The sequence below is a fragment of the Microcaecilia unicolor genome, chromosome 8 (genome assembly GCF_901765095.1).
Source record: "Microcaecilia unicolor chromosome 8, aMicUni1.1, whole genome shotgun sequence".
Lineage (NCBI taxonomy): Eukaryota > Metazoa > Chordata > Amphibia > Gymnophiona > Siphonopidae > Microcaecilia > Microcaecilia unicolor.
The window spans coordinates 45,481,852-45,553,940 of NC_044038.1; positions in this window are offsets into that span (position 1 = coordinate 45,481,852).

A 72,089-nucleotide genomic window follows, 5' to 3' on the forward strand; every position below is an offset into this window, starting at 1 on the left:
GCCACTATGGTTCTATGTTTCTATATGTATGTATAGGTAAGAGAGAGTATATCAACACATGGCACCAGTGGCGTAGCCATGGAGATCCTTGGGAGCTTGGGCCCCTCAATTTTGCATTTTGGCCCCCAAGGTCTGCTGGTTTGGCTGTTGGTTGGGGTTCCTCAAAACCCACCAGGAGAAGTGTTTCTCTGGCGATATTCCTGCTTTCCCCCACTTTCACCATGATCTATTATCTGTAGATTCATTCTTTTATCTACTTTTCTATTTTTGACTGGGATTCTCTGCAACTCCTGTTCTTACAAATATGGGGAAGTCACATGACATTCACAAAGCTGAACTTTGCCAGTGAAAAGTATTTTTACCCGTTCCACCACTTTCTTATGTTTGAGGAAATTGTGAATGGCTAAATCAAAACGCAAGGTTTCATTGACAAAGTGATATATTTGTATCTTGTTTAATTCATTGAGGAGCACCCTGAATATTAAGTTCCAGATGATTTATCAGTTGGTGTTTTGTCAGCGCAGCTCTTCACACCATCAGATTGGGTTAAAGAGCTTTACAGAAGCCACTAATGGTAATCAATCCAATAAAGCCAAGCGAAGTGGCAGCTGTGCAACAGTTTAATGAACAGCAGACAGCATGGTGTTTTACTCCTGATACCCTACTTCACATTCAGTTGGACAGATTAGAAAACATCTGTTTTTCCTCAGGACAAGCAGTGTAACCATCCCAAATGGCTGGATTGTGTCTGTGGAGATATAAAGACCGTTTTTGTAAATGTTTAGAAAAAGTTTCATATATTTTACAAATTCAGGACTAGATTCATTAAATGGTGCTCAGATCTAGGCAGCAACAAAAATGTGTGCTGACTGGTATTTTGTGAACCGTACCCGAGTTGGGCACCATTGATAAAAGAGTGTTTAGTGCTGGGATCCGTGCCCAACTTTGGGCTTGAGGATTTACACTCAAATGGTTAGTGCCACTGATTATCAGCGCTAACTACTAAAGCTGTAGTCAGTTATTTTGTGGGTGGTTGGGAAGCAGAGTTGGAACTTATATGGTCAAATGCCGATTTTTAGCACTGAACCATCTAGGTTAACCAGATAAATTGGATTGCATAAAACTCATTCCTATCATTATCCAGGTTCACTGAAGTGGTTAAGTGATGAATATCACACTTAGGGATCCTTGTACTAAGCAGCGGTAAAAAGTGGCCTCTGGTAGGGTGGGTCCATGTTTTTTGGCACGTGCTGGGCCGTTTTTTACCACGGCTAGGAAAAAGGGCATTTTTCAATGGGCCAGGAAATGGGAGTGTGCTAAAATGATAACTAGTACGTGCTTAGTTACTGCCCGAGTCCTTACTACCAGCCAATGACCTGGCGGTAAAGGCTCATGTGCTACTCGTGCAATAACCATGCAGTGTGTGCCCAGGGCCGGTCTTAGCAAGTGCGGGGCCCTGTGCAGGCCAATTTGATGGGGCCCCATCCTAGCTCTGCCCCCACCCTAGCTCCACCCCCACCCTAGCCCTGCCCCCACACTATCTCTGCCCCCACCCTAGCTCCAGGGCCAGCCACCCCTCCCTCCGAGCTCCCAGTCCATCCCCTCTGAGCTCCCGGACCATACCCATCCCTCCGAGGCCCCCCTCTCTCCCTCCGAGCTCCAGGGCCCCCTCCCTCCCACCCACCCAGCTCCAGGGCCCGGCCCCCCTCCCAGCTCCAGGGTTCCTCCCTCCTTCCCAGCTCCAAGGCCCGCCTCTCTCCCTCCTTCCCAGCTCCAAGGCCGGCCTCCTTCCCTCCCTCCCTCCCTCCCAGCTCCAAGGCTCCCCTCCTTCCGAGGCCTCCCTCCGAACTCCAGTCCCCCTCCCTCTGAATTTTAAAAGTTACCTTGTCGGGTTACAGGCAGCGGCAAGAGTGAAAAGCGTGCGAGCTGCTCGGCGCTTCAGGAGCCTTCCTTTCTCTCTCTCAGCTCTGGTCCCACCCTCATTTCCTGTTTCCACGAGGGCGGGACCAGAGCTGAGAGAGGGAAGGCTCCTGAAGCGCCAAGCAGCTCGCACACTTTTCACTCCTGCCGCTGCCTGTAACCCGATGAGGTAACTTTTAAAACTCAGAGGGAGGGGGACTGGAACTCGGGCGGTCGGGGGCAGGGCAGAGGCGCGCTATGCAGGGCCCCCTTAAGCGCGAGGCCCTATGCGGTCACCTCGGTAGCCTCGCCCTAAGACCGGTCCTGTGTGTGCCAATGTGGCCGCGCTGCCTATTACCACTGGGAATACCCCGCACTGTAGAAAATAGAAAATAATTTTCTACTGTGGGAATTACCACTCTTGCGCGTGCATTATCCCGGCAGTAGTGCCGATTTGGCATGTGCTACCCGCGCATTAGCCCTACTGCTGCTTTGTAAAAGAGTCCCTTAATCAAATAAGGGATAGCTAGGTGCACAAAGCTGAATATTCAATGCCGTTGCCTGAAAACAGTCCGGCATTAAATATCCAAGTATAACACTGGTACTGGCCAAATAAATGTTGATCATTGCCAGTTGAATATTTACCCCTAAAGGTTTAAGATGACCCTCTAATGCAGCGGCTAATTTGGTAAATTGTTCTTCTTCTGAAGGATTATTTTCCGATACATTTTAAAAAGCTGTGGATAAACCACGCCCTAAGAATGGAAAATTGGAACCGACTATTCCACAAAATTATAACCCAGTATAATCCTTGTTGTTCATAGCTAAAATTTACCAATTAAACCAGTTACAGGCCCCTTGATATTCAGCCGGTGGACAGCATTGAATATCCAGCTTCATTTTTGACCGTGGCTACTATAGCGGTTAAGTCAATATTCAGCGCCAACCGGTTAATTACTTAGTTGTTAAAGATTGGCCTGCTATTTATGTGGCCTATTTTAACTGCTAAACATAGCCGGTTTGGTGCTGAATATCCACGCCTAACTAGCTATGTCATGTGATATAGTTGGTTAGCCGCTAACTTCTGATATTCAGCGGGAGATAACCAGTTGCTACTTTCAGTTTGTGATATTACAAAAAGTGGATCTGATCATGCTACAGACTTATTTATGGTAATGTTAGACATCACAAACAGCAAAAAAGTAGGTCGTCTCAGCTGTACTTTATTGGTCAGACTCAACATGGTCAGTGTTTCAGCGAAGAACATCTGCCTCAAGGGTTTATTATTATTTTTTTTTTATTTGTTGCATTTGTATTCCACATTTTCCCACATATTTGTAGGCTCAATGTGGCTTACATAATACTGGAAGGCATTTGGCGGCTTTGGTGAGAACATTACAAAATGATATTGTGGGAGGATAGAATTCCTGTGGTAAAGTCACGTTCAGGGAAGCATGCAGTGGAGGAAATGAAGTTATGTCCATTACGTACTTCCAGTTTGGCATCTTTCATCTAAGTTTTCGGTACATTTGTCTTTTTCAAGACAGGGGTGTTTTCTTCTAATGGATGACTGACATCCCGTGATACAGATACCATTAATAGACCTCTGAGGCAGGCATTTCTCGCTGAAACATGGACCTTGTCAGATCTGACCAATAAAGTAAAGCTGAGATATCCCTAACTTGAAGGCTCCTTGTGTTTTTTTTTGCTATTTGTTTTTGCCTTTGTGCTTTGGATTCCCTCTCCTTTGTGCTTCTGCAATGTTAGACATCACAGCAGTTTTTGGTATTGCCCATCATACATTATTATTGAATAGGCTGAGAGCACTGGGTATTGCTGGAAAAGTCTTTGATTGGTTTTCATCTTGTTATCGAATGTTCTGAGTTCAAGAGAGAGAAATGAGTTTTCAAATTGGAAAGTGCCTAGTTCAGGGGTTCCTCAGGGCTCTGTTCTTTCCCTGGTATTGTTTAACATATATATGTTGCCAATCTGTGAGCTTCTCATGAGATAAGGGTGTAATATAGATTGTATGTGGATGATCTGCAATTATTTTTTCCTGTTACTGGCAAGCTAGCAGAGACATTGGATTTTCTGTTGGTCTGCTTGTAAAGCCATTAAATCACGGACAACAGATAACAGAATGAATATGAACAAATCACAAATTTTGTTCTTGTCAGGACATGTCAATTTCTCTTTCCCTTCTCAAATTGGGCAGGACTGTAGGTGGAGGACTCCTGCTCAGCTTAAAGGGACCAATAGATGACAGCTCATTCCAATAGCAAACATCACAGAGCTTTAGGTTACTTTTTTGGCCAAGGATTGCTTGATGGACCTTTGGTCTGACCCAATATGGCAAATCTTATCTTCTTATAATGCATAGATTGTGTTCTTTTTCTTGGAGAAAATAGTCTGACAAGAATTCTGAGTGAAGGAAATCCCACTCTGAAATTGGAGCTCTGAGGTAGCCCCTTCTCCCCCCAGGCCAGCCCTACATGAAAACTAGCTAGCCTACCTCCGGTTTACATTTTTGTCTAGGTTTCTAAATGCCATTACTTTCTGACTTTACCCATTTTAATACTGCTAGTTATGAATTCTTATACATTACTTGAAAACCAATTTCATTCAAGACAAAGGAGCCTGAACAAGGCATTAGATTATATGCCTAAATTATGTAAATTATGTGACATTAGATTGCATTGTAATTCCCTTTCTTTTCATTTTCAATGTAGTTTGAGCCAAAGTAAATTCCACCATTCTCATTTATAAAAGTTAAAGTGTTTCTACTTTCAAACCTTAGGGAGACCATTGACTTAATATGCAGCTATCTAATAAAATGACATTTTACAATATAACTGATATCTTCCCCTTAAAATAATGTAAAATCCAGACACAGTGTATGCTTATTGAATTAATCCTTAGAAGGCAAGTGTGTGAAACTTGTGGGAAAAGGCTCAGTGTGCAACAAAAGGAATTAGAGTCAGATACATTTATTAAAGTATAATAGTGTTGAGTGACCTTACTCATTTTCTTTGAGCAAATTTTCTGCAAACACTTGTCACACTTTTGCATACTAAGAACAGAAATGACATTCTACCAATGCATCATTTAACATCAAGAAAAAAAATGGTATTAGTATTCCTAATAAAGCCTAGATTTTGCTAATACCCTCTAGACCATTCTATCAAAGTACCTTGTAACTCGGTGTTGTCGATAACATCTTAAATGAGAGAGATAGAACGTTTTGGAGACAGGTGGCTTTTAGAAACTATCAGGTTAATATTCAGCCACCATGGCCAGCATTTCTTTGAAATACCAGGCGCAGCATTAAAACAATACCGGGATCTTCAGCTTCAGTATATGTATAGTGGCTATTCCCGAATACCCGAATAAGGAAGTCACCACTGAAATGTATCCGCATAATGGGAATAGCTTTCTATGGGGCCCTTTTACTAAAGGTTGCCATGTGGTAACGAGCTTGCCACATGGCAAATCGGAACTCCTTCAGGCCTAATGTGGCCTCCGACGGTAGTTCCGCCACCAGCATGCAGCATTTCTACTGCTACCAGAAATTCCAGTAAAATATTACCACAGGGGGTTACCCATCAGTAATTGAGCAGCACCGCGTGCTACCTGGTTATCGCTGGGTTAGTGCGGGAGCCCTTACCGCCACCTCAATGGGTGGCGGTAAGTGCTCCCCCTGAAGTCGCCATGCGGTAAGTGTAAACTTACCGCATGGCCATTTCTTTTTTCGGGCTTTTTGCCTGCTGTGGTAAAAATGGCCTCAGTGTGTGGTAAAAACAGCCACCACAGCTAGCGCAGGGCCCCCTTTACCACAGCTTAATAAAAGATCCCCTATGTGTTGTAAGTTACCCAGATAGCAGGCTCAATTAAATAATTTATGCACCCTCTTGGCACTATCCAGATAGCACTGATGTGGTCTGTAAGGATACTCAGAGACACTATCTGGATAGTGCTGTTGAAGATCTATTCAGCAGGACTTATCCAGACACCATCCCCCGGATTCTATAAATGGTGACTAAGGTTGCACGTGCAAATCAGCACCCATAGCCAATTTGCATGTGCAACTTAATTGCTTAACATGCTAATCAGCGCCAATAATGGGCCACTGACAAGCAATTATCAGCACTAATTGTTACTAATTAGAATTTACGTGCACAACGTTCTAAGTGTAGTCTGTAAAGTGGTGCATGTAAATTCTAACATGTAGATCTCAAAAGGGGTGTGGTCATGGGCATTCCTAAAAATTATGTGCACTGTTATAGAATATACCCGATCTGCGCTTAAATTAGGCACAGACATTTACAATAGGTTTTTAGTTGGTGTAAATGGTTACACCTAAATTTTAGATGTGGGAATATGCATTACGCGTATTCTATAAAGCGTGCCTAACTTTAGGCAAGGTTTATAGACTAGCGTTAAGCATGGGGTCTGTGGCACCATATATAGAATTCACCCCATGTCCTGTTATCTGGATAAGACCTTTTGAATACTGATCCACGTATCTATGGACACAAAATACATTTGGGGCCCGATAGCTAGACCACAAGAGGCAGCCCGCATAAGTGCCATGATCAGTGCTGACCCCGGATATTCAATTTTGTGCCATTTTCAGTGACCAACATTGAATATCTGTTTGTTTTTTTTTTTTTGGCTGGCTCAAACCTAACCGACTAAGGGTCCCTTTTACTAAGGTGCACCTAAAAGTGGCCTGCGCTGGTGTAGGCATGTGTTTTGGACGCACATAGGTCCATTTTTCAGCACACCTGGAAAAACGGCATTTTTTGTGGCCGAAAATGGATGTGCAACAAAATTTAAAAGAACACACATCCATTTTCGGCCTCAGACCTTACCGACACCCATTGACTTAGTGGTAAGGTCTCACGTGCTAACCAGGCGGTAAGTGTCAGTGTGTGTACACTGTAGATTACTGCCAGGTAAGCGCCACATGGTAGAAAATAGAAAATATTTTCTACCGCGCATTTTTGATGTGAGTCAAAAATGGAATTACCATCCGGGACACACGACAGCTGGGTGTTAGTTCCAATTTGATGCACATTGGATGCATGTAGGCGCCTACGCGCTTTTGTAAAAGGGTCCCTAAGTGAATATTCAGCGCTGGCCGGTTAAGTTTGTAGTGGCCAAAGACAGGACTGCTATTTAAGCGGTCCAATTTGGCCACTAATCTTAGCTGGCCAGCACGTGAATATTTGTGATATAGCCAGTTAGCCGCTATCCTCTGGATTCTATATATTGTGCTGAGATTTCTGCATGGAAATTGAAGCGTATTCCATAACAATGTGCAGTTAACAAGCCAATCAGCATTGATAATTGCCACTTAATTATTGACACTAATGAACATTGATTAGAATTTACGCACAGAACTGTCTAGGCATATTCTATAATATGCTGCGTATAAATTCTAAGTTGCATAGTTGGAAAGGGTGCAAGGCCATGGGTGTGGAATGGGCAGATCTTGGGCATTTCTAAAATCTATGCGCATTGCTATAGAATACACCCAGTCCGTGCCTAATTTAGGCGTCAGCATTTACATCAGGTTTTGCTTGACGTAACTGCCCGCGACAAAATTTTGTCATTCGTATGGGCGCTCAGCGTATTCTATAATCAATGCAGAAATTTAGGCCCCTTTTTTGGACCATGTGTAAAATTTACACATGAATCCTGCACCTAAATTAAGGCATACTTTATAGAATATGCTTAGGCGAATTTCATTTTGGCGCCAAATTTTTAGGCATGATATATGGAAACTAGTCCTATGTGATAACTGCGAATATTTACCGGAGATAACTGGCTATCTACAACTAAATGTTAGTGGTTAGCCTGCTAAGTACTATTTAACCAGCCAGGGGTCATTCCTGGCCTGTTAATTAGCGCTGAATATCAGCTGGTTGATATCTTACAATTACTTTGGATTCAATGTTCACTTTTCAGGTCCAGGTGAACAGTGTAGTGGAAATGTGTGTGTGTGTTTTTTTTAATTAAGATAGTTAAGGCCAGTCCATTCATTATTTGACACAATCCATTTTGCTATATTTATTCAATTCATAGTGCTATCATATCTTGATTATTGCAACTCACTTTACATAGGAGTTGCAATAGGCATTTTGAAGAAATTACAATTAAAATACCATGGTCCATATGATATTTAAGACATCTAAATTTGAGCATGTTTCGCCTCTTTTTCGAAAACGTAATTGGCTCCTACTACAAGAAAGGATTGTTTTTAAAGCTTTTCAAGGTGATATTCCACAGGAATTTCTCTTATTGGTGTGTGTGGTTTTTTTTTTTTTTTAAATAATGAAGCTGACTCTTAGGAAAGTTCAAATTTTCATGCTACAGTTCCCTTCTTTTAAAGCCATTCATTTTGAAAAGGTATTGTTTCAGTTTAGAAAACTCTTCTGGAGTTTGTTAAAAATTGGAGCCTATTTTTAGGGAAGACATGGTATATAAGTGCAGAGAATAGAAAAGCATAGAATAGAGAACAATATTGGTTGAATGGACAATTTGTATCTGAAGCAACTGGACCTTCTCCAATCTCTGGAAAGTAGAAATTTTGATCTGCATTTCCAAGCGGTCCTCTCTGACTTAGGGGCCATTTTACTAAGCAAGCGGTAGGGCTGACGTGCGGCTAGCATGCGCCAAATCAACACTACTACAAGGGTAGTGCGGGCGCATGCCGATTCCCATGGTAAAAAATATTTTTCTATTTTCTACCACAAGGGGCATTCCCAGTGGTAATCGATTGCGTGGCCTCATTGGAGCATGCTGCATGATTACCGTACAGTTAGCAGGTGAGCCCTTACCACTAAGTCAATGGGTGGCAGTAAGGGCTCAGGCAGTAAACAGCCATGCACTACTTTTGATTTTAGCGCACGGCCATTTAGTGACCCATAAAAAAGCCTTATTTTCCAGCTGCAGTAAAAATTGGCTCAGCGCGTGCCAATTTCACATGTCCAAACTACCGTAGGCCACTTTTTAACACAGCTTAGTAGAAGGACCCCTTAATCATTTGAGATTCACAATATTTTACTGAGAGTGTAGGGACACTTTTTCACGTTAAACCTACAATATATGAGTGTCATAAGAAAGGAAGGCAAAAGGGACTGAATTCTATAAATGACGCCTAAAAAAATTGGCACGCAAACAAATTGCGCTAAACGCTATTCTATATACGGTGCTTAAAGTTAGGCACCATTTATAGAATACTGCTGAGAACCATAACTACATTTAGGTTTGACCATTTTATTTATTTGGATTTTGCTCACACCTTTTTCATTAGTAGCTTTACATTCAGATACACTGGATATTTCTCTGTCCCAAGAAGGCTCACAATCTAAGTTTGTACCTGAGGAAATGGAGAGTTAAGTGACTTGCCCAAGATCACAAGGAACAGCAGTGGGATTTGAACTGACCACCTCTGGATTGCAAGACCGGTGTGCTAACCACTAGGCCACTCCTCCACACCAAGAAGACCTTGGAGTAAATCCCCATGCTTAAATTAGGCACAGATCCACTTTATTCTATAACAATGCACATTAATTAATGAACGCCTTGATCTGCCCATGACCCTGCCATGGCCACACCCATTATTTTGGACTGTGTATAAAAATTTACATGTGAAACCAGCACCTAATTTAAGCACATAAAATGTTAATTCCAATTAGCATCCATAATTGCTTGTTAAGATTTCAGTTGTCAGCTCTAATTGGCTCATTATTCAATTAAATTGAATGAGTAAATTGGGCATGTGCCCAAATTTGCACATGCATTATTTAGTGTTTTTTTTTTTAATAGAATTTGGGAGAAGGTTTCTGAATCAATATATTTCATGCTGACATACATCTGTTATCCTTTAGGAGACTTTGAGGTGTATTTTCAAAACACATAGACTTACTAAGTGCTTTGAAAAGGAGCCCCTTTACGATCATACAAATGCAATTTAACAATGATATCTTCTGACATAAGTAGCACGATGCCTCACCTTTGAGTGCAACATCCTCTGACTGGGATCACATAAAATATTAAATTGTCTTCAGTACTAACTCCCGATATATGAATGTTTTCAAGGATTTCTCTTATTTATTTATATTGATTACAACTCAAATGAGAAATACAGAAATTGGTAATCAAAATAGTAAAAATATCAACTTGTGTCAATATTGACTACAAATGAAAATTATACAAACCTCGTCCAAAATATTAGGTAATATGGATCCAAGATGATAAGAAAAGAAAGAAATCAAAGAAATATTAAACTAAAAATCTAGACTATTGCAACCCATCAGACTCTTTCCTGCTTATCACTACAGTGTGCTCCTGGAACTTAAACAGTGATATTTATCTCCTCTTTAGAAATCAAAAATTCTTCCAGTTGCTTAGGATCAAAGAATTGAAATTGTTTAATTTGAAATAATACACAGCATATGCAAGGAAATTTAAGTACAAAATTGGCGCCCAAGGCCAAAGTCCTTGGACGACAACTTTTCTGCGTTTCTCTAGAATGATCAGGAAATATTCTAACTTTAGATCCCAGAAATTGTGTGTCTAAATGTTGAAAGGAAAGTCTCAGTACCACATCGCGATCCATCTCCAAAGCAAAGGATACTACCACAGTAGTTCTATGTGTAATCACTTCGAGTGAAAACTCCAAAAAAGGTGTTAGGTTCATACCATCTCCTACTTGGCCTTGAAAAGTCTCACCATTTGATTTTTTAAGAATCTGCAAATACTGTGCACGAGTTATTGGAGGCAGTGATTCACCCGACATTCCCAATATTTCAACCAAATATTTCTTTAGCATATCTATAGTTGCTATTAGAGGTGACCTAGGAAAATCGATTAGTCTCAAATTAAGCCTCCTAGCCTGATTTTCCAAATATTCCAGTTTTACAGTAAGTGAAATTCTTCTCCTTAATTGAGACTAATCCCAAAGTTTCCAAAGTCTGAATTTTTGTTTCCAGAAGTTTTACTTCTGTGGACTGTTGGGCAGTCGCCTTCGCTTGAAGGATAGCTTCAGACAAAACATTTTCAAGGATTTCTCAATGACAAAAGTACCCAAAGGGAAAGCAGGTGCACATATCTGAGTCTACAGTCCATTATACTTGAGACAAGTTTCAATACGCATGTAAACGTACATGCCTATTTTCACTTTGAGTCTTGGGAGAAAGTCTGCAGGTAAAAAGTGCCTGTGAAACTTGCAGTTATGAGCTGGGAGGACTAATGTCAAAGACCAGGAAAGATAAACTGCAAAATATCTAATGCAGTTCAGCTACGAGCATTTATTGCAAAGGGCAGATACTTACACATGGACTCATGTTCCATGCCTTGGGAGGTAGTGCGGGTACACCAACACAACTTGCCAAAGTATGGAACACAAACCCCAGCACTAAAGGTCCCCCAAAACCAGAGGCAGACTGACCATTTGGGCAACTGGGCAGTGCCTGAGGGCCCAGAGGCTCTGCCCCGTTGCCTGCTGCTACTGCCACACACTACAACCCTTCCCAGTCCTACCTTGAAAGGCACTGGTGGTCTAGTGGCCTTTGCGGAAACACATTTTCCTGCCCTCTGTTTTAAAAGTTGCTGCGGTGGTAGGGGAGGCGGCAGTGTGGCAGGGGGGGACGGCAGCGGGGAGCGCGGCAGCATGGCAGTGGGGGTGGGCAGCGGCCGTGGAGAGCCCAGACAGAAGCATAGCCAGGTTCAGGGCACGGGACGGGTGGACTGCCGATGGCGCCGACGCATATTTTAAACATGACAGACCACATGAACAATAGGCGCCGGCACCAGTTGAAGTCTGTTTGGGGGAGCAGTCGTTCCCCTGGCGACCCCCCTCGCTATGCCTCTGGGCCCAGATCACCCTCATTGCCTGGAGGTCCAGATCACTGTCAGTCCACGCCTTCCCACCACTATACACTGACTCTCACACCATCCCCATACCCTCACCCAGGGGTCTCTGTAGTGGACCAGGTTAGGAGCAGTCCCCCTCTGCTCTCATCTTGACGTTTCTGAGGTTCCAAATGGTAGCTATTACATCTAACAGTAGTCTCACAGTAGTCTCTTGATTTAGTGTTAAGTGCAGCTGCACACAGCAGTTATGATAGCTAGCAAGGGATAGTATCTATACACTAGCTGTCAGTGTCAGCCACAGCAGATTTCCATCCTGGACCTGCCTCAATCCCTCTCCCTCATCATATTGCGCAGCTAACATGGGATTTGCACTGTGTTGACTTGTTTAAGTGTGCACTAACTATCAGCATGAGTAAGCACGAACAGTTATCATGTGGTAAACCTGCGCTAGCTGCTTAATACAGCTTAGTCAACATGCACCTATGTGAACATTTTTACTATTTGTGAAGGTGGCACATTATTGTAAAGTCTGCTTTGGAAGCTGAAACAGGATATAGTGCACACTTCTGCAAATAATGCCCACTGTTTTGAGGCTTTTGTTCAAAAAGTATCCTTTGCAAAAAATTTCCACAATTTTGCACATTAGCCTCAAAGTGAGAATTCTGTATTTGAGGTACAGGTTGATGTGTGAGGGATGCAGGTGCTTGAAAATATTTTTTTAATAGTTAATTTGTAATCCTTAGCCTTTGACAAAATAAGGCATCAAGCTAGAAGCACTTCAGGACCTACACAGAGCGTTTTACTCACTAATAGAGACATCCTGCTGCTATCCAAAGGCAGCCCACATATACTGACATTGCTATGACATGTGAAAGGTAAAGGTGTTGTTCTACTAGACTGCATCTCTAATGGTTATACAGTATAAGACAGGGATTCTGCTAAATCTCCCACTGAGGCAACAGCACAGTGAAAACATTAGGTTCTGTAACAGAGCCTGTATTAGCAAGCTGAAGGAGATGGAGCAGATTAGCATCCTGTTACCAGTAAGGCTAAAATATTCACCGGCTGATAATGCAAACCATTTAACCACCTGGCCATTTAAATGGTATTTAACTGGCTATCAGGCAATATTCAGTGGGAAATAGCCATCTATCTCTCACTGAATTCGCCGGCTAGTTCTTAGTGAATAACTACTACTACTACTTAACATTTCTAAAGCGCTACTAGGGTTACACAGCGCTGTACAATTTAACATAAAAGGACAGTCCCTGCTCAAAGAGCTTACAATCTAAAGGACAAGTGAATAGTCAGTTCGATAGGGGCAGTCAAATTGGGCAGTCTGGATATCCTGAAGGCAAGAGTTAGGTGCCGAAGGCAGCATTGAAGAGGTGGGCTTTAAGCAAAGACTTGAAGATGGGCAGGGAGGGGGCACATTCACCACATCATTGGCTACATTTGGTGGCCAAATTTGGCCACCAAAATAGCAGGTATATCTTTGGCCAGTTTAAACTTCACTAGCTAACACTGAATATCGGTTTGGCAGGTTAAATTTAAACCGGCCAAAATATACCTAGATATTCATAAGAACATAAGAGTAGTCATACTGGATCAGAACAATGGTCCATCCAGCCCAGTATCCTGTTTTCCAAACAGTGGCCAAGCCAGGTCACAAGTACCTGGCAGAAACCTAAATCGTGGCAACACTCCATATTACAAATCCCAGGGCAAGCAGTTGCTTCCCATGTCTGTCTCAATAGCAGACTATGGACTTTTCCTCCAGGAATTTGTCCAACCCTTTTTTAAACCCAGATATGCTAACTGCTGTTACCACATCCACAGGCAAAGAGTTGCAGAGCTTAGCTATTCATTGACTGAAAAAATATTTCCTCCTATTTGTTTTAAAAGTATTTCCAGGTAACTTCCTCGAGTGTCCTCTAGTCTTTGTACTTTTGGAGTAAAAAAAATCGATTTACTTCTACTCATTCTACACCACTCAGGATTTTGTAGACCTCAGTCATATCTCCTCTCATCTGTCTCTTTTTCAAGCTGAAGAGCCCTAACCTCTTTAGCCGGAATTGGCCCAACATTGAATATTCAGGCTGAGTGCCAACTGCAGAAGGCAGCCTGGCTATCTCCCATGGTTTGAATATAGGGCCCTCGGACTTACTGTAGATACAGCACACGTATAGTCAATACAGGATCATGAACGGTATCACAGATATGTACTCTTCCACACATAATAGTCTGATTAAATACATGATAGCTACAGATATAAGAAAACCTCAATAGGTGTGCAAGTAAGCCAGTACTCTTTACATCCAGACCCCCTCCCAGATCCTAGCATCCTTCCTCCTACTCCCAGGGCTTTAGCATCCAGGGCATATTAGCAAGTTATGGTCACAGACAATAACAAACTGTCCCCCTAAAAGAAGTGTTTGTACTGACCCCCAAAAAGGCGGCTCCTCACTGACTTCCCTTACCTTTCTCAGCTGCCTGTTCAAGGCAAATGCTCTGTAGAAAATCTAGCTTGTGAAGCCCCAAGTTGTGAAACTTACTTAGGGGGTCCTTTTACTAAGCTGAGCTAGTAAGTGGGCTTAGCGCTCCCTAACACAGGACTTTCCTGTGATCTAAGCCCATTTCTAGTGTGGCCATCAAAAAGGCCTTTTTTTTCTTACCACTCACTCTTTTGGGACTACCGCCAGCCCAACGTGGCTGCTGGCGGTAGTCCCTCCCCAAGAGTGTGCCATTTCCAAGGGAAAAAGAAAACCCTGGAAATGGCTAGCGCTGTAGTAACCTGGTAGTAATCAGGCATTGCTGTGCGCTGCCTGGTTACCACCGGGTTAGCGCCAGAGCCCTTACAGCCACCTCAATGGGTGGTGGTAAGGGCTCCCTGCCATATGGCCACGCGGTGAGAGTTATCTCACTGTGTGGCCATTTTTTTGGGGGGTTTAATGGCTGCAGGAAAAAGGGCCTGCTATGCAAGAAAAACAGCCCCTGCCGCAGGGCCATTTTTCCTTAGTAAAAGGATCCCATACAGATACTTATTTGTACCTGGGGTAATGGAGGGTTAATTGACTTGCCCAGAGTCACAAGGAGCTGCAGTGGGAATTGTACCCAGTTCCCCAGGATCAAAGTCTGCTGCATTATCCTCTAAGTTACTCCTCCACTCCACAAATAGCTTTAATGGTTGCCCATCCCTAATTGAATAGTATGTTGTGCAGGATAATCAGCTATGCTTAGCATTTGTTCAACAGGATGTTTGGATCAATGTAAAAAAATTGAAAAGCAATTGTCCAAAATGTGTGCCCCGATTAAGCATGATTAATTGAGTGATTCAAATTTTTTTATCGTTTCCTACCTCTACAAAAAAAAAGATATAGTGGAATTAGAAAAGGATCAAACAAGGGTGACCAACATTATTAAAGAGAAAGAACTCCTCTCATATGAGGCAAGGCTTAAGAGCGTAAGGGGCTCATTTTTGAAACGAACATCCAAAAAGTGGCACAAAACGGAATTTAGACATCTTATTTACATAAAACATTCAAACCACTATTTTTGAAAAACATTTAAAGACATTTTTCTATGCCGTTCATCTGAAGTGCATTCAAAACACAAGGGGCCGTGTTGGAGGCAGGATTTGGGCATTCCTAACATTTGGATATTTTTCTACCATAATGGAACAAAGCAAAAACGTCCAGGGCTAAACGTTTGACATTTTGGACTAGACCCCAAATGACCAAATGCCCACTGGAGGGACTAAGGCTTGAGTCTCCTTAATCCTCCACTGGTCACTGACCCCTTCCCACCCCCCATCCCCAAACATATAAAAGAAGCAGTTCATACCAGCATCTTTGACAATTTCAGATGCTATGGCCAGCCCTATTAGAGTAGCAAGCAGGTCCCCGGAGTAGGCTAGTGCTCAGTGCAGTGCACTATGGAGAAGGGGATCCAGGCCCATAAGTCACTCTAACTGTTACACTTGTGGTAGAAAGTGTGAGTCCTCCAAAATCCACCAAAAACCTCCTGTAACAAAAAATAAAGGTAACACTTGCAGGCATAAGGACTATTGTAGAGGTGTACAGTTGGGTACACCAGGTTTTTTTTTTTTAAAGGTGCAAAAAGATAGACGCACTGAGCAAAACATCTAACAAATGACCATTTTTGAAAAAAAAAAAAAGATAGATGTTTTTCATATTTGAAATGGCTATGCTTGCTACTGGATTTTTCCGACATTTTCCCAAACCTCCAGTCGGATTTAGACATCATTTAAAAAAATGCCCCACCACGGATCTTCAATTTGAAAAGAGACAGCTGAGGGGGATATGGTACAGGTCTATAAAATCCTGAGTGGTGTAGAATGGGTAAATGTAAATCGATTGTTTATTCTTTCAAAAAGTATTAAGACTAGGGGACACTCAATGAAGTTACATGGTCTTACAAACAAATCAGAGGAAATATTTTTTTCACTCAGCTAATAGTTACGCTTTGAAATTTGTTACCAGATGTTGTGGCAACAGCAATTAGCATACCTGGGTTTAAAAAAAAGGTTTGGACAAGTTCCTGGAGGAAAAGTCCATAGTCTGTTATTGAGATGGATATGGGGAAGCCACTGCTTTCCCTGGGATTGGTAACATGGAATATTTCTACTATTTGGGTTTCTGCCAGGTACTTATGACCTAGTTTGGCCACTGCTAGAAGCAGGATACTGGGCTAGATGAACCATCAGTCTGCCTCGGTATGGCTATTCATATGTTATGATCCCACTGAATATGCCATCAATTACCAGTGGATTTGCAAGCATTCTTCTTTGTATTTTGCTAAGGGCTCTGTGTTCAGCAGAACCTTTTGTAAAATGTAAGGGGAATTGTGCAGGTTGGGACCTGGACATTTCAATTCCCTTATATAAAATGGCCCTTTAAACTTAAGAAAAATAAAAACAGTGGGCCCGATATTCAGTCAGCAGCACTCAGAGATTTGCTGACCAAGCACTGAATTACTGGGCTTCTGCAGCTGGCTTATGCATAGCCGATTAAGTTCAATATGCAACACTTAACCGGAACTAGAGGACATGAAATGAGTCTGAAGGGGGGCAGACTCAGGAAAAATATCAGGAAGTATTTTTTTCACAGAGAGCATGGTGGATACTTGGAATGCCCTCCTGTGGGAGGTGGTGATGAAAACTTCTACGGTCTGTGCCCTGAAAATGGCAAAGACAAATCAAGGTCAGGTATACATAAAAAGGAGCACACACGAATTTATCTTGTTGGCCAGACAGGATAGTACGTACAGGTTATCTGCTGTCATCTACTACGTTATGTTACTAAGTTATAGGGCACCGCATAAAGACAGGATTGACGTTTATGCGGTCCCATTTATATGGTTACCCATAATTGCTGAATATCGGCACTTAACTGGACAAGTACTGACTTCCCCTTCTGGAATGCCTCCCAAATACCTGGTTTTTGGTTAGACGTTAACCCGACATGTTCAGCAGCACTAACCAGTTTAGTGCTTCTGAAAATGGGCGGTTAGCCCAGAACAGACGATTCAACCAGCCAGGAGCTTTGAATATCGACCCGAGTCTATACACTAAAATAAGAAAACATTTGTTGCCATTTGCTTAAATCTTCAGCTATTTCTCCTTTTATCACATTAAAATATAATCATTAGGTCACATCATAGAACTCTGGAGGTATAACTTACAAGTTAAATTACGTAAATGTCAAAAAATTGATTTTTGACATATTGTTGCTGACAGATTATTAATATTTATACATTTTGCTCTTTATGGTATAAAATGTGCTGTTGGGCAACCATTTATCAGTTTGAGTGATCGATCAAATGCCTTGAAAGAGCTTGTGCAGAAAAGCAGACTATTTCTACAGTGGAAAATATGATATGAGCTTAGAATGCAAGCAGGAAATGCATATTATTACATCTGAATTATGTTTGTGAGCTCCGTGGAGTTTGTAATTTAAATTTGAACACAGGGAGGTTTAAGATAATATCTTAGTGAACCTAAGATGGACTGGGTCTTTCAGTAGCCCATGTAGTACACTCCATGGAATATTCCAGGTTTCAGCAGCCAGTGAAAAAATAGCAATGATGAGTAGAAGGGGAATGTATGGAATAATTTATCAAAGGCTTTGCTCATTCCAGCACCTGTCAGAAGTGTCTGAATTGTCATGGGAATCCGCTGTTGAAAAACTCTACTGAAACAAGTAATCAGGAATATTATAGAGGCATAAGCAATATTTTTTCACAGCCATGCTGCACTTTCCTGGTCACCTAGGGGTCCTTTTACAAAGGTGCGCTGAAAATGACCTGCGGTAGCGTAGACTCGTGTTTTCGGCATGCGTAGAATTATTTTTCAGTGCACCTACAAAAAAAAGCCTTTTTTTTTCTTTGCCAAAAACGGACGTGCGGCAAAATCAAAATTGTCTTGTGTCCATTTTGGGTCTGACATCTTACCGCCCGCCATTGACTTAGCGGTAAAGAATCTGAGCAGTAATGACCTACAAGCACCAAATGCTACTTGGCCTGTGTCCGTTACGTGTGCCCAAAAATAAAAAATATTTTTTAGACACGTGTATCAGACGCACGGCAAAAATGAAATTACTGCAAGAGCCAAGCGGTAGTCCGGCAGTAACTCCATTTTGGCGTGCGTTGGGCGCACGTAGACACTTACACGGCTTAGTAAAAGGGCCCCCTATACTGGTGTCTCCTCTCTCTCTCTCACACACACACACACACACAACCTTGGCCTGAAACGTGTTCTGTAAGTTTTCTAATTAAACAACAATATGGAGTCAGTAAATTGTTTTGCATCAAGTGAAAAACCATAGAATAATAAAGAAAATTAGATGTCAATATCTAGCTGGCACAGTGACCATATTCATTTTATTTACAGTAGAACATCATTATAAGGGACCCAGATATAAAGGATACTCATATAAATTGGACTAAGGGGCTCTTTTACTAAGCTGCGGTAGGCTCTATGCGCACGCAGCGCATGCCCAAATGAGACTATTGCCAGGCCAGCTTGCCCTTCTGGCGGTAATTTCAGATTTGGCATGCACCCATAAAGGTGGATGATTTATTTATTTATTTCCTCCTACGAACACCGGTTCTGGCGGTAATCAGCACTTGGCATGCGCCAACTGGTTACAGCGCATGTAGCACATGAACCTTTACCACTAGATCAATGGGTGGCGTTAAGGGCTCAACCGGGTTTTGGGCACACGCTGGTTTCATTTTTACCGCAGGTTCTTTTCCCGTCCCATTAAAAAGACGCCATTTTTTGTAAATGCGGTAAAAATTGGCCTGGCGCACGCCCAATACACGTGCCTACACACCACAGGCCGCTTTTACCACGGCTTAGAAAAAAGGCCTCTAAATGTTTAGTCTCAGTAGACAAAATAGGATATCCCAGGTATAGTTCAGTTATAGTGGACTTCTGGTTATAAGAGACTATCCAGCTTATATTCGAAAGTGATCGCCGGCCATCTTCCGACATAAATCGGGAGATGGCCGGCGATTTCTTAAAAGCGGCAAAATCGGTATAATCGAAAGCAGCGTTTTTGACAGCATCGCCGCTTTCCCGTTGGTTCGCCGGCGAAAGTTCAAGGGGGCATGTCGGTAGATTAGTGAAGGTGGGACATGGGGGGGCATGGGCGTGGCTACCAGATGGTCGGCTTTCGCCGATAATGGAAAAAAAAAGCGGCGTTAAGCAGTATTTCACCGGCTTTACTTGGTCCTTTTATTTTCACGACTAAGCCTCAAAAAGGTGCCCCAACTGACCAGATGACCACTGGAGGGAATGGGGGATGACCTCCCCATACTCCCCCAGTGGTCACCAATCCCCTTCCAAACTAAAAAAATAAAACGAAAAACCTTTTTTCCAGCCTGTATGCCAGCCTCAAATGCCGTACCCACCTCCATGACAGCAGAATGTGTTGTATCCTCCGACATCCTTTCCCTGGTTGCGATGTGGCTCTGGGGTGAGTGTGACACCTTTTCTGTTAGGTGCCCTGCAGAGAGTCACATTAGCAATGCATTGTGGTGGGTGTAGGGTACTGGGCTCTACTCCCATGGTGCTTTCCCCCCCTGCTAACTGGGTCAGAGTGTGCCCTGTTTTGTTTCCTGTTGTAGTCCATGCGGTAGTGGCCATTTTTGTAAGTTCCCTTTCCTGTGTTACCCACGTTAGAGAACGTAGTTCTTACCTTGAATGGTGCTGAAAGAGGGCATTGTACACCATTGTGCCAGCTCTGACCTACTGCTAATCTTAGTACCAGGGGACTCTTTGCCAGTGGGGCACAACCTCTGATCTGCAGTTAACTGTGAGTAAACGTGGTAATTTCAAGGACTTTTTCAGAGAGATTAGTCTTCAGGTGTGAACTGGTGTGCCAAAGTTATACAGCAGCAATAAGTCCTAGAGGCTGTATGCAGGTCCCTGGAGCAATTTTAGTGGGTGCAGTACATTTGTGGATAGTGGGTTTGGGGGGCTCAGCTCCCAAAGTAAGGGAGCTATGCACGTGGTGGGAGCTTTTCTGAAGTCCACCGCAGTGACCCCTAGGGTGGCTGGTTGATGTCCTGGCATGTCAGGGGGGCCAGTGCACTAAAAATGCTGGCTCCTCCCACGGCCAAATGCCTTGAATTTGGCCAGGGTTTGAGATGGCCGACATAACTTTCCATTATTGCTGAAAAACAAACCCGGCCATCTCAAACCCGGCGAACTCCACGGCATTTGGCCGGGCTAAACCGTATTATCAAAAAAAAGATGGCCGGCCATCTTTTTCGATAATACGGCTCCAGCCAGCTTTAGCGCTGCCACCAACATAGATCGCCGGCGATCTATTTGGCCGGCGACGTTCGATTATGCCCCTCCACTTTACACAGTTCCAAGGCTTCATTGAACCATGTATATAATAGACTGACATGGCAGTTGTGCTACGAGTGAACTGGAGGTGAAGTGGAAGTCATTCCCACTTCTGGTTGCTGTATCAGCCTCTGGAGATGTTGCAGTGCTATCTTTACACTGTCATGGGCAGCAAAGTAGCTTTGCAGCACACTTTCGACTTTGACTTATTCCTAACCAAGAATGAGCATTGTCTTAAACAAACATCTCTATCAGACTATTTTAACTGAAGTGCAAGTGATGCATTTACATATACTGTACGTTTTGTTGTTAACAATAAACCAAGGACAAAACAACACTTGACTGTGAGCTGTGATCGAGTAAACAAGTTCATTAATGCATAGTTTGGATACAAGGGACCTTGGATATAAGGGGTGATTTTTATCAGTCCCCAGAAGTCCCTTATCATGAAGTTCTACTGTATTTATATGTATAGGTATATATATTTAATATAAGCAGTGATGCTGAATATGCATATAGGAGGTAATTTTATACAAGATTTCTTTTTGCATAAATACTAATATATGTGGGTAAAATTATCTCATGTGTAAAAGTGCACATGGTGTAAGAAGACAAATACTTGTACATGACTTTAGAGTAAGCATGTTCAGAGGAAGAGTTTGGGTGTGATGATGGAATTGCGATTTATGCATACATTTTATAAAATTGGCATGTGCGCGTATACTTTATGAGCTAATATTTACACCTGCCCCTGAGTAGCCAGTGGTGCTTCTTTCAAACATCACTCCACAACAGTAAGAAGGGCGTCTCTGCAGTATGTGTTTTTGGATTTGAGAGCATCAGATATTCTGTAGAAGAGTTTAGGGTTTATAGAAGTGACCTATTGTGACTTGGACATCCTTTCAAAAATGACCCTCTATATGTCTTTATAAAATAAGCACCTATGTGGTCTTCACACATAGATAACCTGTTATATAAAATTACCTCCACCCATTGCACTAGCATTATCCATTTAGATAAAGGGAGGGAAGTTATCAGTGTGGGCTACTCTTAAGACTTGTTATTTCACTGTTAACTCCAGTTATTAGTACTAGGTCTCACAGCATAAAATGTGACCTGTGCTAAAATAGAACAAGTTAGCTGTAAATTTACATCTTAACAGTAGCTGACATTGATAACTATTCTCCTAACTCATGCCATCTTAGCACAGGTCCTATATTATACAACAAGATCTAGTTATTAATTACTGGGGCTCAGTGCCAACGAGAGGGGGAGGGGAAAAGTTCCCCAGGGTGGCCTAGCATTGGGTCTCTCTCTCTCTCCTGCTCCTGATGGGACCTGTGTGATTGCGTCCCGACAGGAGCAGGAGAAGAAAACTCCAGTGCCAGGCTCCCCTTGGAGGTTGGGGAGGAGCAGACACAGCAGGACTTAGGGCCAGGACCTCTGGTTTGGCTGGCGGGGATCCCCCCAGGCCCCACCAGCAGAAGAGCTCTTTCTCCAGCACTGCTCTTCACTCAGCTGTATTGCCTGCCAAACAGCTGCTTTTCCCCTCAGTCCGTGCAAGCTCAGTTTTGAAGCCGAGCATGCGCAATGTGAAAGAATAAGCAGCCGCAGGGGCAGGTCATGCGTCAGAATGAAGAGAAACGCTGGAGGAAGACCTCTTCTGCTGGCAAGGCGTTGGGATCCCTATCAGCCAGGCTATTTGCAGTTGTGGTGAGGGGGCGGGGGGCGGTGGCATTGGTGGCAATCCTGGGGGGCAGCAGCCCTGCCCCGGGCTCAGCCTAGTCTCTCGGCAGCCCTGCTGGGGCTAACAGTAAAATAACACGTCTTAACAGTAGCCCATGTAGGTAACTGTACCCCTAAGCCTGCTATTTAGCAGGTCTAAACTAAATATATATGTTACCTGGATAATGGCTGATTATCATCACTATTCAAATCATTTTAAGGCCCAGCTTCAATGTGGCACATGCTATACAGGCAGTATTGAACTATTCAATTAGGTTTTTGGTCCAGTGCTTTGTGTGTAATTTTTAAAAGCAGATGGATGCAGAATTTGTACATTTGCTGGATACTGGTGAATATAACTTCTTTTGCATCCCAGCCCATGTATATTTTGGTGCTTTATAAGGTAACTAAGTTGTTAAACCTTGAAACACTGTGAAGAAGAAGAGCTGCCTTTTATCCAGGTATTGCATACTCAGAAGATATCTGCTTCATTGCTAATAAAATGGTAAACACTTCATTTTCAAGTGGAAATTAAGACTCCTATTAAATTAATGAACCGATTAGTGTTGTGTGATCAATCCAACCATCGCACCTATTATATTTTGCTGTATCTCTTGGCATTAATTGCAATTATTTTATGGAGTATGCAAGTTCTATGGCTGTATAACTCTAACAAGATTCAGGACAGACAAGGGAGGAAATGAAAACTCTGCACCATAATGATTTCCTAGCCCTTTTCATAGTTGCCTTATGGAAACAATCTGAACCACATGAGATTCAATTCACTTTCCATATCGTAATCTGTACGAGCTTTCACAAATAGGTAAGGCAGTTTAGCAGAAGTTATTGTGCCTCTGAACAGATGGACTGAATCATTAATATTACGCTTCTGTTCTTGAAATGCACTAACCAGGGTCGTCTTGAGGGCCATATACCCAGGGCGCAACGGAGAAAGGGATGCAAAAAGAAATCACTTCTTGTTCATTGTCTCTGCAGCAGTGGCTGCAGCACAGTAGGAGGAGCAGGGACATTAGAGGCCGTGTTACACAAGACACAATTCCAGCTTGGAATACTCCAGGAACTAACAAGGATATTACTTCAGTTGTGTGAAGTTGCACATGAAATAAAAATATCTAAACGTATAAATGTTATTGTTAATTTAAAAATCACCACCACAAAGGCTCACAAAGCAGGGAGGCAGGGGTTCAACATCCTAGAGGAGAGGACAGATATGGGGGTATATGTTAATATTTAAAAGGTATTAATATGCACACTAATCTTTTTCAGAAATGGGGAAGCAATAGAACTAGAGATCATGAGTTGAGGTTGCAGGGTGGGAGACTTAGGAACAACGTCAGGAAGTACTTTTTCACAGCAAGGGTGGTGGATGCCTGGAATATCCTCCCATGAGAGGTTATGAAGACAAAAATGGTGACAGAATTGAAGAATGCATGATATATAACACAGATGATCACTATATAGAAAAAAGTTGGAATTCAATTAAAGCAAAACTTATAAGACCTCATACCTGGAGTGAGCATTAAAGGCATCTTCAGAGGCTGGAAAGTAAGAAAGACCATGCCAGGCAGACTTCTACCCAGTCTGGGTCCCATAAATGGCAAAAACAGATCAGGATCAAGGCTGGAATGGGCTTTGATGGCAACTCCAGTCATAGGAGCCAACTTTTCAGAATTATTGGGGGTGCTAAGCCCAATGAAAATAACCCCTCCCTGGACACATACAATGAATTTTCTCAATATTGGGGGTGCTCAAGCACCCACAGCACCCACAGAGTCGGTTCCAATGACTCCAGTAGTTGGCAAGTGGAGGGCAGACTTCTATTGTCTGTACCCCAAAATTGGCAGGGACAGATAGATATTAACCTTCTGATATTCAGCGCTATTTAACAGGACAGAAATGACCACTGACCAGTTAAATAGCATTTTGTCGCCTAATATTCAGCACCAGATAACCAGTTTTTTCTGCTGAATATTGCCAGTTAACGTCAAAAAAATAATTGGCTATATCGCACGATAACCGGCAATATTCAGTGCTCACTGGTTAAGTTTAGCCACCAAATCATACCGCCTAAATAGCAGTCCTATCTTTCACCGCTATAAACTTAACCGGCCAGCGCTGAATATTGACATAGCTGGTTAAGTTTGAACTGGCCAAAATAATCCCAGATATTCAATGCTGTTTCTTGTCTTCCTACACCGTTCAGCCCCATGATATTTCAGCACTTATCAACACTAAACCACATACACATTGTCACGACTGTGGTCGTGACCCCTCTTTGACTCACCTTATTTCCTGATGGTCAGCTTCTGAGCTGGCTCCTGTCTGTTCTTTCACCTTGCATTGTTGTTTCTTTCCTATAGTGTTTCCACTTCCTGTGTGTTTCAAGCCTCACTTTGGTGTTCAGAGTGTTTCCTGCCTCTGTCCTGTAGTTGTGACATCATTAGTGAGGTCCTTTATAAGGAAGTGGTGGACTTTCATTCAGGGCCTTTGCAATACCAAAGGTCTCCAGGTTAGTCCATGTGCAGTGAAGCACTTCTGCCTTGTTCATAGTCTGTGTACCCATGGGCACTTCTGCCTTGTTTTCTTGTTTAGGGTGCCTGTGTGCACTTCTGCTTCTGTTCTTTTCTGTTTGTGTGCTAGGGTCAGCCTTCAGTCTTAGTTCTGTTATCTGTGTGGGTCAGCTTTGTGTTCTGCCTAGTTTGCCTTGCTTGCTCTAGTCCCCTCTACCTTCAGCTTCAGCTCCAGTCCTGTCTGTTCCAGCATTGCCTGTCTACAGCTTCAGCGCCAGTCCTGTTGTTCCAGTCTTGTCTGTTCCAGCATTGCCTGCCTACAGCTTCAGCTCCAGCCCTGTTGTTCCAGTCCTGCCTGCCTACAGCTTCAGCTCCAGTCCTGTTGTTCCAGTCTTGTCTGTTCCAGCATTGCCTGCCTACAGCTTCAGCTGTATCTTGACCTGTTCTGCGTTTCCTCAGTGCCCCCATAAGCATTGCCCCTCTATATCCCTATCCCCCCCATGTTCAACATTGACCCTTTAGCTTCATATCCACCCTCCCTTGGGAGGAAAAGGAAACAGCCTGAATCGCTCTAGTGCTACTGGGCCGTCTTTATATGTGTGGTTTTGCTGGGCCTGCAGCATACACATTGCAGCTTCGTTTTCAGTTCTCCCATCAGTTTTGGATGACTGCAAGCTGTGGTCTTAAGCTCTCTGCTGTCAGACTGGTTGGGCCCCAAAATATTGGGGGTGCTCGAGCACCCACGGCGCCGGCGCCTATGATCCTGGGCAGAAGTTTCTAGAGATACATGCTCAGTGTGAAATGATGTTGCATCCACTGGTGGGCAGGTCCTGGCTACAAGATTACATCCTACTTCATTAGAGAGATGCTCTCCTTTTAGGGACTGCCAGACTGGTGGTGGGACTTCTTTACAATGTCCCTGTAGGTCTCCTCTATGTACCACTCTGTCTCCCTCAGCTTCTCCATGTCTGCTACTCTAGTCTCAAGAGCTAGGACCTCTTTGCATCGAGCACACACAAATAACCCCAGATTCTATATAGCATGACCAAAATCGTGTGTGCGCAACTCCGGTTGTAGACTGGATTTGCGCGTGCAATTTAATTACTTAACAAGCCAATCATTGCCACTTAAGAAGCAACTTGGAACTAAGTGGCATTAATTAGAATTTACGCACACAACTTTCTAGGCATATTCTGTAAAGTGGTATATGTAAATTCTAATGTGTGCTGCCAAAAAGGCGGCATGACCACGTGCGTGGAACGGGCGGACCATGGATGTTCTGAAAATGTATGTTAACGGTTATATAATACACCTGCTTCACTTGGTATAAATGGATGTACCTAGAGTTAGGTGCAGACATGGCTGTCAGGCATATTCTATAAACCGGCTAGGCGTATTCTATAAACCGTACCTGTATCTAGGTGTGGTTTAGAGAATACGCCTATGTGGAAATATTTTCAGTGCTGATTTTTCAGACTCCATATATAGAATCTAGTCTATTACTTCTCATTGACGGGGAGATAATCATTCATGTGACACCCCTCTCACTGCTGGCCTGCTCTCTGCATCTTAGTATTATTGAGTTTAATTAATTAAAACTTGTTAAGGTAGTAGGGATATGGACTAATACAAAGAGCCTAAAATTTATATGGTATTTATTTAGTGTTTGCTTCTCAGAAAGTAATGAAATGTAATTAAAACTCTGTAATGAAAACTTCCCTTTTGTTATCCTAATTAGAATAACTGACTATAAATTAAGACTATAAACGAAGATATGTGCTAGGGGGTGGGTGGGAATGAAGACTGTTAATGCTGTAGGCTGTGGCAGAAAATTCAAGTCTAAAACTATGGGGAAAAGGGTTTTACACTATAGAAACTAGTTCATAAAGTTTGCTTTTTTAAGTTTAAGCTGTCTTTATCAATAAACTTACAATTCCTCTTTTATCTCCAATCTTTAAAATAAAGAGGACAGGATAATTCAATCCTGCAATTAGTCCACAATAAAGGAAATAAAGGAGCCAAGAAAAAGGAAATTTAAACTGCACTAAATAAGAAATTTTTCAAATTATGGGCCCTGTTTATTAAACTGCGCTACAGGCGCGCTAACTTTTTAAGCACACGCCAGGGGCGTAGCCAGACCTTGTGGTAGGAGGGGGCCAGCGCCCGAGGTGGGGAGCACATTTTGGTCTTCCACCCTGTCACCGCCCCTGCGGCTTTGCCGCCACCCCCTCCCGCCTCACCGCCCTGCCGCTTCCCTCCCACTGCTGCAGCAAATACCTTGGCTGGCGGGGAGAAGGCTTCAGTAAAACCAGGAGTCCAGAGGAAATTTGGAAGACACAGGCCCCTTGTGGCCCCATGTAGCTACGCCACTGGCACATGCTAATGCTAGAGACACCCATAGGAAAATCGATTTTATGCTGTTTACATTAAAGACTTCTTGACATCCTCCTCGTTTTTACCACACTTTTTTGTTCATCGCTTATGTTCACGTGAGGTTTCTCCTCCTTCTTTTTGTTTCTGTATATTTAATATAAGACACCCCATGTGAGGGATGGGAGGCGCCATGCGGATGAGCCGTTCCTGAAAAGCGGAGCTCCTGCACTTCCTCCTAATCTTACTCACTAAGCAAGCTTAAAGGCGATTTTATTGGCTTGAAGACTCCTGTGGAAATCTCTTAAGTGTTTTGGCAAGGGGATTGGTACTGACCCCCAAGAGAAAAGCGAGATGGCAGCTAAAGTGCAGAAAAAGGAGAAGGAGAGGAACAAGAACCTGGAAACCAAAATGGAGGATGCACAGGTACCGCAGTGCAGGGACATAGCCAGACAACAGATTTTGGGTGGGCCTAGATAAGAAGTGGGTGGGCACCAAATGTTCAACTCCCACCAACCACCACCACCACCAAAAAATATCTCAGCTGGCAGGAAAATGCTTCTTTCCACCTTGGCAGTCTGCAGCAGGCATGCGCTGAAAACTGAGCATGCGCAGGTGCCAGTATTGTAGAGAATAGAATTTTGTTACTATCAGGGGAAAGTCTTCAGCTGACAGAGATTGGGATCTCCACCAGCTACCGCTAAATATGTGCTACTGTTGGGTGGGCTTGAGCCCTAAGTGGGTGGGCCCTGGCCCACCCAGGCCCACCTGTGGCTACGCCACAGCCGCAGTGTTCCACTGTGTGCTCCGCATGGACTGCAGAGATTATCGCTGAAGTTACTGCAACTGTGGAAGCAGCCTTGGATAAGAAACTACAAGTTTTATTTGATAGAACGGAGGCAGCTCATGAACGCCTGGACGGTTTTCATTTAGACCTAGACCAAATGCAACAGAGAATCAGCGATATTGAAGATCGCATGGCGGAGACCGCGGGACCGGCAGAGGCCTTGCAGAAGAAGGTAACGGAGCTGGAATTGAAGCTGGATGATCTGGAAAATCGATCACGACACAATAATTTAAGACTCAGAGGCTTACCTGAACAATTGAAGGACTCAGATCTGGCGAGTTTTCTAGAACGCTGGCTCCCTCAGGCGCTGCACCTTAATAATTTGCAAGGCCCTTTCAGAGTCGAGAGGGCACATCGGGTGGGCCCGAGAAGGCAGATAAATGATAGACCGCAAGTAGTGATTATGAAAATCTTGCATTATGGTCACAAACAAGCTGTATTAAAGGCACTTCATTCCGGTCATACACTCCAACACGACGGGCAGAAAATATTGTGTTTCCAGGATTATTCAGCGAGAGTGGCTGCGGCGAGAAGGGCATTCACTCCTGTTTGTGCGGCTTTACATGACTGAAAACTAAAATTTTCCTTGTCATATCCAGCTAAACTGAGAATCTACCATGAAGGCTCGGAGAGGGCCTTTGAAACAGTGGAATCTGCAAAAGACTTTATGAAAAACCTTAGCAAATGGAACAACTGAGTGACTATTTCAACAAATGGACTTGGTTGCTTTTCTGGCTGAGCTTATGGGCTTGCAGAAGTAAGAAAGCACAATGGATTGTGGCTGGGGATTTAGATACTTAGAGGCATATTTTCAAAGCATTTTGGGAGGCTAAGTTCCATAGGTTTCTATGGAACTTTGGGAGGCTAAGTGCTTTGAAAATAAGCCTCTTAGACAGTTAGACTGAAACTCCTAAACTACTGAAGATCCTCTGAGTCATTTGTTTTTCAAGACACTATGTTTAACTTCAGCACTTCTGAGATCCTGCGGTGGAATTCTGGTTTACATTCCCACTTTCCTCTTCGATATCTAGAGCGAAACACCCAAACTACAGAAGATCCTCAACATATATCTGACGTGGCTCCAGCAGTGGAAGAGATGTTACCTAAGCAAACGATAATCCTTAACTGTTACGGGACCAGAAAACATAGATGCAACACAGGACACTTTAACAGTAACTCTGGTGATCGTCTTGCCTACTTATTTTGGCGAGTATGCAATTCCTTGGGCCTTCATTTCCCCTATTCCCCTCCCTTCCCCCTATTCTGTTTTTTTTCCTTTCCCTTTGGCGAGATGACCAATATTGAGTTCATTAAGCTTATGTACTTAACTTAATTGTTGTACTTAGGAGGAAGTGAAGTGCCTAAATGTGCAGAGTTCTTTTTAGAACTCAATGGGGATGTTGGGGGTTGGGGGGGGGGGGGTTGTAGTAGGGTGGGGTTGGGTTTGGGGAAGGTTTTGTTTGGGGGGTGTGCTCCATGGCCTAATGCGATATGGTGAGGGAAGGGATGGGATTTGGATTATCGAACTTGAAGAAGGAGGGGTGTAGGCTGGGACGCTCCTCCCTTGATAAAAGAAAGTTCAACTTGGAAATTATTTCTCAAATAGGGAGGAGTCTTAAGGGATTTTATGGTTAAACTGGTGTCCTGGAACGTGGGGGGCATAGCTTCACCAGTTAAGCGCAATAAAATCTTACAAGTTTTGAACAGACAAAAGGCTCAAATAGTTATGCTTCAGGAAACACACTTGAATGTGTTAGAGCATAAAAAGCTATGACACTGGTGGGTTGGAGACTTTGTGGATAGCCCCACATCAAATAGGAAAGCAGGAGTTATTATCCTATTTCGAAAAGGCATGCAAATTGAGATGAAACATAGGATTATAGATCCTATGGGTCGCTATATAATTCAGCAAATTAATTTAAATAATAAGTCATTGTTGTTGTTGGTTAATATATATGTGCCCAATCAATATGATAAATATTTTTTCAGACTATAATTAAACACCTGCATTCTTTTGATCAGATCCCAATTGTCATGGGAGGAGACTTCAACTTGGTTTTGACCCTTTGGTAGACAGTACTGGACCCTCACAGGTGAGACCTGTGAATTACTCTAAGGGAATGCCATGGTTGTGCTCCATTTTGGATTTGTTGGACTCTTGGTGCCTACTGAATCCGGGGGAAAGAGATTATATCCATCTCTCTAGAGCACATGGTACACAATCATGTATAGACTACTTATTGGTGTCGAATAGTAGTTTGGCAGTGTTACTACAGGCGGAGTTAGGCCAGACTCAAGTGTCAGACCACACTCTGGCTTGGATTTCATTAGACTGGAATGGGGAGTTGAACAGACCTTTTCGCTGGAAATTCTCTAGAACCTTGTACTATGACTCTCAATTCCACTCTTATATGCAGTCCCAGTGGCGAGACTACGCAGACTTTAATAAGGAAAGTTTTCAATCAGACCCAGCAATTTTCAGGGGCTCCATCATATCTTACTCTGTGCACAAAAAGAAGACAAGAGAGGCTGAGCTGCTACGTTTGGAGGCACAGGTACGGAGAGATAGACAGTTATACGGTTCTGTGCCAACCACAGTTAATAGGACCCACTTGCTTGCTTCTCAGGCAGCATTAAATCAGCTGATCCACTCGAGAGTGCAAAAGTCTCACATGTACTATCGCTATCAGTTATATAAACATGCCAATAAGCAGGGAAAGCTGCTTGCGCAGTTGGTAAAACAAGTAGGGGGAACACGCTGTCCTGCTTATAATCGAACAAGAAAAACGCCCAAGTTCCGACCTAAATCGGGAGATGGACGTTTATCTCACAAAAACGAATAAAGCGGTATAATCGAAAGCCGATTTTTGGACGTTTTCAACTGCACTCCGTCGCGGATGCGGACAAAGTTGATGGGGGCATGTCAGAGGTGTGGCGAAGGCGGAACTGGGGCGTGGTTATCTGCCGAACAAAGATGGGCGCATTTCACCGATAATGGGAAAAAAGTATGCGTTTTTAGCTAGAATTTAGGACACTTTTCCTGGACCCTGTTTTTTCACGAATAAGGCCCCAAAAAGTGCCCTAAATGACCAGATGACCACTGGAGGGAATCGGGGATGACCTCCCCTGACTCCCCCAGTGGTCACTAACCCCCTCCCACCACAAAAAAATGATGTTTCACAAATTTTTATTTTCACCCTCAAATGTCATACCCAGCTCCCTCACAAGAGAGAAGCAAGTGGAAACACAGTTTCAAGAGATCAAGCCAGGATCAGGGTTGAGATGCTCCAAAAAAACTTTATTGAGGACCCAACACGGTCCGTGTTTCGGTTTTTTTAAAAAACCTTCATCAGGGGTCTAAAAGATAACAATCAATCATATATATTATTAAATAAAAACAAATTAAATCAAATACATTACAACAAATATAGAAATGTAAAAATACACCACATATAACAAACATAATGTATAAATAAAAAGAATTTTAAAAAATTTTTCTATTATGAATCAAATTCATTGATCGAAAGTGTCGACTGAATCCATATATATATTGTTACTATCAAATGGATGTCATAGGGAACAAATGGTAAATCAATTATAAGTAATTAATTTATGAGACAATTAGTAAATTGATTATATGTAATTAAACCAACATTATAAAACCGTTTCCAAAAATATTATGTATTAAAATAATTTGATTAAGTATAAATATGACCCATAATATAGTGTATAAATTATGTATGATATATAACAGAACTGGTGTCTATGGATGGAAGAACAAAAAATATATATAAATGTCATGAATTTAACAGAAGGCATTAATGTCATGTATTAAAGAAAAGGCAATGATATGCTGAATAAGAAAAGGCAATGATATGCTAAATGAGAGATGAATAACAGGTAAATAACAAAAAGTTTACAGCAGATATTATCTTAATGAGAAAAAGCAATGATATGCTGAATGAAAAATAAATAACAGGTAAGTAACAGAAGATTTACAGCAGATATTTTCTTAATGCATATATATTAAATGAAAAGGAAAGAAAAAATCAATTGAACATACCAATCAGTAGTGGCACAGGAGATATACTGACAGACAAAGGAGCTTGTGAAAATGTGGTCTCTATAAAAAAATTTTAATAATTAAAAATCATAATCAATATTATAATAATATGTTGTATTGAAACGTTTAACGACCAAAATTTTGTTATGCTTAAAAGATATATAACTAACTCATGATAGCAAAAATTTTTTTTATCATATTAAGTGAAAATATATATAAATTCACCATCTATGAAATCATGAAGTAAAAATAAGAGGTTTTGAACATGTGTATCCAAATGTCGGTAATTTTATCAACAAACGTAAAAAACCTAACCTCCAAAAACTGAGAGGACAGAAAAGGTCTACACTTACACATTCCAGCAAACCTAAAAGAGGACTACATGTCAATACAAATTATATACTTCAAATTATGCTAGCGCATAAGATATGTGTATATGTGCACATCCCTAACGAAAAGAGCACCGAAGGTATTGGCAGAACGGGCAACAACTAAGGAATATATACATATATTCATGGTGTTGTATCAATCGGTCGTCGTGTTTTGATAAAAAACCTTGTATATGAATTCAGTTTGGTAAGGTAATAAAAAACTAAATGCCAAGATCCACTCCATGCTAGTATGTGAGATATAGATAGATATATCAGTATGTGCCTTACGTTTAAAAACGCCCAAAGTTCTAACAGAAAAGACATATCGATAGTAAAGTTATCATGTAGTCAGAATGAAAGCCAGCTACATATATATCAGTGATTCCGTGTCGGGTAAAGATGTTATGCTAAATAAAATCAGAAAAGAAGAATACCTTACCTTGAATGAAGAAAAAATGTAGCCTCGTACCAACAGGTATAGTTTGAAATTGTATTGAAACGGGCGCCAAAAAAGACATTATTTAAATAACGCTATGATGTAACGTGGAACCCGTGGATAGGGTATTTCAAATTTCAAAATAAGGATTGGCACATATACTAGCTAATGAAAAACGGGTAACAATTACATTAGACAATCATTGTAGGGGTAAGTGAATGAAATGGATGGAGGTATAAGGTGATAAATATGTCACACAATCATTTAAAAGATAATTAGATGAAAAGCTAAAAGAATTCATAGAAATTAAAAAGTTAATCGAGAAAACGATTTTGAAGAGCTCAATAGGATAATAAATTAATGAATTAATATTTAGGAAATAACCAAAAATAAGGGATGATAGAGTAATAACCAAATAATTAATCAAGTAATACTTAAACGATCATTTAAACAATACATATGTAAAGACGCCAAAATTTGTAAGCGATGTGTCAGCCTATTAGTAAGAAATGTCATAAGAAGTTAAACTGAGATGAGTACAACTCTGAAGGACTCGACAGAAAATATAAGTACATATAGCAGCAGTGGTAAATGGTTAAAATCATGACGTAGTAACCAAGGTATTTAATTAATTTAAATGGTACTGGAAAAAGATCAGATAAAAAATAAATGTATAGTATTTTAAACCAATAGCTAACAAAAGAAAGAATAAGCCTATAAATTAGCTCCTTGGAATCAATATATAAAACGAAAAATCGTGAAAACAATTGTTAATTGAATATTCGTGATGACAGGCACATTAGTACCTATTTGTATAACATCAGATATCTTTCTCTATTGAAACAAAGGGGTTATAGGGCTGTTAAAATCCTATAATGACAAAATAGTAATAAAGAAAAAATTGAAAATAAAAATAGGTCTATCATCACAAACAAAGTAGAATATTCATTATAAGAAACATAGATCTAATCCAAGAAAGAGAATAGTTTAATGCTTCTGCTAAGAGATAATATTTAAAAATGATTTGGTCATATATTGCAATAGAATATATTGGATACACATGGACAGAACTATCAATAAATTACTATCATGGAATAAAAAAAAATAAAAATAATGATACTAATAATAAAAAGAGGTCTGTTATCGCAAATAGAATTTCATTATAAGGAACATAAATCTAATCCAAAAATGAAAATAAAAATAAAAAGTGGTTTTATGCTTCTACTACAAAATAATATTAAAATTTATATTTTGGATATATATGGACAGAATTATCAATAAATTACTATAATGAAATATTAAGATTGCTATTATGAAGTATTAAAAAATGAAAACTGACATAAAAAATTGATACTGGTCGTAACGTAAACATATAAATAATATCAAAATGTGTATATATATGAGTTAATAGCAAAAAATAGATCAAAATAATTGATGAATTAATGAAAAGATTTTTTCAGAGAAAGTGTAAATATTCAATTTCTTTATTGAGACCTTTTGGAGCTACACATTCAGCTTGATATATAGCACGTTGTTCTGCTCTTAATAGTTTCTGGTCAATATTTCCACCACGGGGATTTTGTTTAATAAGCTGTAATACAAAGAATTTTAAATCATCAATGCTGTGTTCAGCATCGATCCAATGTTCAACTAATGGAGCTGATTTAACCTGCCTCCTGATGCAACTACGATGTTCAATTATCCGAGTTTTTATTTTCCTTTTAGTCTTACCAATATAGATCATGTTGCAAGGACATAAAATCATGTAAATCACATTATCAGAATTGCAATCACTATCAAATCTTAGTTCATATTTTTTACCTGTAGAGGGATGTATAAATAAATCTAACTGGAGGGAGTGGGCACAGACAGTGCAAGAATTGCATGGCCTGTGTCCACCAAATTTATGAATAGAATTATCTCTGATCATTGGAAGGAAAGATGGAACTAAATGATTTCTTAAATTAGGGTTTCTAGAAAGCGCAAAAATTGGAACGACTTCTTTGAAACATGGATGGATCTGAATGATATGCCAGTGTTTTAAAATAATTTTTTTAAAAGAATGGCTTAAGGATGAAAATCTAAGAGCACAGACTAAATCTGGATTAGAAAAGGATTTAGCGCCAGTATTCAACAGTTCTTCTCTAGTTTTCAGACTGGCTTTTTTAAATCCTTCTGTGATACATTTATTCGGATACCCACGTTGTCTAAATCTTTTCTTTAAATCTCTAGAATGTTTATAGTAATCATCTACATCAGCACATATTCTCTTAAGTCTTAAAAATTGACAAAATGGTAAATTATCTTTTAGTGCTCTATTATGGTAACTTGAATAATGTAAATAGCAATTTTTATCTGTGGGTTTTCTGTATAATGAGGTGGTAAGCCAATGTCTGTCCTTTTTAACCTCAATGTCTAGAAAAGAAATACAGTCTTTATCAAATTGCATTTTAAATTTCAAATTTAAATCACATGTATTGATCCATTCATGAAATTGTTGCAATAAAGCACTATCACCTTTCCACAGTATAAAGATATCATCTATATATCTCTTATACATTTTAACATGCTGTTTGTATGGATGATCTAATAGATATAAATCTTCAAATTTAGCCATATAAAGATTGGCTATATCGGGGGCCATAGATGCCCCCATAGCTGTGCCCTTAATTTGTAAATAAAAATTGCCATTAAAGTAAAAATAATTTTTTGTCAGGGCAAGAGTAGCTAGGGCTAAAATGAGCCTATTAGGAATCCGTATGTCAGTCTGCCTGTCACGTAGGGTTTCTTCAATGACAATTAGTGCTTCCAACTGTGGTATGTTAGTGTACAATGATTCAACGTCTAATGTAACTAATAATAGATTTTCTACATCACCATTATATTCTTCCAACATATTAATGAAATGAGAGGAGTCACGTACATATGATTTGATTTTGGGAATATATGGTCTAAGAAAGTAATCTGTGAATATCGAAAGGGGTTCCAAAACAGAACTGTTTGCTGAAATGATAGGTCTACCTGGTGGATCAGTCATAGATTTATGTATCTTCGGTAGGATATAAATCGTTGGAATGACAGGGTGTTCGGTAATCAAAAATTGTTTTTCTTTTAGTGTTAAAAAACCCATACTATATGCATAGTCAACAATTGTAGTTATTTCATTTTTTAAGGTATCTGGCAGCAGTATGCAGGTCACTGGAGGAGTTGTTAGGGGGTGCAGTGGACTTCAGGCAGGTGGACATAGGCGTAGACTGGGGGGGGGGCGAGGGGGGGCAATGCCCCCCCAAATTACGCGAGGCGCCGCCGCGCCATTAGTTTAAAAAAAAAAAAAAAAAAAACCACATGCAGGCAGGCACGCGCTCCTCTCGGTCCGCTTGGCTTCCCTGCCCTCTCTATCTGCGTCCCGCCTTCCTCTGACGTCATTTCCTTTCGGGCGGGACGCAGTCGCAGACAGAGAGGGCAGGGAAGCCAAGCGGACCGAGAGGAGCGTGTCCGTCTACCCCTCTCTCTTCCTCCCTCCCTCCGGCGCAGGCAGCAGTCTTCCAGCGTTCCTGGCAGCGGTAGCGTTGTACACGCTGCCTTCGGCTCTGCCCCAAAGCCTTCTCTTCAAGTTCCTGTTCCCGCATAGGTGGGAACAGGAACTTGAAGAGAAGGCTTCCGGGGCAGACCGAAGGCAGCGTGTACAACGCTACCGCTGCCAGGAACGCTGAAAAAGCTGAAGACTGTTGCCTGCGCCGGAGGGAGGGAGGGAGGAAGAGAGGGGGTAAACGGAGTCACCATCTTGGACCTCGCGGGGGGGGGCAGTAGAAGATGGATGGGACTGGGAGGGGTGGGAAGCAGAGGGAAGGAGCAGGAAATGAATGGGACTGGGAGGGGTGGGAAGCAGAGGGAAGGAGCAAGAAATGAATGGGACTGGGAGGGGTGGGAAGCAGAGGGAAGGAGCAGGAGATGAATGGGACTGGGAGGGGTGGGAAGCAGAGGGAAGGAGCAGGAGATGAATGGGACTGGGAGGGGTGGGAAGCAGAGGGAAGGAGCAAGAGATGGATGGGACTGGGAGGGATGGGACTGGGAGGGGTGGGAAGCAGAGGGAAGGAGAAGGAGATGAATGGGACTGGGAGGGGTGGGAAGCAGAGGGAAGGAGCAAGAGATGGATGGGACTGGGAGGGGTGGGAAGCAGAGGGAAGGAGCAGGAAATGAATGGGACTGGAGGGGTGGGAAGCAGAGGGAAGGAGCAAGAGATGGATGGGACTGGGAGGGGTGGGAAGCAGAGGGAAGGAGCAAGAGATGGATGGGACTGGGAGGGGTGGGAAGCAGAGGGAAGGAGCAGGAGATGAATGGGACTGGGAGGGGTGGGAAGCAGAGGGAAGGAGCAAGAGATGGATGGGACTGGGAGGGGTGGGAAGCAGAGGGAAGGAGCAGGAGATGGATGGGACTGGGAGGGGTGGGAAGGAGCAGGAGATGAATGGGACTGGGAGGGGTGGGGAGCAGAGGGAAGGAGCAGGAGATGAATGGGACTGGGAGGGGTGGGAAGCAGAGGGAAGGAGCAGGAGATGGATGGGGTGGGAAGGAGCAGGAGATGGATGGGACTGGGAGGGGTGGGAAGCAGAGGGAAGGAGCAGGAGATGGATGGGACTGGGTGGGGTGGGAAGCAGAGGGAAGGAGCAGGAGATGGATGGGACTGGGTGGGGTGGGAAGCAGAGGGAAGGAGCAGGAGATGAATGGGACTGGGAGGGGTGGGAAGCAGAGGGAAGGAGCAAGAGATGGATGGGACTGCGAGGGGTGGGGAGCAGAGGGATGGACCAGGAGATGGATGGGATTGGGAGAGGTCAGGCACAGCAGAGGGAAGGAGCAGAAGATGGATGGGACGGAGGGATGGTGAGCAGAGGGAAGGAACAGAAGATGGATGGAACTGGGAGGGTTGGGGAGCAGAGGGAAGGAGCAAGAGATGGATGGGACTGGGAGGGTGGGGAGCAGAGGGAAGCCTACTGGAAATAAGACACTGCATAAAACAGAAGACACTGGGATCAAAGCGAATAGAAAAACTAAATGATCAGACAACAAAGGTAAATAAAAGTATTTTATTCATAATTTATTAATTGAAATGTGTCAGCTTTTTGAAATATGCATCTGTGATATTTTGCCTGTAAATTTCATTTCCTTCCTCCATATTAGCATATTCATTTGCATATTTATATATGCAAATGATATGCTAATATGCTCCGCCCATTCTTTGCCCCCCCAAATGAAACAGTTAAACTACGCCTATGCAGGTGGACCCAGGCCCATCCCCCCTACCTGTTACAATTGTGCTGATTAATGCTTATTAGTCGTCCAACCCCCCCAAACCCACTGTACCCACATGTAGGTGCCCCCCTTCACCCCTTAGGGCTATAGTAATGGTGTAGACTTGTGGGCAGTGGGTTTTGAGGGGGATTTGGGGGGCTCAACACACAAGGGAAGGGTGCTATGCACCTGGGAGCTCTTTTACCTGTTTTTTTGGTTTTGTAAAAGTGCCCCCTAGGGTGCCCGGTTGATGTCCTGGCATGTGAGGGGGACCAGTGCACTACAAATCCTGGCCCCTCCCACGAATAAATGTCTTGGATTTATTCGTTTTTGAGCTGGGCGCTTTCATTTTCCATTATCGCTGAAAAACAAAAACGCCCAGCTCACACATTGTTGAATAAAACATGGGCGTCTATTTTTTCCCAAAATACGGTTCGGTCCGCCCCTTCACGGACCCGTTCTCGGAGATAAACGCCCATGGAGATAGGCGTTTTCGTTCAATTATGCCCCTCTGTGTGACCCAGATAAGGGATAGGGAGGGCGTGTACCATCTTTTGACTCTCACTATAGTAGATTACTATCTATTCATGGGAATGGAGATTTCCTCCAGGGAACAGAAATCCGCGCCTGTTGGCTTGGCGAGACAAAGGGTTTCAATCAATGCAAGACTTTTTGGATCCAAGGGGAAACATCAATCCGCTGGAGCTATTGGATCTTGGCACAATAGAATGGCAGATAGATTTGCATACAAACAGGTGTCCCATTATATAGCAGCTTTGCCCTAGTCTTCTCTTGATGTTGATGTGTCCACCAAATTTCACGAGCTTTATGAAACAGCCACAAACGAAGCTATTTTGATATCAGTGCTTCACAAGATTATTACAGAGCTGCCCTCAAAAGGAATTAGGCCTTCTTGCTCAACGATGGTCGGAGGACTCACAGAAACCGATTAAAACAAGAGTTTTAGTGTGATGCATGAGTCAAATACCATGAAGGGCAAGTAGTGCAGAACTCAGAGTGTGTCAGGGTAGAGTGATTTTTAGGGCCTATACCTCAAGATCAAGGTTGCATAAAATGGGCGGCGCAGACTCACCCCAACGTGTTAGATGTAGAGGACCTATGAGTACTTTTTATCATGCTATCTGGGCCTGCCCAGAGATAAAAGCTTTTTGGTTAAAAGTGATTTGTTTTATGGAGATAATTTTGGGGCGGAAGCTATTGGTTTTGCCGGAAAGTGTTCTGTTGGGAGTTGTTGCCCCCTTTGGGGTGGGCACTGTCCATAAAAACTTATTAGTTCATAAAGCATCTCTAATAGGTAAAAAATGTATTTTAGTAAAATGGATAAAACCGGAGGCTCCTTCTTATTGGCAATGGCCTAATAGATTTCATGCATTACTTTTATTGGAGCTTCGAGATTCACACTTTAAATTTAAATTACAATGCCAATTTTACTTAACTTGGGAGAGTTATATCCACAACCTAACACACCGTGCCCACAGCCTTATTCTTAACCAACTTGGTACACTATCAGGTTCTGGATGAGGATGGGTAGCTGTGGGGTGGAGTAGGATTCCCTCACTATAATAATAGATTTTAGGAGATATTCCATGGTGTGGGAGGGGGGTGGGGGCGGAGAATTCTAGGGGAGGGTTTATTGAATCTTTTCCAATAGGCTCATATAGGAGGTTTGGGGTTTCGTTAATAAAAGGTGTACTTGTTCTGGATAGATGAATAGTGGGTTAAGGAGGAGGGCAGGTCTGAGCAAGGGTTTCACCTCTCCTTTTTTTCAGTCAATGACCCTTGCATTCAAGACTTCATTTGCTTGCTTGTTAGTAACTATTGCTTGTCTGAGAATGGTAAGATGTTATTTAACTGTTGAAATTTTTCAACAAAATTCTTAGGAATCTTTCTGGGAGGTGAGGTGAATTAGGGGGTTGAGTAGGAGGGGGGGGGGGGGGAATGTTAACATAAACTTTAGTTGGGGATATGGATACTGATTGCTCTTGGTCAGCCTGCTCTGCCTACCTCATCTCAACTTAATATATTATGAGCTTACTGGATGTTCACCTTGTTGTATTATTAATAAAAATTGATGAAACTCAATGTGGAGGGAGGGGGGCTTTGGGATTGGGTGGGGGGGGAGAGAAAAACGTTTAAACTTTTGATGTTCCGATTATCATCTTATTTGCACTTAGAAGGTTTGTTTGCAACTTATTGCATATTGATCGTGTTGATTGTTCATTTGGAAGAACCATCAATAAAAATTGTTGAAACATAAGACACCCCATGTGAGGCATCATATTAAAGCCAAGATTTGCATTATAATTATTTACTTTATTGCAATGACCTTGCCAATGTTCACACATGGCAACTGATAAGTCTTAAAACAATACTAATAAAAAGTTTCAAAATCTCAATCTGAAACGACATAAACTCTATAGATAGAGCAACTTAGGATTGAACATCCCCCTTTCTTCTAGCAGAAATGTAACTAATTGGTTTTGACAGAAGAGGACTTTTTGACCCAGTCAACAAGTCACAAAAATAGACAGCAGTAACCCAAATGTCAATTACTTTTCCAATGGTAGACAAATTGCTGACACTCTAATGCAATCTGTGCACAATAATTAGATAACATGGCTAGAAAGCAAGCATAGTGAAAGAGGTTCTGAGATAATAGAATCCAGTGTCCTACTTCTTAAATATTATCATCCTGTCTCAGTCAATTGCTTTATGTTAATTTAAAAAGGCCAAAGCAAATTCTTTTTATTGCTAATAATATTGTGCTACTACAGTGTTAATTCTGAAGGTCAACATCTGATGAGGTCAAAATGTAATTGGATGTTATTTTGCACTGTGGTTGTCACTCATTTTATACTGCCATCCATTCTCTTCTGAAATCTCACATTTACAACAAACATTGCAGCAGTACTCACTCTGAAAATGATGACTTTTGAAATATGAAGTAAGAAGCCCTCTATAGTTTATTATCCTAAGCAAACCCTTGAATAAGGGCCACAAATATAGTGGAACCACTTGTTTACGTTTTCCAAAAATACAGGGCCTCGGGCACAAAATGAAACTACTAAGTAATTCATTTAAAACAAATTAGAGAACTATAGGGGTCATTTCACTAAGGTGCGCTGAAAAATGGCCTGCGGTAGTGTAGGTGCGTGTTTTGGCCATGCTCAGAATAATTTTTCAGCGCACCTGTAAAAAATGCATATTTTGGGGTGGGGGGGGGTGGGGGATGGAGTGCCATAAATGGACGTGCGGCAAAATGAAAATTGGCACACGTCCATTTTGAGTCTGAGACCTTACAGCCAGCCATTGACTTAGCGGTAAGGTCTCACGCGTTAACCGGGCGGTAATGATCAATGTGCATCCAAATTCCGATTACCGCCCACGCGCCAGAAAATAAAAATATTTTCTGACGCACATATTGGACGCGAGTCAAAAATGAAATTACCACCCGGGCCACGCGGTAGCCGGGTGGTAACTTGGAATTGGTGCGTGTTGGGTGCGTGTAGGCGCTTACTCGGCTTAGTAAAAGGGTCCCATATTACGTAACTGGAAATCCTTTAGTGGCTTGAACGTTCATTTCTAAAATACAAATCAACATATGCATCCAGCTTTTCCTACATTTGCACCCAGCTCTGGAACGCTTTACCTAGAAACATTAGAACTGTGAACACCCATCTAAAATTTTGAAAAGACCTCAAGACTCACCTCTTCCGGAAAGCCTACCCAGCAGACCTAAACTAATTCATGAACAATCCATCACATCTTTCGATCCAAGAAATGAACAATACCCCTTCCACATAATCCTATTACTTCAAACTGTACAAATTTTACCACTCCAGTTCTAATTAAGTGTACTTCTACCCTTATCCTACTCTGTATTGCTCACTAGAAGCTGTAGTTCCATCCCCGGAGACTTATCAGCCTCATTGGGATTACTTCCCTCTATATGCTACTATATATTCATCCCAGAGTTGTATTCTCTTTTCTGGAACCTTATCAGCTTCCTTGCACCTACTGATACTCTATTTTCCACTCTGTATATATTCCCGGAGTTGGTACTCTCCTCTCCGGAACCTGTAAGCCACATTGAGCCTACTGCTATGTAGGAAAATGTGGGATACAAATGTAATAAATAAATAAATATGTGGTAGTCCTTGTTGTGTCTGATTTACAAATATGAGACCACTGTAGCAGAGAAATCTGGCTCTCTACAGAGGTTTAGCAACATCTAGTCTCCCATTCTGGCCTTCCTTGACTCCTGAGCTATCTGCCACGACGTGCCTGATCTTTTGTATTGTACTGGTTAGTGTTGTAATGTATAAATTATGTATGTTTTATATTGTACATGTGCTATATGTGTCCATTTTAGCATTATGGACAGTTTTACCCATGTAAATTTAATTAAGTGTAATACCACCTAAAAATCTGCATCCTGCTGTATGCTACTGATTGTTCCCTTTGCCCTTATTGTACAATATATCTTTTCAACAAACATTTTTGAACTTGAAAAAGAAAACAAATCAGAAAAAATATTTCTTCACTGAATGTGTAATTAAACTCTGGAATTCATTGCCAGAGAATGTGGTAAAAGCAGTTAACTTAGAAGGGTTTTAAAAAGATTTAGACAAGTTCCTAAAAGAAAAAAAATCATAAACCCTTATTAGGATGGACTTGGGAAAAGCCACTGCTTATTACCGGGATAAGAAGTATTAAATCTGCTTTACTCTTTTGGGATCTTGCCAGGTACTTGTGACATGATTGGCCACTATTGGAAACAGGATACTGGACTTGATGGACTATCAGCCTGCCCACTATGGCAATGCTTATGTTCTTAGTATGATACCCGTCAACCCTATAAATTAGAGATTATGGCCTCCAACGCTTAAAGTTTACTGTGCTTGCAATTTTTGATTTAGACTGGTTGTAGCCAGTCTAGAGCACACATTATTCAGCATTTAGGGGGTCTTTTACTACAGATTAGCTCGAGTTATGTGCAGCAGGGCCCGTTTTATTCCTATGGGCCCTGCTGCAAATAACTCCCACTAATCTTTAGTAAATGACCCCCTCTCAATGTACAAAGGGGTTCTGCATCACTTTTACTGTTCACAGTAGCAACTACCAATAATCCTCTGCAAAGGTATTACAAACAAGCTCATTCATATTAAAATGAGCATTCTGTGCAATGCAGAAATGCTTCAATGCAATGCACAGAAAGGAGTGCTTACCTTTAACTTTCAAAATGTTCCAGTAGGTATGGAGCTGTCATTGCATAAGTGTTATGATTGTGGTCAGAACTCCTCTCAAACTTACCTATTTCCTGGGGGTCAGCTTCTTAGCTGGCTTCTGTTTCTTTTGTCTGTCCTTTTTGAGCTAGCTCTCTCTCTCTCTCTCTCTATGCTGGTAGCTTCCAGCAGCATGACTCTAATTGTTTCACTTTACTACAGCTGTGTGTGTGGACTGAGTTAGCTCTACCTCTCTATGGGTGTACTGGCTTCAAGTGCTTCACGGTGCTGCATTGGTGTGGGTTGGGCCTCTCTGGGTTTCAGTGTGCAGTCTGCCTGGGTCTAGGGAGTGTGACATCATCAGGGACTGGGAGGGCCTTGATAAGGAAGTGGTGTTCTTCCCTTCAGGGCCTTTGCAACCTTTGCTTTTGCTACTTGCTTTAGGTCCAGGTTAGTGTTAGTGCAGTGTGCACTTGTGACTGTGTGTTTAGCTTTCCTGCTTTTCCCTTGTGGTTTCCCCGCTTTTCCCTCTTGGTGCTTTGGAAGCATTGCTGTGTGTAGGGCTTTGGAAGCTCTGTTGCTGATAGAAATACTTCAGGGTTTGGTGTTGTTAGGAACTCTGCAGATTTGGCTGTTAGAAGTACTTCTGGAGTTTGTGCTGTTGGGAGCATTGCAGTCTTTGTGTTTGGTGCTTTGGAAGCACTTTTGGCTTACGTGTTTAGTGTCCCTGTTTTTTTCCCTAGTGGCTCCCCTGTCTTCCCTTTTAATGCTAGGAGCTCTTCTGGTTGTTTGGTGCGTGGGAGCACCCTAGTTAGTTTAGAGTTGTAGAGCTTCTGTAGCTTGGTGCTCAGAGCACCTGTGTTAGGTCTGCTGAAGTTTGGTGCTTAGGAAGCACCTTTATTAGCTTATGTGTTTAGCTTCCCTGTTCTTCCTTGTGGCTCCCCTGCTTTTCCTTTTGGTGCTGTGGGAAGCACTCCTGTTAGGTCAGTGCATTGAGGCACTCCTGTTAGTATAGGGCTTAGAAAGTCCTTTTGTTAGTTTACTGTGAGGAACACTTCTGTTGGTTTAGGGCTTGGGAGCACTTAGGTCAGTTTAGGATTTAGGAGTACTTCTGTTTCCAGTCCTGGTCCCTGTGTCATCCGGTGTCATCCAGTAAGTCCTGCTGGCCACTCGAACCCAGGGGCTCAACCCTTTGGGGGCAGTGGCTAAGTGCAGGTGAAGCTGTACAGACCAGTCCAGGGTGCTCCAGTCCAGTGTGTTCCAGTCCAGTGTTCCAGTCCTGTGTCCTCCAGTCTGGGGGATTTCAATCCAGTGTTCCAGTCCTGTGTTCTCCAGTCCGGGGGATTCCAGTCCGTGTGTTCTGGCTCGCTGGGCGGTGCCTGCAGTCCCTGCCAGTGCTGGTGTGCTTGCCCAGCGTTGGTTGGTGGGTTTTGCCTGCTGCTGTCGCTCCTCATCAGCAGCTCAAGGGCTCACGTTTGCTCCAGAGCCCGGCCCCGCGGGCTCTGAACCTGAGAACCTGACAATAAGTACATAAGTATTGCCATACTGGGACAGACCAAAGGCCCATCGAGCCCAGCATCCTGTTTCCAACAGTGGCCAATCCAGGTCACAGATACCCGGCAAGATCCCAAAAATGTACAAAAACTTTTATACTGCTTATCCCAGAAATAGTGGATTTTCCCCAAGTCCATTTAATAATGGTCTATGGACTTTTCCTTTAGGAAGCCGTCCAAACCTTTATTAAACTCCGCTAAGCTATCTGCCTTTACCACATTCTCTGGCAACGAATTCCAGAGTTTAATTACACATTGAGTGAAGAAATATTTTCTCAGATTCGTTTTAAAGCTACTTTGTAGCTTCATCGCAGGCCTCCTAGTCCTAGTATTTTTGGAAAGCGTAAACAGATGCTTCACGTCTACCCTTTCAACTCCACTCATTATTTTACAGACCTCTATCATATCTCCTCCTTAGCCGCCTTTTCTCCAAGCTGAAGAGCCCTAGTCGCTTTAGCCTTTCCTCATAGGGAAGTCGTCCCATCCCCTTTATCACATTTGTCGCCCTTCTCTGCACCTTTCTAATTCCACTATATCTTTTTTGAGATGTGGCAACCAGAATTGAACACAATATTCGAGGTGCAGTTGCACCATGGAGCAATAGAAAGGCATTATAATGTCCTCATTTTTATTTTCCATTCCTTTCCTAATAATATCTAACATTCTTAGCCGCAGCAGCACACTGAGCAGAAGGTTTCAACGTATCATCAACGATGACACCTAGATCCCTTTCTTGGTCTGTGACTCCTATCGTGAAACCTTGCATGACGTAGCTATAATTCGGGTTCCTCTTTCCCACATGCATCACTTTGCACTTACATTAAATGTCATCTGCCATTAAGTCGCCCAGTCTCCCAGTCCCGTAAGGTCCTCTTGTAATTTTTCACAATCCTCCCGCGATTTAACGACTTTGAATAACTTTGTGTCGTCAGCAAATTTAATTACCTCACTAGATACTCCCACCTCTAGGTCATTTATAAATATGTTAAAAAGCAGCGGTCCCAGCACAGACCCCTGGGGAACCCCACTAACTACCTTTCTCCATTGAAAATACTGACCATTTAACCCTACTCTCTGTTTTCTATCTTTTAAACAGTTTTTAATCCACAATAGATTGCATTAAGGCAACTTCTTGGTAGAGCAGTCTGCTTGCATTTTTTAATAGTATTTGCAAGTATGTATTAAATGTGCCATGTGCATGTGTTATATGTTTGTGTTCTACACATAACAGTAGGTGTGAAAAAGTTGTCATGGAACATTTGTTAATAGAATCTGCACATGTGTGTGTGTGTGAAATGTGCTATGTGCACGTACTATATGTATGGGTATGTGTGTCCCAATATATATATATATATATATATATATATATATATATATATATATATATATATATATATATGTGTGTGTGTGTGTGTGTGTGTGTGTGTGTGTGTGTGTGTACTGCATGTAATGGTACCGCTACATGCTACAGTCATGGATCCCTATGACACGGTAGTTGTCTTTTTTTCCTGGGCATGCATTGACACTTACCGCAAGACTGTTCTATGCATGTGCTAGCCGCTTGGTCTACCAAGCTGCTTACAGATTTTCCGTGCATCTCATTTGCATCTGATTTCCTATGAGCATTGATCGCTGTTTCAAAATCGATAAGTTCAATCGTGGATATGTAGATGCACATGGTATTTAAAGGCAACTTTTGAGCATCAGGCAGGTGAGGGTGAATGTTACTAATTAGGTCTCATTGCATAAAATAGGATGTGTGCTACAAAAGCACACATTAATGGTAAAATAGCACATCTTAATGGTAGACCCCTTTGATAACTATGCCCCTTAGTCCAACCTCAATGATGAATAAATTAATAAAATCATTGCAAACAGAGAGGACAGGACAGTTTCTGGAATTCAGTGGATTGTTGAATCTGAAGCAATATGGCTATACCAGAGGTAAGTCTTGTTAGACAAGTCTGATCAATTTATTTGGTTGGATGACTTGAGAACTATTTTAGGGAGAGTGCTAGAGGTGGTGTACTTGGATTTTAGCAAAGCCTTTAACATATTCCCCACAGGCAGCTAACACATAAACCGAACATCCTTGGCATGCCACAAAAGTGACAGATGGAATTAATATATTTGGTTGTACTTCTGATCTTACATGTCACACTGGCTGAATACTGCAATAAAAAAGTATTTTTTTATTTTTTGTTACATTTGTACCCCGCCCTTTCCCACTTATGGCAGGCTCAATGCGGCTTACATGGGGCAATGGAGGGTTAAGTGACTTGCCCAGAGTCACAAGGAGCTGCCTGTTAAAAAACTGGTTCTGTGGGAAATGATAAAGGTTTAATGGTAAACAGAGTGGAGTGTTACCAGTGGAGTGCCTCAAGGATTGTTCATTGGCTAGATCTTCATTTTATCAACTGACGCTGTAGAGGGGCTGTCAGAAAAGATTTGCCATTTTGTAGATAAGATCAAAGAGTATAAATCTAAATAAGCAGGTACTAACATTTACGTACCAGTTATCAGTGCAATCTCACCTTGAGTATTCTGGTTGCCGTATCTCACAAAAGATATAGCGGAATTAGAAAAGGTTCAAAGAAGAGTGAGCAAAATGATAGAGGGCATAGAACTGCTCCCATATGAGGAAATGCTAAAGAGGTTAGGGCTCTTCAGCTTGGAAAAGAGATAGTTAAGGGGGTTATGACTGAGGTCTACAAAATCCTGAGTGGTGTGGAGCGGTTGGAGGCAAATCAATTTTTCACTCATTCAACAAGTACAAAGACCAGGGGACACTCAATGAAATTGCATGGAAATACTTTTAAAACAAATTGGAGGAAATATTTTTTCACTCAAAGAATAGTTAAGCTCTGGAACTCATTGCCGGAGGATGTGGTAATGGTGGTTAGCGCATAAGGGTTTAAAAAAGGGTTTGAAGGAGAAGTCCATAGTCTGTTATGGAGCTGGTCATGGGGGAAGCCACTGCTTGCCCTGGGATTGGTAGCATGGAATGGTACTACTAATTGGATTGGCAACTGTTGGAAACAGGATACTGGGCTAGATGGATCATTGGTCTCACCCAGTATGGCTATTCTTATGTGTACATACAGGTATATGAGTATAAATTATGCATAATTAGATTGTGAGCCCTCCAGGGACAGGGTGTGCATGAATATAACTCACCTTGAACTACTACTGAAAAAGCTGTGAGCAAAATCAAATTAGTAAATAAAAATAATAAATAAAATAAATGCCACATGTGCACTTAAGTAAATACATACATATGGGAAATGGTCTAGAGTTTGGCAGCTAGGATTTAATGCTGAAAAGGGTTTTAAAAACAGGGAGTACTACAGCATAAGCGATAAATCTCTTCTGTACACAAAAGAAAATGAGGATCTGGTAGTGATCATATCCAATGACCTTAAGGTTGACAAATAGGCAGATAAATGCCAGGAAAATCCAGAACTGTTCAGTAAGGATGGGCTGTTTGCAATGACATGGGAAATGACAATGACATATCCCACCTTGTTGCATGCCATTAGTGAAGGAAAACAAGCAGAAAAAAAAAACACATTCCATGTGGTTTCATTTGCTGATAGCATTGCACACACTTTCAAATATGCACTAATTGCACATTCTGTGAAATTGTATATTCTTCTTACGACTTGTAATTCTTTTTATTGTTACTATGTAAGCCACATTGAGCCTGCCATGTGTGGGAAAGCGCGGGGTACAAATGTAATAAATAAATAAACCATTGCACATGCACAAACCGTTGTGCACGTGCAGACTGCTGAGCACTATTGAGGTTAGTGTGTACTCTTTCCAAAAAAGGCCCACCCTCTTTTGCAAATAGTGTGAAGTGTGCATACTTAACAACTTTGTTTCTGTGACAGCAAAATGGCCAAATGTAAACAAATGAAACAAACATTCCTGGAAATGACACAAAACAAAAATCTTCTGGCTGCTCATTGCTATTCTTGAGCCTATCAGGAATCCCTTTTACTAAGCCGCGTAAGCATCTACGCGCGCCCAATGCATGCCAAAATGGAGTTACCGCCCGACTACCGCGTGGCTCTTGCTAAAATTTCATTTTTAGCGCACATCCGATACACGCGGCTCAAAAATAGTTTTTATTTTCGGGCGCATGTAGGTCATTACCGCCCGGTTACGGCATGAGTCTTCACCGCTAGGTCAATGGTTGGCGGTAAGGTCTCAGACCCAAAATGGACGCGTGACAATTTTCATTTTGCCGCACGTCCATTTTTGGCAAAAAAGGGCATTTTTTACAGGCGTGCTAAAAAATGGATCGGCGCAAGCCCAAAGCCCGTGCCTACACTACCATTTTTCAGCGCGCCTTAGTAAAAGGACCCCCAGGAGAGGAATGACCAGCAGACCTCCGTTGGAATACTGTGTGCAGGTCTGTAGACCACACGTTCAGAATGATACAAACCAGCCAGAGGTGGTCCAGAAGATAGCTACTACTACTACTATTTAGCATTTCTACAGCACTACAAAGTGTACGCAGCGCTGCGCAAGCAAATCAATTAATGTGTAGAGGAAAGAGAGGAGGGTAGATGGAGGTGAGTGGTTACAAGTGGTTACAAGTCAAAAGCAATGTTAAAGGTGGGCTTTCAATCTAGATAGCTGCTAAAATGGTCAACAGTCTTCATCATAAATTATATGGGGGCAGACATAGAGGGACATTAAAAAAAATCTAAATCTACAAAAATGTCCTGCCCATAACATCCAAAAAAACAAACCAAAACGCCCCGGCCACCTCACAGCCATAATCAAACAGAAAAAAAAATGTCTAGATTTCCTGTTCTATTATGGCTGTGAGATGAATGTTTTTGCACTGAAAACATCCAAAATGAATAGCCATTTTCAAAAGTGAAATATCCAACTTTTGAATGACAAAAATGTCTGTCTGGCATTATTTTCAAAAATACGGCCACACAGACATCCTTGCAGAACAGAGGAGTAGCCTACTGGTTAGTGCAGTGGACTGTAAATCAAGAAACACAGATTCAAACCCCACTCTAACTCTTTTTTTGTAAATGTGATCGCTGTAGGACCTGAAAAATACCTACTGTACCTGAATGTACACCATTTCAATAGCCTTCAGGCTTGCAGATGTCTTATATATTTAGGTAACGTTTCTATTTCTGGAAGGCTCAGAATTATTAAAAAAAAAAAAAGAGTTGAATTAGGACTTGAAACTGGGTCCCTGGATTCACAGTCCACTGCTCTAACCACTTGGACCTGCATGCTGCATTAATCAGAATGGTCACAGTTCCTGCAGTTTACATAGATCTTGGTTTTCCTTTCCAGTTTCACTTTCAGAGGAGAGGGAAAGGCACAGCAACCACTGGAGGATTAAGGAGGGGTCGTGCCTTAATCCCTCCAGTGGTCAGCTGCTCATTTAGAGCAATGTTTTGTAACTTGGATGTGACAGGTCTAGATAAATACATCCTTTTTTTTTAGACATGGATGTTTCTTCCCATTTGAAAATTCCTGTTGGATGACCTACTTTTGGGCCCTCCCTAGCAGTGGTGTAGCTACGGGGGGGGGGGGGGGGGGGCAGGGGGGCCTGTGCCCCCCAAATTTCCTCTGGGCCCCTGGTTTTGCTGGCGGGGGTCCCCAACCCCTGCCAATTGAAGTCTTGTGTCAGTGCCGGTCTCCGGCACCACCACGTTGCTTGCCCAGCTCTCTTTCTTCCCCTCACATCCTGCAAGCTCCTTTTAGACTGGCAATGGACATGGGTTCAGCTGGTGGGGGTTGGGGACCCCCGCCAGCCAAGGTATTTGCTGCAGAAGTGGGTGGGGAGCGGCAGGGCGGCAAGAGAGTTGGGGAGGGCAGACCAAAATGTGCCCCCCACTTCGGGCTCTGGCCCCCTCCCACCACGAGGTCTGACTATGCCCCTGCTAAAAACACACTCATAACATGCCCCCTTACTATTTGGATAAACTGCAGTGTGAAACATCTTTATTCAGGTGTTCCAAACTCAGAATTTGGACATGTTTAGCAGGTGGATGGGTATTTTTTTAGACATTTTAATTTGTTCATCTGCTTTGAACATGAGTATCTTAATGATCTAAACATGTATACCATGGGAAAGGAGTGATAGGATAGGCACATTTAATACAAATATTTTTCAGGCCTTTTTTCAAAGGAAATAAGATTCTGTATTCAGATGAGGGTGAAAGGGACCAGACTCGGGAATAATGCAAGGTAAATATTAATTTACAGATTGGGTGATAGATGCTCAGAGCACCCCTCCAATTGAGCAGGTGGAGAAAAGGTCAGTATCAGAAATCAAGAAACATGTGGCAAGCATCGAGGATTTCTGAGGGAGAAGAAAGTGTTGAAGAAACTGGGTTACTAGTTTGGATGGGCATACTGGATAGGCCATATATATATTTTTTTTCCTGTTATTTTCTCTGTTTCTAAGTACACACATTTTCAGGTCTCCAAGTGGAAAATTACACTATTGAGAGCTGCTGAGTTAGTCTATTACCCACTCCAGTGCTGATCCAGTGGTTAAAAAGCTATAAATGGGTTTTACCTGCTCTGAGATACAACCAGATAACAAATTCAATGATTTTCCAGCCATTGTTAGTGTATAGTAAAGTACTCTGATTATTACATGATCAAACACAGATAATTATAGCTTCTATCTGTAGACCTCTCCTGTGAGCTCTCAGTCTTGAGAGGGGAGTAACCAAGGCAGATAAGGTACTCACTTTTTATATTGAGTACCTTATTACTGAAAATATATACAATAGTATGTGGGGACGATGAGGAGTCAATTGATAAAGTGAATTATGTACTGTTTTGATGCAATACTTAAATTCACCTTATTTATTGATTCCCTATTTTGGAATTAAACCTCTCATAAAAATTGCACTTGCATGACTTTTTTTTATTATTTTAAGAAGACAGGGAATAGGGGGTGGTAACCTGCATGGGATGGCAGTTGCAAACCCAACCCCTGTCTTATCTATGTAAAGCACTGTGTACACCCTGCAGTGTAGATATCATCATCTATATATATAAAAGGCACCACTGAAGCATCCAGCCAGAAGTGTGAAGCGCCAGAGATATCCGGTTTCCCCATGAGTGAAGGAAAACAGCACAGCACGAAATCCCAGGAAACAGTGAAGGACTCAGAGGGGGGAGGGGAGAGAGATGCCCTCACTCTCTCTGTAACAAAAACACAGAACAGCAGGAAACAACACTGAAGGACTGGACTCAGAGGGGGGAGGGGGAGGGAGAGAGAGAGAGGGCAGAGGGCAGGGACACACACACTCCCACATGCACACTCTGAAGAAAACCTTGCTAGCCCCCGTTTCATTTGCATCAGAAACGTTTTTTTTTTACTAGTTTCGTAATAGTACTGGTGGTACCCAGCACAGAGCAGTACTTAATAACCTTAAACACATTGCAGGCTATAGTTCACAGTGATGCACTTGAGGTGTAGAAATCCAAAGGGGGTGCATGTGATAGGTGGCAAGAGGCTGACATGTAAGGACAAGAAGAGAGACCATTTCTGGCTGGTTAAATTGTGTTGACTATCAATCCAGTAGATTTTAGTCCCACTCAAGCCCTGTCTAAATTACATTCCCTTGAAATCTCAGGGGTCCTTTTAGTAAGCTGCGCAAGCATCTACACGGACCCAATGCGCACCAAATGTGTGCCAAAATGGAGTTACTGCACGGCTACCGCGTGGCTCTTGCAGTAATTTCAGTTTTGGCATGCATCCAATACGCGCGGCTGAAAAATAAATTCTTTTCTGCAACGCGTATTGGACATTTGGCACGAAAAGGTCATTACCACCCAGTTATCGCACGAGACTTTACCACTAGGTCCATGGCTGGTGGTAAGGTCTCAGACCGAAAATGGACGCGCGGCAATTTTCATTTCGCCGCACATCCATTTTCGGCAAAATTTTTAAAAAGGCATTTTTTTGTAGGTGCCCTGAAAAATAATTATGCGCGCACCAAAAACATGCGTCTACACTACTGCAGGCCATTTTTCAGCTCACCTTAGTAAAAGGACCCGTCAATGAAATGTTTAGTTCCATATTAGTGGTTTTGTGAAATCTACTTCACGATTAAACAACATAACGTGTTAGATGTCAGTATTTTCACATGGACATCATTAATAGGACTCTAAGGGCCCTGTTTACTAACCCATGCTACTTATTTATTTATTTATTTATTTGTTTATTACATTAGTATCCCACATTTTCCCGCATAGCAGTAGGTTCAATGTGGATTACAGGTTCCAGAGAGGAGAGTACCAACTCCGAGAATATATACAGAGTGGAAAATAGAGTAACAGTAGGTGCAAGGAAGCTGATAAGTTTCCAGAAAAGAGAATACAACTCTGGGACAAATATATAGTAGCATAAAGACAGAAGTAATCCCAATGAGGCTGATAAGTCTCCGGGGATGGGACTACAGCTTGTAGAAACATGGAGGGGGATAATCGAATGGGGGCGCCCATCTCTAAGGATGGCCCCGTAAAGGGGCGGGGCAACCCGTATTATCGAAACAAGATGGACGTCCATCTTTCCTTTCAATAATATGGTTGGGGACGCCCAAATCATGAAATTTAGGTCGACCTTAGAGACGGTCCTCCCCGGTTTTTGGCGATAATGGAAAGCGAGGATGCCCATCTCAGAAACGACCAAATCCAAGCCATTTGGTTGTGGGAGGAGCTAGCATTCTTAGTGCACTGGTCCCACTAACTGAATGGAAAAAGCCCTTCCCTTACCGATCTGGAAAGGAACGGGCATGCATGAAGGAAACTGCATGCAAATGGGCTGCTTGCTGTTAGCTCATTTGCACACGATTTCCTTCCTAAGGAGGGGAAGCGACAGCAGTTGAGGATGTCCTTAGCTGCGACGCCAAAATGTGGATGTTTTTGTGAGAAGGATATCCATGCCTTTAACAGTCTCTTTATTTATTTGAATTTTGGAGCACAAGTAGCAGCAGTGGGATTTGAACCAGTCACCTCTGGATTGCAAGACCAGTGCTCTAACCACTAGGCCACTCTTCCACACTACTCCACTCCCTTGAAATTTGTCCATCCCTGTGGGGGGCAGTTGAGGACGTCTGAAATGTTTGAAAGAAGGATGCCCACACCTTCGTTATGCCTCCGCTGACACACACATACCTCCCCCCCCAGGGACCTGCATATTGCCCCCTCCCCCCCACAGGGATGGCCAAATTTCAAGGGAGTGGAATGACATGGTGTGGCAGAGTGGCCTTGTGGTTAGAGCACAAAGAAGGTGTTGAAGGCATTGCAAAGGCATGGATGTCCTTCTTACAGAAACATCTGCATTTTGGACGTCCTCAACTGCCGTCCCAGGGACAGAGGCATAGTGAAGGACATACTCTAAAAAAAGACAAAAGTTTTTGAAGTTGTTTTTTTGGGGTGGGAGGTGGTTAGTGACCACTGGGGAAGTTAGGAGAGGTCATCCCCGATTCCCTCCGGTGGTCATCTGGTCAGTTTGGGTACCTTTTTGAGGCTTGGTCGTGAAACAAAATGGACCAAGTAAAGTCGGCCAAATGCTCATCAGGGACGCCCTTCTTTTTTCTATTATCAGCCGAGGAAGCTCATCTGTTAACCACACCCCCATCCCACCTTCGGTACACTGCCAACACGCCCCCTTGAACTTTGGTCATCCCCGCGATGGGAAGCAGTTGAGGACGCCCAGATCAGCTTTCGATAATGCCGATTTGGGCGACCTTAGGAGAAGGACGCCATCTCCCAATTTGTGTCGGAAGATGGGCGCCCTTCTCCTTCGAAAATAAGTAGGATGGTAACATAGTAAATGACGGCAGATAAAGACCTATATGGTCCATCCAGTCTGCCCAACAAGATAAACTCATTTTACATGGTATGTAATACTTTATATGTATACCCGAGTTTGATTTGTCCTTGCCTTTCTCAGGGCACAGACCATAGTCTGCCCAGTACTGTTCTTGTACTAAGTTCTAAAGCTAACATCGATGCCCCTTAAATTTACACTCCAGCCCATCCCTTATCTATTCAGTCACGATCAGGGCGTAGACCGTAGAAGTCTGCCCAGCTCCCATTTTGTTTTCAATTACTGGCGTCGCCACCCAATCTCCGCTAAGATTCCACGGAACCATTCCTTCTAAACAGGATTCCTTTGTGTTTATCCCACACATTTTTGAATTCCATTACCGTTTTCATCTCCACCACCTCCTTTGGGAAGGCATTCCACATATCCACCACCCTCTCTGTGAAAAAATACTTCCTAACATTAGTCCTGTGTAAACCAGAGGCGTAGCTACAGGGGGCCATGGGGGTCTGGGCCCCCGCAAATTATGTCCAGACCCCTGGTTTGGCTGGCGGGGGGTCCCCAACCCCTGCCAGCCGAAGCCTTCTTCAGTGCTGTCTCCGGCACAGCCGCATTCCTGCCCTGCTCTTCTTGCTCCTCCTGTCCTGTGCACGCTGATGCTCCTTTACATGAAACTGAGGAGCGTCACCGTACACAAGACAGGAGGAGCAAGAAAAGCAGGGTAGGAATGCGGCTGAAGGAAGGCTTCGACTGGCGGGGGTTGGGAACCCCCGCCAGCAAAGGTATTTGCGAGGCGAGGGGGGTGCAAGAAGGCGCAAGGCGGTGGCTGTTGGGGGGGGGGAAGGTGAGGTGAAGTGAGGCAGGGCCACACTCAAAATGTGCCCTCAACCTCAGGCTCTGGCCCCCTCCCACCGTAAGGTCTGGCTACGCCCATGCTATAAACATGCTAGCATTTTAAGCGTGCTCTAAAACTTAGCGCATGCTAATGCTAGAGACTCCCATAGGAATATATGGGTGTCTCTAGCGTTTAGCACATGCTAAAAACACTAGTGCACCTTAGTAAGAGGTCTTTTTACAAAGCAGTGGTAAGCCCAACACAGGCTTACTGCTCACTAAAAGCGAATTACCGCTGGGCTACTGCAGCAGCCCAGCGATAGTTCCCACCCCAGTGCGCATCACATCCACCAGCACATCATATTTTTATCTTTATAGCACTGGTGTGTATCCATGTGCTGCCCGGTTTCCGCCAGGATAGCGCAGGAGCCCTTTCAGCCACCTTAATGGGTGGCGGTAAATGCTCCTTCTCCCCACCAAATGGGTGAAGCACTTGCTGTGTGGCCATTTCCTGAAAAAAACCCATACACCTGTCTTTTACACGCTGCAGTAAAAGGTGGCCTCTGCACATGTTAAAAACATGCACCGACACCAGCGCAGGCCCCTTTTTGCTGCAGTTTCATAAAAGGGGCCCTTAACAAGACCCTAATATTTGAACATGTATGTGTGTTTTCCTGCCTCTGGTTAACAGGTAGAAATAATTAATAATAATAAAAAAGCATATTTGTAACTTTGCACCAAAGTACTGTACCTTGTAGATAAATTTCAAAGAAACCAACAGTACGCATCAAAGCTGAGGGTAAGAGGCTGTTACGAGTGGGGTAGAAGGGTTGTTTGAGAAAGAAAGCTGAGAATAGAAATGGGAAAGATGGACTCAGAAGAAGAAAGTATTAGGAAAAGGCTAGGCAGGGAAGCTGAATACCCCAAAAGATAGATTTTATTTACCTACAGTAGGAACAAAGTGAGCAGCACAATTTAGAAAAGCTTAACATAAGAAAAAAGGAACATAAAACATTACTTTTTCCATTTAACATTGTTCTACAAACACTCTCCTTGGATCCCTCTCAAAATAAACCTTCCTTAAAACCAACTAGTCTGAATATTTTTTTTAAAAAATGGTATGCTTGCAAGATTGACTGGGTGTAAATTAACTATGTTCATATAATTGCTTCTATTATTTTGCTGTATGGTTTAAATGCATCATTTCCCCTACTAGATTGCCACTGTGGTCTACATCACATTTCCTAGCTCATAAAGATCAAATGAGCTGTGACCATAGTCTCCAAAACTTAATGGAAAGTTCACTCAGTGACTTCTAAGTTTGAATTGTGTCTTTCTATTATGAATCAATAGATTTAAAAGACATTAATAGATCGCCTTCATGAAAGATCTAATCCTGAGTGATTAAAATGGAAGATCGAGCTTAGATTTATTGCTCAAGTAGCACATTGAACTAAGAGGTCTTTAATCTTTGCAATATAAAAGGGAATTTGAATTAAGTCAATGATATCCTCATGCAAATCTTGTGGAAGTTATTTTTTAGGCATTTGTGCCTTAAAGCTGTATAGGCCACAAAGATGCTACTGCAGATCAGAGAAGACTACTCTGGAACATCCAAGTACTCCTTATGGAACACTAGCTTAGCATGTATCATCCCAGAGTCTAACTCTGGATGTTGTTTATTGAATTTGCCCCTTAATGCCACCCCAGAAGGTGACATAGGTGCATCCATGTTAATCACACTTGATAATAATGCATGGTAGGGAAGATGTCTGTGTAGAAGCCAGAGGTTGAATACTGGACTTGCCTCCAACGCATATAGTAACATAGTAGATGACGGCAGAGAAAGACCTGTACGGTCCATCCAGTCTGCCCAACAAGATAAACTCATATGTGCTACTTTATGTGTATACCTGACTTTGATTTGTATCTGCCATTTTCAGGGCACAGACCGTAGAAGTCTGCCCAGCACTAGCCCCGCCTCCCAACCACTTTGCACTTACTATGTATTAATTTTGGCCATTAATACACGCAGAAACACTTCCCACACATTAGTAAAGGGGAACCGTATGTTCTAAAATATGCACAGAGAGTACACACACTAACATTTATGACTGATCTTGAGTTGGTGCAGTATCCATACTTTCAATCTAGGCATGATTTCTAGAGGATTTGAGCTAGTGTTTCCTAAAGACACACGTGCTAAAAATAGGTGCTTTCCTGCCCTATTAACATAGGTGCTCAGTAATAAAGTTACCCTCTTTGAGGAGTTATGAGGAAGCCTAGATTTAGGCACTAGAAAGCTGCCTATTTGAAGCCTACGGTATAAAAAGGAAAGTAGGTGACTATTTTTCTTTATAGAATACTAAGTTACCCCCCTGTTTACAAAGCTGCGCTAGCGGATATCTCACAGCAATGCAGACACAGCCCATTCAAAGTGAATGGGCTGTGTCAGCATTAGCGCACCAGCAGCTTCTAGTGCGGCTTTGAAAACAGGGGGGTTAAATAGCTGAAAGCACACCTTTTTTTCGCACAATGCTGCAAAATAACTAGTTAGCGTCAAAACGAAAGCCAGCTATTTGGCACTTGGCCGATTCAGGAGCCCTTTAACAAAGGCACGTAAGTGCCTATGCGCATCCAATGTGTGTCAAATTGAAAGTACCGCCTGGCTACCGCATGCCCTGGGTGTTTCCATTTTTGACGTGAATCCAAAACGCGCAGTAGAAAATATTTTCTATTTTCTACCAAGTGGCACTTTCCCGGTGGTAATCGGAAGTGTACACATGCTGACGCTTACCGCCTGGTTAGTTCGTGACACCTTACCACTAAGTCAATAGGTGGCAGTAAGGTCTCAGGCTGAAAATGAACATGCGCTTGTTTTAATTTTGCCGTACATCCATTTTCAGACACACACAAAAAATGCCTTTTTTCCAGGTGCGCTGAAAAATGGACCTGCGCACATCCAGAACACGTGCCTATGCCAGCGCAGTCCACTTTTAGGCGCACCTTAGTAAAAGGGTCCCTTAGTGCTGATATTCAGAACTTAACCGGCCAGGGTGACTGTATAAATAGATCCACAAAAAAGTCAGTCCTATCTTTGAGGCCCTTTTACTAAGCTGCAGTGAAAAGGGCCCTGTGTTAGCATGGGGGGGGGGGGGGGGGGGAGGGGGAGGCATTTCTGCTGCACACTAAGGCCCTTTTTACCACAGCAAGTAATATGGCCTGCAGTAAGATTGCTATTACCGTGTGGCCATGTGGGGGGCGGCACTTACCCGCCACCTATTGAGGTGACGGTAAGGGCTCCCATGCTAGCCCAGCAGTAACCGAATAGCACGCAGAACTGCTCGATTACCACCGGGTAACCCCCTGCAGAAATATTTCTGCTAGTGCCAGAAATGCCGCATGCTGGGGGTGGAACTACTGCTAGCGCCTGCGTTGGGCAAGCGGTAGCTCCAGATTGGTGGGCTTACCGCCACTTAGTAAAAGGGCCCCTTTATGCGGTAAACCATAACTGTTTAAATGCCAAATATCACACTTAACTGCCTACGCGTTAGCTGACTGTGGAAACCTGGAAATTCAATGCTGGTGTCTGGACATGGCCTGGTATTGAATCTCCAGGATTAACACCGGTGGTGCTCAGTGAAAATGCTGATTGCTGCTGGCTGAATAGCAGGAGCTGTAAAAACAGTACTTATGCAAGTAAATCCTAGTGTGCAACCTAAGTGCACATATGTGCATAAATTCTAGTACTGCAATATATATACGCTCTTCACATATCTAGCACAATTAACTTAGGAGTCCTTTTACTAAGGCGTGTAGGCGCCTACTTGAGTCCAATGAGCATCAATTTGGAACTACTGCATGGTTACTGCAAGCTCTGGGTGGTAATTCCATTTTTTACGTGCGTCCAATACATACGGCAGCCTACCACCGCCTAGCGCTAACCGGGCAGTAATCGGCAGTGTACCACTACGTCAATGGGTGGTGGTAAGGTCTCAGGACCAAAATGGATGTGCGCCAATTATTTTGCTGCACATCCATTTTCGGTAAAAAAGGCCTTTTTTGCAGGCGCACTGAAAAATGGACCTGCGCGCATCCAATACACATGCCTACAACAGCGCAGGCCATTTTTCAGCACACCTTAGTAAAAGAACCCCTGAGAAAATCCGAACTAGTCCAAGAATGTTGATGCAAAAATTTAATTGGATCCAAATCGGAAATCTTAAAAAAAGAAAAATCCACGATCAGTTTTTTTGTGAAGTATCATTCAATCTATTCTTAAATTATAAACAGCTCCATTTAAAAAAAGCTCATTTTTTTGTGATACCTTAGCAAAAAAACAGAGCTCATCGGGAGCAGAGAACTCAGAAAGGGCACTGTACCCTATGCATTTTTACTAAAACTTTGAACCATGCAGAGGATCTGGATGAAAAAAAAAAAATCAATATTTCCAATTTGTAGGAGAAAGCATAAGTCAAATATTTTTAGCATGATATACAAGCACTGCAAAATCTATTTAGACCAAACATTAAACAGGAATTGCCTGAATAAATTCTATTATGCAGAAAGGTGGTGCAAATGACAGGCTGACAACATTAGAATAGTGCAAATAACAGCGCTGATGTATACAGGATGTTATTTCTGCCTGTTCAGTGTCATGTGCTGTGACCTGAAGCCATTACACTCTGTTACTCATGGACACATAGAAAGTTACTATTTTGCATCTAATGGTCAGATTTGAATTCCAGGCGAATGTAGGTTGAAAAGGAAAAAATGTCTGTTTTCTGCAGTTTCAACGGGGTGCACCTTATAGCCAAAAATATGGTTTCATGCAACTTTTGGAAAGGAAAAAAAATCCACACAAAATAATGAAACAACATTGCATACAAATATATTGTGGAACATTTCACTAATCCGTAAATTTAGGGGTCCTTTTACTAAGCTGTGTTAACAAATGGCCTTAGCGCACTCTAATGTGGGTTATTCCCTCATGCTAAGGCCATTTTTGATGAAGCCATAACCCTCCTCCTCTCCCCACCCCCACCCCCAATTTTTTATTTATTTTATCAATCGCCATGCGTTGAAGTTGCTATTGGAGGGGTCCTTTTACAAAGCTGTGGTAAAAGGGGGCCTGTCAAACAGAAATGGCCAAGCGGTAAGTGAACCATTTCCTGCACAGCCATTTCAGGGGGAGTTTTTACTGTCCCCCATTGAGGTCAGCGGCGTATCGAGGGCGGGGCACTCTGCCCTGGGTGCACACTTCAGGATGGGTGCAGGGAGCAGCCGTACAACTGTCAGTTCCGCTGGCTCCCTGCTCCCTCTGCTGTTATTTCCTGTTCCGGTGTAGAGGGGGCAGAGGGAGCAGGGAACTGGCAAAGCCGACAGCCAAACGGCTGCTCCCAGCACCCCGGCAGATAAGAAGAATGCAACTGGGGGGGGGGGGGGGGGCTTGGAAGTGATGCTGCACCCGGGGGGTGTCATGCTGCACCCAGGAAGGACGATGCTGCAACCCCGGGGGGTGCACAGTGGCAAGCTGCCCTGGGTGGCAGCGGACCAAGGAACACCACTAATTGAGGTTGGCGGTAAGGGCTCCCACGCTAACCCAGCAGTTACCGGGCAGTGCGCAGCTCTGCCCGATTACTGCCGAGTAAGCACCAGCACTACAAAAATACATTTTTGTAGCACCGGCAATGGCGAGAACTAGGGGTGGGAAATACTGTTGGGCTCCTGCGGTAGCCTGGAGGTAGTTCCGGATTGGCGCATGGCAAGCTGGTTGCTGCGCGCCAACCCTTTAATAAAAGGGCCCCAGAGTGCAGCAGTTTCTAGAAATTACTGCAGGAGCATTTACCACCACCTATTTTGCAGGTGGTAAGGGTACCTGCATTATGCGTGTGCTAATTAGTTACCATGCAGTAATGTAGATGTGCTAACCGGTGAGCGTGAGAACACTCACTCTCTGCACCTATCACGCCCCCTCAAAAAATACAACAAACCACAATTTGAAAAGTTAGCACACACAGGGGCCTTTTTATGAAGCAACGATAAGACCAATGCAGGCTTACCGCTCGCTGGTAGGCCTGGGGGTAGTTCCCTCCCCAGCACGAACTATTTCCGGCACCGCAAAAATATTTTAATTTTTGTAGCGCTGGTGTGTACCTGGCAGTAATCAGGCAGTGCTACTCGCTGCCCGGTTACCTCCAGGTTAACATGGGAACTTTTACCGCTAACTCAATGGGTGGTGGCAAGTGCTCCCCCCCCCCCCCCCAGAAATGGCCGCAAGGCAAATGTTTCACTTGCCGTATGACCATTTCTTGAAAAACAAAGACCTACATTTTATCTGCTGTGGTAAAAGGGGGCTTCGGGGTGTGTCAAAAACATGCGCCAGGGTAGGCCCCCTCTTGCTGCAGCTTCATACAAGGACCCCACAAATTCCAAAACCAATGCGGAACACATTAGCACATCCTGTATTAGGCTTTTTTTTCTGCATTTGAAATGTGCTAGTGCCAAACGCAGGTTAGTATAAAGATCCCATAGGTTTTTTTTTTACTAAGGTGCACTCACATTTTTAGTGCGCGCTAAAATTGGGCATGCTAAACGTTGGAGACACCCATAGGAATGCATTGGCATCTCTAATGTTTAGTGCGCCTATTTTTAGTGCGCGCTAAAAATGTGAGCACGCCTTAGTAAAAGACCATCTTAGCTTTTAAGGTAGCATTAGAATGGATTAAATGATATAATATACTGCTCAATACTTGAGTTTTAAATCAATTTACAATTTAAAAAAATAATTTACAAAAACAAGATAAAATTAGTATATTAACAGAAAAGTTCCAAGGCATGAGTCTCAAATAATTAGTGCTACAATCAGCACCTAATTGAAATTAGTTTCAAAAAGCCAGGTTTGCAAAACTTTCCAAAACCCAAGATAGCTGCTGATATTACTAATAGTAGCAGGAAGTGAATTCTATAACTGAGGTCCACATAGCTAAAGAGTCTCTTTCTAGTGGAAGTCAACTTAATCAGTTGAAGTGAAGGAAGTTGCAATAGGCTTTGCTGCGATGAACAAAGAAAAACTCTTTGATGATCTTGCTGAACCAAAATTTCTGAAAGATATGTTGGAGAATGTAAAAAAAAATGCGATTTGAAAACAAGACTTAGGGCCCTGTTTACTCCCATAATATTTCAATGGGCATCTACATGGTTAGCGTGCACTAATTTTTAGCATGCAGTAAAAACGCTAGTGCACCTTAGTAAACAGGGCCCATAGAGTTTTAATCAGGGGCATAGCCAGACTCACGGAGGAAGGGGTCCAGAGCCCGAGGTGGGGAGGCACATTGAGCATGCTCAGTTTCACTAAAAGAAGCCTGCCGGACGTGAGGGGAAGAGAGAGCAGGGCAGGCATCGCTGAAGCGCCGGAGACCGGTGCTGGATGAAGGTTTCAGCTGGTTGGGGTTGAGGACCCCTGCCAGCAAAACCAGGGGCCCAGAAGAAATTTGGGGGGGAGGCCCAGGCCCCCGTGGCCCCACCTAGCTATGTCACTAGTTTTAAGAACAAGTCATGCAGAGACTGGCAACCAATTCACAAATTTTAAAATCGGTGTTGTTATCATTTTCCCCCATCAATTACTAAGCATGCAGCAGTATTTTGTTCAAGCTGTAGCCTTCTTTGATTAGTCAGGTTAGACCCTGATACAAGGACTTCCTTTCTTCAATTCAAGGTACTGTAACCTGTGAAATCCAGATGCTAAATAATGGCACACTGACAAACTCTTGATAGATGCCCCTTCCTTTCAGATGGTCAGATTGGAAAAATACAGATCATCGATTTTTTTTATGTGATTGGTCCTAGATTATTTATTTATTATTACATTTGTACCCCGCACTTTCCCACTTAAAGCAGGTTCAATGCGGCTTACATAATAATATTGATTACAGAGAATTGATAGAGAAAATATAAGTTAATTCTAGCAGAATAATAAAAGAGATAGGTAGGTAGAGAAGGGGAAGGGTGAAGGGAGTAGGAGAGGTATGAGCAAGGGGTAGATGAGCATTGGAGGAGGGGTAGAGGAGGCGGGAGGGGGATGGGATACGGGAAAAACATAGAGAAATTTGAAGGGAGATGTAGTCTAAGTCATTGTCGTTGTCTTCTGAATATGTGTTGGGTAGATGGGATCATAGGATTAGATTGGGTCATTTGGGTAGGCTTGCTTGAACAGATAGGTTTTTAGTGATTTCCGGAAGGGTAGATAGAATGGAATGGAATGGTATGGAATTCCTTGTCTGTGAACGTTAGAGATATTCAGATTGTTGGACCATTTAAAAGAGATTTGAAAATCATATAGATTGGAGTAAGATGAAGCATATTAATCAAACTGTGGAGTGATAGCAGAGTTGGTTCTGCTTTGGAAGTTCTGTAGCAATTAATGTTGTATTGTGACCCTGGTACATCTTTGTTACATTAGCTGTTGTTAATACTTTACTGGCAAAGGAGGAAAACAGAGAATAAGGTAATCAAATCAACATTTACCCATGTCCTGAAACTCCTCAAAACCTTTGTTGCATTATGGGAAAAATAGAAATCAAACTAATCAAGAGCGAACAGGCTGGGTGCTTAATTTAAGAAAAGAAAAAAGTAGGCACCTAGAGGCCGTTATTCCCGCAGTGGTGAAACCAAATATTCAAAGCTGGGCCATTTCCGGTGACTGACATTAAATATCCAGTTTATTCAGTCAATATTCAGCGTTGGCCAGTTAAGTTTAAACCGGCAAAGATAGGCCTGCTATTTTCATGCTTGATTTGGCTGCTAAACTTAGCTGACAATGTGGAGGAGTGGCCTAGTGGTCAGTGCAGTGGACTTTGATCCTGGGGAACCGAGTTCAATTCCCACTACAGCTCCTTGTGACTCTGGGCAAGTCCATTGCCCCTGGTACAAAATAAGTACCTGAATATATGTAAACTGCTTTGAATGTAGTTGCAAAAACCTCAGAAAGGCAGTATATCAAGTCCCATTTCCCTTCCCTTTCCCTGAATATTAGCAGATAACTGGTTATACTGCAAGATATAACTGGTTATCAGCTAAGCGCTGACTGCAAATATTCAGCGGGTGATAACTGGCTATACAAATTTTAAGTAACAATTTTGCAGTCTACAGAGAACATTTTATAAACATTAAGAAAAATAAAACAAACCAACCAAACAAGTAGTGTGTCTGTTCACTTTTCTAATTTATATTAGGGGTGCATAGCACACCATTTTTGTTTTGTTTAATTTCCAATTTATCTATATAGTTAAATATACAGGCCCGATGTTCAAACTGATAGTTATGCTCATAAATTGGCCTATTTGAAAATTAGTTAGGCCTGAGTAAAAAACTAACTCACCATTTCATTAAACTCCTATATTTAGGAGCTTATAAAGCAGGGGCGTAGCCAGACTTCGGCGGGAGGGGGGCCAGAGCCTGAGGTGAGGGGGCACATTTTACCCCCCCCCCCCCCGTGGACCCCCTGCCACCTTTAATCCCTGGTGCCCCTCCCAACCCCCCCTTCCTGCTGCCACAACCCTCCCCTGAGTCCCCCGCCGCCGTCAGGTACCTGTGCTGGCGGGAGTCCCCAACCCCTGCCAGCTGAAGTTCTCCTGTGTGCTGCCCAGGACCCAGATGATTGCATTAATGCAATATTGTGTTAATGTAATCATCTGGGTCCTGACTCCCAGCATGGACAGAAGCAGGATAGGACAGACTATAGGAGCAGGCACACAGGAAGCGGCATGTCAGTACCAGGCCCTTCTTGGAAGCAAAGACAAAAAGGTGTGGGAGCGGTGGTGCGAATGGGAGGGGGTGGCACAAGTAGGGGGGGTGGCTTGCGGCGGTCCGGTTCTGCTGAGGGCCCAGTCATGTCTCTTGCAGCCCTGTTCAACCCACACAACTCTCCTCATCCAACACGTCCGGTGAAAACTGGTTATTCAACGCCGGTGCCCAGTCATGGCCCTGGCGTTGCATGACTGGGGCTAACTTAGCTGGCGATGCCAGCTGAATATTGACTGGATAAGTTTTAAACTCCTTGATTAAGATGAATTTTTAGTTGAAAACTTTGTAAGTTTGGCTGGAAACTGATCTCAAATTTAGGAGCCAAACAGGTTCATAAATTCAGCAACTCAAGGTTTTTTGTTTGTTTGTTTTCTTGAATATTGGGCACACAGATTTTTGTTCTACCACTTTCTCAATACATCTGATATTAGTCATTCTAACCTCTCTTTTTTTTTTTTTTGCCTTTGCTATCATTTTTTATGTCTTCTTTTTTTTAGCTAGAACTAGCATTTGCTTTTGTCATTACAATTTTCTATCCTGGAATTTCACCAGCGAGACGTGAGCTGAGTTCAGATATGTATAACTATTTTCTTCCTGGAGCTAAACTGAGCATTGAAGAGTGGGAAACAAGATGCTACTGGCATAACCGCTCACCCATTCCAAAAAAAACTGCATAATTCTGCTGCAATTGGGTTGAAAATGCCCAGAAGAACTGCTGAGAAAGAGCATCAAGAGATCATCTCTATTGATTCTATTCTCAGGCAGTTTTCCCACCTTTAGTCATATGGGCATGATGTTTAATGGCCCTGTTTTAATTACAGTACTGGCACTGGCTAGGGACACCGAGAGGCTGAAGGACAAAGCAAAAACTGTGAAAGACATTACTAATCTTATCACAGGCTCTGTTACAAGAGGAAATATAAAATCTATCTCCACCCCAGTCGTTAGTCAAACAGAAACAGTACGCTGACTTGACATGGTTAAAAGCTCCATTATTGCATACTAAGTTTACCCTCTAGACCAGGAGTTCTCAAACCTGTCCTGAGAGACCACCAGCCAATAAGGTTTTCAGGATATCCCTAATGAATATGCATAAGACAGATTTGCATGCCTATCACCTCCATTATGTTCAAAATCTCTCCCATGCATATTCATTAGGGATGTCCTGAAAACCCAACTGGCTGGTGATCCCCAGGACAAGTTTGAGAACCACTGCTCTACCCCAGAGGTTCTCAACCCAATTCTCGAGACACACCCTGCCAGTCATGGGATAAGAGGTAGTGTTCTAGTGTGGAATAAAACTGGTTAAAAGATAGAAAACAGAGAGTAGGGTTAAATATTCAGTATTCTCAATGGAGAAGGGTAGATAGTGGGGTTCCGCAGGGGCCTGTGCTGGGACCGTTGCTTTTTAACATATTTCTAAATGATCAAGAGATGGGAGTAACTAGTGAGGTAATTAAATTTGCTGACGACACAAAGTTGTTAAATCGCACGACGATCATGAAAAGTTACAAGAGGACCTTATGAAACTGGGAGACTGGACATCCAAATGGCAGATGACGTTTAATGTAAGTAAGTGCAAAGTGATGCATTTGGGAAAGAGGAACTTGAACTATACCTACATAATGCAAGGTTCCATTAGGAGTCACTGAACAGGAAAGGGATCTAGGTGTCATCGTTGATGATACGTTGAAACCCTCTGCTCTGTGTGCGGCGGCTAAGAAAGCAAATAGAATGTTAGGTACTGTATTATTAGGAAAGGAATGAAAAACAAAAATAAGGACATTATAATGCTTTTGTTTTGCTCCATGATGCAACCTCACCTTGAATACTGATCAATTCTGGTCACCGCATCTCAAAAAAGATATAGTGGAATTAGAAAAAGTACAGAGAAGAACGACAAAAATGATAAAGGGGATGGGACAGCTTCCCTGTGAGGAAAGGCTAAAGTGGCTAAGGATCTTCAGCTTGGAGAAAAGACGGCTGAGGGGAGATATGATAGAGGTCTATAAAATAATGAGTGGAGTGGAGCAGGTAGATGTGAATCGCTTGTTTACTGTTTCCAAAAATACAAGGACTGGGGGGCACGCAATGAAGGTACAAAGTAGTAAATTTAAAACAAATCAGAGAAAATATTTCTTTACTCAATGTGTAATTAAACTCTGGAATTTGTTGCCAGAGAATATGGTAAAAGCAGTTAGCTTAGCAAGGTTTAAAAAAGAAAAGTCCACTATTAAGATGGATTTAGGGAAAATCCACTGCTTATTTCTAGGATAAGCTGCATAAAATGTGTTGTACTGTTTTTGGATCTTGCCAGGTACTTGTAACCTGGATTGGCCACTAATGGTCATGCAATAATTTCCTCATTAGTGCATGAGCCCTTTCCGCCACCTATTTTCTAGGCATTATGGGCTCACTTGCTAACCACATGCTAATGCGTGGCGATGTAAGATTAATCCACAGATTAATGACAAGACCCTTAAACAAATTTTAAAAAATGTAGATACTTAACATTATTCCAAAGAATTTATGCCCTAGTTTTTAATTTGTTTTTGTAAACCGCATTGAAGCCTTGGTTGAGCCCCATGCGGTATATCAAGCATGTGAAAAAAATAAATACAAATAAAAATGCTGGCTTTTTGATATACAGAAAGTTTCTGTGTTATTGCACATATATCCATGTATATTTTCAAAATTATTGAATAAACCCTACACCAATGCCACACCTAGGAACACTTCCACTCATTCCAGGTAAGGTTTATGTACAGAGATTTATGCATGATTGTATAAGTACTCAAATTGTGTGTGTAGCGTTGCTTTATGCTCAGAAATGGCTTTTAAAATTACTCTCCCCCAGAGCAATCTCTCCAGAGTTAGCTTTAGATGTTCTGCCTCACAGGATACCTTGATGTTCAGCCTTAAGCCAAGAAGAAAACTTAATCACCTCAGCTTTCTGGGAAAGACAATTTTAAATAGAGCAAAAAATGTGGATTAAAAACAAGACCAAAAGTATCTAAATTGGAAAAGTATTAAAAATACAGTACTGCATAGGGATGTGCATTTGTTTGAAACCACTTGAACAATATTTCCTGGAGGAACCAAGATGGCCGCTGTGTAGGATGCACCTGCTGGAGCTCTGCTCTTTGAAGAGTTTCCCTACATGGTAGTACTCTGGATTCCCGGTGTTATGGGAAAAAAAAAAAGAAAAGGTAGTGAGTGGAAGACCCCTCTATGTCCACTCCTACATTCAGGCTTCAGCAGACTTCTATTTTGAGTTTTGGTGCCACAGCGGTTTCCACTCCAGGACCCCTCTTGTCTCTGCTTCCAGACTCTCATAGGTGTAGCAGTAAAGATGGAGCTTCTCTGAGCCCTGTTGTTTGGTTGACTCCTCCGCAGCTAGCGAATGCATACACAGCAGGAGGGCAGAATGTGGTATTGGCGGGAAGTGAGCCATTTTCAGATTCTCTGTAGGGGTCTCCTGCAGCAATTTTTGCTTTGCACTTGTTGTCATCTAGGGAGAGGGAAATACAGCAGCCCCTGTTTTTGGAGTTGCTGCTTTCTAATTCTTCTCTGCTGGAGTTGGAAAAACCTAAAGTCATCACAATGGATTCCATATGGGAGGCCTTGAAAACTCTCAATAATTCTTTATTTAAGATTTCTACTGCATTTACAACTCAGTTTAGTGAAGTTTCTGGTTCTATGGTATCCCATGGTAAGATCGTGGAGTCACATTCTACCCAGCTTGTTTCTTTGGAGACTAAGGGGCCCTTTTACAAAGTGGTGGTAGAGCTACTGCCGCTTTGTTGTGTGCCAATCCTGTACTACCGCTGGCTCACCCACAGCACATGCCATTTTTTTTATCACCGGGGGGAGGGGGGTACCCAGCGGTACTGTCGGGTTAGCACAGGAACCCATAACACCCCCTCGACAAGGGTTTACTTACCACACAGCCATTTCCATTTTTTGGCTTTTTACCCTCTGTGGTAAAAGGGGCCTTGCAGTAATGTTGACGCATGGATTTGCCACGCACCAATGTTACTGTAGGGCCCCTTTTACTGCAGCTTGGTAAAAGGGCCCTTAAGTTTGCTGAGCTTCATTTGTCTAATGTGGCTTTTATGAAGGACAAATTATATTCTTTGAAGAAAATAGAATTTTTGGAACATCAGAGTAGAAGAAAAAATTTGCATTTTGTGAATTTTCCCCAAGTCACCTCTAATCTCGCCAATTGATATGACATGGAAGTACTTTACAGGTGTTTTAAAGAAATCATCGGACACTTTGCCACCACTTGTTCAGGCCCAGTATTTGATGCTGGGGGATCATCAAAGCCAGTGGCGTAGCCAAGGGTGGGCCTGGGTGGGCCCAGGCCCGCCCACTTTGGGCTCAGGCCCACCCAGTAGCAGCACACCTATGATGTGGCTGGCAGGGATTCCCAAGCCCCACCAGCCAAAAACTCCCAACAACTGTCCCTCCTGCATACAGTACCTTGTAAATAGCAGATCTTCGCCTGCAGTGAGCAGTGACTGATACATACTATTCGCACCGGCCCCACAGCCTTCCCTCTGATGTATTCCCACCTATATGGAAACAGGAAGTTGCATCAGAGGGAAGACTGTGGGATCAACATGAGCAGTGTGTATTAGTTGCTGCTCGCTGATGGTGAAAATCTGCTATTTAAAAGATATTCAGGGGAGGGGATGTTTAAAAGACCATATGGCATGCAGACAAGAGAGTGAGAGACCAAATCCTTGTGGGACAGGGCGGAGTTCTTCTGCCCACCCATATTGGGCCCAGGCCCACCCAAATTTGGGCGTCCGGCTACGCCCCCGACAGAATGGGCAACCGAATCTGATGGAGTTTCTTGAATCATCACTTGAAGATGTTCCCAAAGAACTACATTGCTGGTGATATTTGCTTTGGAACTGGATAGAAATAATATTTTCCATTTGTATTTTCGTTTTATGAATGAGCAATTTATGGGTTCTAAAATCCGTGTATTTCCTGATTTTTCTAGAGACACAAAAGAGACGCCAGGCATTCCTGGAGTTTAGACCCAGATCTTCGGCTCTGGGTGTGAGTTTTGTGATTTCCTTGTCATTGTTCTTTGCTATGTCAGGTAAATATTATTTCTTTATTTCTAAAATGCTCTTGGACTTCACTGTGGCAAAGGAAGAATTGAGAGTCAAGACTTGAGTACCACTGTTAGGGCTAGCTAGGGGTATGTAGTGGAGAATGTGATCCTATGTAATAGATTTAATTTGATCAAGCTGAAATTTTTTCAGTTGTTTTTTCCCCTCTTCTTGGTTCCATTCTTTTCCTTTTTTTTGGGAGGGGGGGCAGTTATTGAATTTCATATTTCCTTAATATTAAATTGATATTATTTCTGTTGTGTGTTATCGTAGTTGATGTTCTGTGATATGTAAATTGAGGGGCCTTTTTACAAAGGTGCATAAGGGCCTACATGCATCCAGCATGTGCCAAATTGGCATTACCGCCCAGTTACCATGCGCCCCGGGTGGTAATTGTGAATTTGCCGCATGCCAAAAAGACGCAGTAGAAAATATTTTCTATTTTCTACATGTGGCGCTTACCCAGCGGTAGACAGCAGTGTGTACGTGCTGCATGCCTACTGTCCAGGTAGTGCGTGAGACCTTATCGCTAAGTCAATGTGTGGCGGTAAGGTCTCAGGCCGAAAATGGACGCGCACTGGTTTTTATTTTGCCGCATGTCCATTTTCTGGCCCCTTAAAAAAGGTCCTTTTCTAGAATGTGGCAAAAACTGGCCCAGCACACGCACAAAAGACACACTCGCACTGCCACAGGCCACTTTTTACCGCAGCTTAGTAAAAGGGCCCCTGAAAGTTTTAAAAATTTAAAAAATGAATAACACTACCCGTGTTGTTTCATGTCACCGGTAAATGAAAGTGAGCCGAAAAAAACTGCAATTTTGTGTTTTCTCATGTGCTATCAATAGTGCACGCACTTTCAAATGAATATCACATTCTCTACAAAGAACACTAGTGTGTGCTCCTTTGGAAGGGTGCACACTGGGGCTCTTTTACACAGGTGTACTAGCATTTTTAGTGTGCACAAAAAATTAGCACACGCTAAACGCTAGAGATGCCCAGATATTTCAATGGGTGTCTGTACCGTTTAGTGCAAGTTAATCATTAGTATGCACAAAAAACACTAGCACATGTTTAAAACTGTGTGTGCTCCTTTGGAAGAATGCACACTGTGGCCCAGATGCACTAAACTTAACAAGCCAATAATGAGCCATTAACGAGCAAGTAGTAAACCCTAGCATGCACCAAACGCCATTTCCCGATCACGGTAGCAGCTAACGAAAATGGAATGCAAATCATTATAATGAGCTGCAGTACCATTGCAAGGCTATTATAATGATATGCACTAACGTTTACGGATTCCCCTTATGGTGGAAACCCTAACATGAGGTCTGCACCTCTCGTTAGGCAGGGGCTGCTGTGGGAAAGGAAAAAAAAACAAGGACGTCCTTGATGAGCACTGCT